General features: G+C 41.3%; 4 protein-coding genes across 4 annotated transcripts in view; 2 read left to right on the top strand and 2 right to left on the bottom strand.

The window, feature by feature from the left end:
- Window positions 1-12,181: 12,181 nt before the first annotated feature.
- On the bottom strand, window positions 12,182-30,469 carry SARAF (store-operated calcium entry associated regulatory factor). The gene is made up of 6 exons (XM_029226668.1): window positions 30,222-30,469; window positions 21,822-22,000; window positions 18,217-18,634; window positions 15,585-15,714; window positions 14,807-14,952; window positions 12,182-12,985 (listed from the first exon to the last, which is right to left on the bottom strand). Exons 1-6 carry the CDS (start codon window positions 30,322-30,324, stop codon window positions 12,960-12,962), a joined length of 1,002 nt encoding a protein of 333 aa, XP_029082501.1. The 5' UTR covers window positions 30,325-30,469; the 3' UTR covers window positions 12,182-12,959.
- Window positions 30,470-33,336: 2,867 nt separating this feature from the next.
- LEPROTL1 (leptin receptor overlapping transcript like 1) lies at window positions 33,337-45,423 on the top strand. Its single transcript, XM_029226623.1, has 4 exons — window positions 33,337-33,459; window positions 39,205-39,280; window positions 42,070-42,256; window positions 43,086-45,423. Exons 1-4 carry the CDS (start codon window positions 33,444-33,446, stop codon window positions 43,200-43,202), a joined length of 396 nt encoding a protein of 131 aa, XP_029082456.1. The 5' UTR covers window positions 33,337-33,443; the 3' UTR covers window positions 43,203-45,423.
- A 5,618-nt stretch (window positions 45,424-51,041) lies between these two features.
- MBOAT4 (membrane bound O-acyltransferase domain containing 4) lies at window positions 51,042-58,393 on the bottom strand. Its single transcript, XM_029226574.1, has 3 exons — window positions 58,275-58,393; window positions 55,259-55,483; window positions 51,042-52,839 (listed from the first exon to the last, which is right to left on the bottom strand). Exons 1-3 carry the CDS (start codon window positions 58,391-58,393, stop codon window positions 51,870-51,872), a joined length of 1,314 nt encoding a protein of 437 aa, XP_029082407.1. The 3' UTR covers window positions 51,042-51,869.
- A 5,895-nt stretch (window positions 58,394-64,288) lies between these two features.
- The window catches only part of DCTN6 (dynactin subunit 6), a 23,865-nt gene continuing 16,841 nt past the window's right edge, over window positions 64,289-71,312 (top strand). Inside the window, exon 1 of the mRNA XM_029226730.1 lies at window positions 64,289-64,391. Coding sequence (XP_029082563.1) covers window positions 64,369-64,391 — 23 coding nt within the window. The 5' untranslated portion in view covers window positions 64,289-64,368. The remainder of the gene's footprint in view (window positions 64,392-71,312) is intronic.

Genomic DNA, 71,312 nt, shown 5'->3' with positions numbered 1-71,312 from the left:
ATATACAATGAGGAAAAGACCGTCTCTTCCATAAGTAGTAATGGGAAAACTGGACAACTACATGTAAAAGAATGAAATTAGCACATTTTCTCACACCATATATTGATACAAAGGAAACTCAAAATAAATTAAAGACCTTAATGTAAGACCTGGGAAACCATAAAACTCCTAGAAGAAGACATAGGCAGTAAGTCTCTTTGACATCGGTCTTAGCAATATTTTTTTGGATCTGTCTCCTCAGGTAAGGGAAACAAAAACAAAAATAAATCATTGGACCTAATCAAACTTAAAAGCTTTCACACAGCAAAGAAAACCATCAACAACATAATATCTTATATAATAGTTTGTATATATAATAGATATTATATACATATAGATTGTATACATATATAATAGATTATAATATTTATTAGGTGGATAGATTGATAGATCTGAAATAGATATAATTTTAAGATCTGATAAACCTGGGTAGTAGATACAAGAGTATTTGATATACTTTTCTCCATACTTTTCTCATATTTGATAGTTTTGTAATATATTTTTAAATTAATAACTATTCACAAGAAAATGTAAAACTGATCACTGAGGATGAATTCACTGGTTTGGTCTCTGCCAACATCTGACACAGGAGAGAAAACTAGGCGTCCAGATGTTCCCCACCTGTTCTCCTCACAAAACTCCTATCATAAGTGATGTCACTAGTAAGAAAACAGCCCAGCACCTGGGATGGGGAGGAAATCAGACTTAAGATGTACCTAAGGAAGATGGATATAGTATATATTAGGGCAGAGATTCTCAATACTGTTTCCTCCACACCATATCTGAGGAAGAAAAGTCACATTTGAAAAGCACTTCCAAAAGAGTAACCCAGATATTTTTAAATAGCTAAGATTAGCTGTGGGTTGTGAGCAGCATCACGATCTGTTGATTTGTCAGCCATAAGTCTGCGTGTTTCTCTTCCTCATATCAGAGGGAACAAAACCTTGACCTAAGGTTTGAAAAAAATAAGGCATTGACTTTAGGCATCTAACCTCCTAACCAGACTAGACCGGAGAACCAGTCCTATACCTGACCTGGGGCGTGGTTTGGGAGGGCTGGTGACGCCTTCTGGACAGCCTCTGCAGCTTCCTGACTGTTTCCTCTCTCTTTCCCTCCCACAGCTGCTCTGAGAGCCAGTCATCACCCCAAAGGGAGGCCTGGGAGTGGGGCCTATTAGGGACGCTGAGAAAAGACTGAGGGATTGAAAGAGGATGCCACTCCCAGTGCTGGAGCCAGTGGTTGACAATGGTGGTTGGAAGTGGGGTAGGGAGAGGTGCAGCCAGGAGAGCTGATGTTTCCATCTTTCCTCTCCCTCTCACTACCTCTTGTGCTATTCTACCAACCCTAGTCATCTACACTCCCCCAGAGCCTACCCTCTAATAGTGTGAAAAGAAAAGAGGAGTGGCCGCAGGCAGAAAGAAGAGAAGTGAGGGGAACAGAATGGAAGGCAGTAGAGACAGGAGAGGAGGTCCCATGACTGGACCGTTGACCCAGTGAGCTGGGTCGGTGTAGGTAGGGGATTATCAGATGGGCCAAAACTAATAGAGGATAGGGAATATACAGGGCAATTTTTCCAAAACACTAATGAAAGCTACTTTTAAAAAAGGAGATTAGATAAGCAACAAGGATTTACTGTATAGCCCAGGGAACTATATAAAATATCTTGTAATAACCTACAGTGGAAAATAATCTGAAAAAGAACATATATCTATATATGTATATATATAACTGAATCAGTTTGCTGTACACCTGAAACTAACACAACATTATAAATCAACTATACTTCAATTTTTAAAAATGGAGATTGGGAGGAATTCCCTGGTGGTCCAGCAGTTAGGACACTCCCTGCTTCCACTGCAGGGGGCACGGGCTCAATCCCTGGTCGGGGAACTAGGATCCTGCATGCCCCGTGATGCAGCCAAAAAAAAAAAAAAGTGGAGATTGGAATTCATACTTTACATGATGCTTATATATTTTTTTCTTTTTTTCAACATCTTTATTGGAGTATAATTGCTTTACAATGGTGTGTTAGTTTCTGCTTTATAACAAAGTGAATCAGCTATAGTATACGTATATCCCCATATCCTCTCCCTCTTGAGCCTCCCTCCCACCCTCCCTATCCCACCCCTCTAGGTCATCACAAAGCATCAAGTTGATCTCCCTGTGCTATGCATTAGCTATCTATTTTACATTTGGTAGTGTATATATGTCCATGCCACTCTCTCACTTTGTCCCAGCTTACCCTTCCCCCAACCCCGTGTCCTCAGGTCTGTTCTCTACGTCTGCATATTTATTCCTGACCTGCCAATATGTTCCTCAGTACCATTTTTTTAGATTCCATCTGTATGCGTTATATGCTTACATATTTTTAAGTGAAGGCAAAAGAGTCTTATTTTTTTAAAAGTTTGTCTTATTGGAACTCAAAATTTTAGTTAGTAGGTATTTCTGCTGTTCTTGAACAGGCAGTCAGTAATTTGAGGAAATCTGGCCGTTTAAGATCCTAATACTATGGGACTTCCCGGGTGGTCCAGTGGCTAAGACTCCGTGCTTCCAATGCAGGGGGAGCAGGTTTGATCCCTGGTCATGGAACTAATATCCCACATGCTGCGTGGTGCGGACAAAAAAAATAAAAGATCCTAACACTTGTTCCAGTGGGCCCTGGTCTTAATTCGATCCCACACATACCCCATATTCTGTCTGCCTAAAAAATTTTTTAAAAAAATGTTTTCTGTGACTTCTTTGAAATCAAGGTAACCATCAAACCTCTCCATTCCTTCACCATTTTCCCCTCCTATGTCCAAGCTTACAGGGTGAAGCAGGAGAGGAAAGCAAGGAGACAAAACAATTTCAAGTTTCACATTACTATTTCTAGAAGGTAGTATTGGAATGGAGGCTGACAAGTCCCAAGATCTACAGGGTGGGTTGGCAAGCTGGACACCCATGAGAACCAATGGTATGGTTCCAATCCAAAGACTGGCGGGCTCGAGACCCAGGAAGAAGATGATGTTTTGGTTCAAAGGCAGTCAGGGAGAAGGAATTCTCTCTTATTTGGGGAAAGGTCAGCCCTCTTGTTCTAGTCAGACCTTCAACTGATTATGTGAGGCCCACCTGCACTAGGGAGAGCAATCTGCTTTACTAAGCCTACTGATTTAAATGTTAATCTCACCCCAAAACACCCTCACAGAATAATGTTTGTCCAAATATCTGGGTACCCATGGCCCAGTTGAGATATAAATCTAACCATCACAACACTTAAAGATGGAAGCCAGCCAAGAGTGTGTCTTTGTCTATTTCCCACCAGTGCTGCATTTGCCCTACAGAAAATGACAGTAGATCCTTTCATTTCCATGACATCCATTAACAAATTGTGAATCACTTTACAAATATGAAGTTAAGCAATACTGAACTAATACTAAGAATGTGTATGTAATGAAGATTCTGACTCCATTTTTTTTTTTTTTTGTTTGCGGTACGCGGGCCTCTCACTGCCGTGGCCTCTCCCGCTGTGCAGCACAGGCTCCGGACGCGCAGGCTCAGCGGCCGTGGCTCACAGGCCCAGCCGCTCCGCAGCATGTGGGATCTTCCCGGACCAGGGCACGAACCCATGTCCCCTGCATCGGCAGGCGGACTCTCAACCACTGCGCCACCAGGGAAGCCCTGACTCCATTTTTGATGTCTGACTGCTAACAGCTTTTAAGTCTCACCCCTCCCTCTCCCCCTTGTGTCCCTGGCCCTGCATAGGAGCTCTCACCCCAGCTTCACACCCTAATCATGATTAAAACTCATTTCAAACCTGCTTGAGAGGCCTGCCCTATTCTCCCATGACACCTCAATTATGTCAGTAATAAAATTTTTTATACCCTCTTGTGTATGTGAGACACCATCAGTCTCAAAATCCAATCCACACTTTGGGTGGACGTCCATGTGCCTCTGCAGGGACCATAACAGCAAGTATTTAAAATGATTGATTATGTGTTTGCCACTATATGTGAATCCAGCTGTCAACATACTACAGTAAATAATATTATCAATCTGTTTATTGTCATGATGCTTTTGGAGCTCCCAAGTTCAAAAGAATTCATTCTCCCAGTAAGATTTCCTACTTGCAAAGACTTTCCTGATTAATATGGTTTTGAGTAACTGTAGGAAGTAATTTCTCTAATTCATGCCACTGTCCCTCTCTTGCTAGCCAGAGCGTATATAGTGGGCTATTGTATGAGAACAAAACTTGTATATGATCAATTGCTTATTCATTCATCCAGTATGTGCTCTTTGAAGGCCTGCTATAAGATAGACACTGTGCTGAGCAATGCAAATATAGTATAGAACAATATAGACAGAACCCCTGCCCTCGTGGGACTTCTACTCTAGTGAGAAGAGGTAGAAAAAATAATAATAAAGCATATAGTAAGTTATAAGATAATAAGTGCTATGGGGAAAACATGCAAGAGAGTAAGGAAGATGCAAAGTCCTAGGGCAGAAATGGGGAGTTGGAAATTATTTAAAACTGTAAAACAGAGTAGTTTGGTTTCGTTACTGTTGATTAGTAAACATATTTGGTTTTCCATTTCCAGGCCCGTGTTAGGATTGTACTTCCCTACCATATTAAAGTTAGGCATGGCCACGTGACCTGGTTAGGCCAACGAAGAGCAGAAATGACATGTCATTTCTGGACAGAAGCTTTAAGAATAGCGCGTGATTCTCCACATGCCCTTCCCTCTGCTGCAGCCACAGCGGAACACGCTGAAAGGAAGCTCTTGTGCACCAGAATCCCCGAGTAACTCTGATGAGCAGAAGGCCCTACTCATTTGATTTAGCCCAGTGGGAACAGGGGATTATTTGTTACTGGTCTATCCTAATGGATGCAAGTAGTCGGAGTAGACCTCACTGAGTGACAGATGATGGTGACGTGAACCGGAGTGGCCACAGTGAAAAAGATGAGGTGTCATCAGAATCTGAGTTTGTTTTTATGTATAGAAAAGAATTAAGTCCTATGTGACAGAAAATGGGGAACCAGTGACACTGGTTCTACTAGTATGTCAGAAACATCTCATGTGAAAAACAACTAATATAAGCAACCCTCATCTTCCAGTAGCAGCCTGGGGGGAAGATTATCTATCTAGTAGGTCTACGACAGCATCAACAAACCACAAAATATTCAAAGTAGAGACTTCACTGCCCACTAACTTTGTATACTGGAGCCTTACTGCCCTCTAGTGATGAAAGAAAAAAAGGTTTAGAAAAAGCTAGACCGTGGCCACCGATGTTGCTAAGAAACATACATTTTGAACTTTTCGGTTCTCCTTGTGCCATGACAGGTTACTTCATAAGAATTTTTGATTAGGAGATACCATGAGCAATTCCTTTTTTTTTTCTTAACATCTTTATTGGAGTATAATTGCTTTACATTGTTGTGTTAGTTGCTGCTATGTAACAAAGTGAATCAGCTGCACGTATACATATATCCCCATATCCCCTCCCTCTTGCGTCTCCCTCCCTCCCACCCTCCCTATCCCACTCCTCTAGGTGGTCACAAAGCACCGAGCTGATCTCCCTATGTTCTGTGGCTGCTTCCCACTAGGTATCGATTTTATATTTGGTAGTGTATATATGTCCATGCCACTCTCTCACTTCATCTCAGGTTACCCTTCCCCCTCCCCGCATCCTCAAGTCCATTCTCCATATCTGCATATTTATTCCTGTGCTGCCCCTAGGTTCTTCAGAGCCTTTTTTTTTTTTTTTTTTTTTAGATTCCATATATATGTGTTAGCATACGGTATTTGTTTTTCTCTTTCTGACTTACTTCACTCTGTATGACAGTCTCTAAGTCCATCCACCTCATTACAAATAACTCAATCTCGTTTGTTTCTATGGCTGAGCAATATTCCATTGTATATATGTGCCACATCTTCTTTATCCATTCATCTGTCGATGGACACTTAGGTTGCTTCCGTCTCCTGGCTATTGTAAATAGAGTTGAAATAAACATTGTGGTACATGACTCTTTTTGAATTATGGTTTTCTCATGGTATATGCCCAGTAGTGGGATTGCTGCATTGCATGACACTTCTATTTTTAGTTTTTTAAGGAACCTCCATACTGTTCTCCATAGTGGCTGTATCAATTTACATTCCCACCAACAGTGCAAGAGGGTTCCCTTTTCTCCACACCCTCTCCAGCATTTATTGTTTGTAGATTTTTTGATGATGGCCATTCTGACTGGTGTGAGGTGATACCTCATTGTAGTTTTGATTTGCATTTCTCTAATGAATAGTGATGTTGAGCATCCTTTCATGTGTTTGTTGGCAATCTGTATATATTCTTGGGAGAAATGTCTGTTTAGGTCTTCTGCCCATTTTTGGATTCAGTTGTTTGTTTTTTTGGTATTGAGCTGCTTGTATATTTTGGAGACTAATCCTTTGTCAGTTGCTTTATTTGCAAATATTTTCTCCCATTCTGAGTGTTGTCTTTTTGTCTTGTTTATGGTTTCCTTTGCTGTGCAAAAGGTTTTAAGTTTAATTAGGTCCCATTTGTTTATTTTTGTTTTTATTTCCATTTCTCTAGGAGGTGGGTCAAAAAGGATCTTGCTGTGATTTATGCCATAGAGTGTTCTGCCTATGTCTTCCTCTAAGAATTTTATAGTGTCTGGCCTTACATTTAGGTCTTTAATCCATTTTGAGTTTATTTTTGTGTATGGTGTTAGGAGTGTTCTAATATCATTCTTTTACATGCAGCTGTCCAGTTTTCTCAGCACCACTTATTGAAGAGGCTGTCTTTTCTCCATCATATGTTCTTGCCTCCTTTATCAAAGATAAGGTGACCATATGTGCATGGGTTTATCTCTGGGCCTTCTATCCTGTTCCATTGATCTATATTTCTGTTTTTGTGCCAGTACCATACTGTCTTGATTACTGTAGCTTTGTAGTATGGTCTGAAGTCAGGGAGCCTGATTCCTCCAGCTCCGTTTTTCTTAAGATTGCTTTGGCTACTCGGGGTCTTTTGTGTTTCCATACAAATTGTGAAATTTTTTGTTCTAGTTCTGTGAAAACTGCCATTGGTAGTTTGATAGGGATTGCACTGAACCTGTAGATTGCTTTGGGTAGTACAGTCATTTTTCACAATGTTGATTCTTCCAATCCAAGAACATGGTATATCTCTCTATCTGTTTGTATCATCTTTAATTTCTTTCATCAGTGTCTTATAGTTTTCTGCCATACAGGTATTTCATCTCCTTAGTTAGGTTTATTTCTTGGTATTTTATTCTTTTTGTTGCAATGGTAAATGGGAGTGTTTCCTTAATTTCTCTTTCAGATTTTTCATCATTAGTGTATAGGAATGCAAGAGATTTCTGTGCATTAATTTTGTATCCTGCTACTTTACCAAATTCATTGATTAGCTCTAGCAGTTTTCTGGTAGCATCTTTAGGATTCTCTATGTATAGTGTCATGTCATCTGCAAAGTGTCAGTTTTACTTCTTCTTTTCCGATTTAGATTCCTTTTATTTCTTTTTCTTCTCTGACTGCTGTGGCTAAAACCTCCAAAACTATGTTGAATAATAGTGGTGAGAGTGGGCAACCTTGCCTTGTTCCTGATCTTAGTGGAAATGGTTTCAGTTTTTCACCATTGAGAATGATATTGGCTGTGGGTTTGTCATATATGGCCTTTATTATGTTGAGGTATGTTCCCTCTATGCCCACTTTCTGGAGAGTTTTTATCATAAATGGGTGTTGATTCCTGTCGAAAGCTTTTTCTGCATCTGTTGAGATGATCATATGGTTATTATCCTTCAATTTAATATGGTGTATCACATTGATTGATTTACATATATTGAAGATAACTTGCATTCCTGGGATAAACCCCACTTGATCATGGTGTATGATTCTTTTAATGTGCTGCTGGATTCTGTTTGCTAGTATTCTGTTGAGGATTTTTGCATCTATGTTCATCAGTGATATTGGCCTGTAGTTTTCCTTTTTTGTAACATCTTTGTCTGGTTTTGGTATCAGGGTGATGGTGGCCTCACAGAATGAGTTTAGGAGTGTTCCTCCCTCTGCTATATTTTGGAAGAGTTTGAGAAGGATAGGTGTTAGCTCTTCTCCAAATTTTTGATACAATTCGCCTGTGAATCCATCTGGTCCTGGGCTTTTGTTTGTTGGAAGATTTTTAATCACAGTTTCAATTTCAGTGCTTGTGATTGGTCTATTTATATTTTCTATTTCTTCCTGGTTCAGTCTTGGAAGGTTGTGCTTTTCTAAGAATTTGTCCATTTCTTCCAGATTGTCCACTTTATTGGCATATAGTGGCTTGTAGTAATCTCTCATGATCCTCTGTATTTATGCAGTGTCAGTTGTTACTTCTTTTTCATTTCTAATTCTATTGATTTGAGTCTTCTCCCTTTTTTTTCTTGATGAGTCTGGCTAATGGTTTATCAATTTTGTTTATCTTCTCAAAGAATCAGCTTTAATTTTATTGATCTTTGCTATCATTTCCTTCCTTTTTCATTTATTTCTGATATGATCTTTATGATTTCTTTCCTTCTGCTAACTTTGGGGGTTTTTTTGTTCTTCTTTCTCTAATTGCTTTAGGTGTAAGGTTAGGTTGTTTATTTGAGATGTTTCTTGTTTCTTCAGGTAAGATTGTATTGCTATAGATTGTATTGCTATAAGCTTCCCTCTTAGAACTGATTTTGAGGCATCCCATAGGTTTTGGGTCGTTGTGTTTTCATTGTCATTTGTTTCTAGGTATTTTTAGATTTCTTCAGTGATCTCTTGGTTACTAAGTAGTGTATTGTTTAGCCTCCATGTGTTTGTATTTTTTACAGATTTTTTTCCTGTAATGGTATCTAGTCTCATAGCATTGTGGTCGGAAAAGATACTTGATACAATTTCAATTTTCTTAAATTTACCAAGGCTTGATTTGTGACCCAAGGTATGATCTATCCTGGAGAATGTTCCATGAGCACTTGAGAAGAAAGTGTATTGTTTGGGGATGGAACGTCCTATAGATATCAATTAAGTCCATCTTGTTTAATGTATCCTTTAAAAGCGTGTGTTTCCTTACTTATTTTCATTTTGGATGATGTGTCCATTGGTGAAACTGGGGTGTTAACGTTCCCTACTATGATTGTGTTACTGTCGATTTCCCCTTTTATGGCTGTTAGCATTTGCCTTATGTATTGAGGTGCTCCTATGTTGGGTGCATAAATATTTACAATTGTTATATCTTCTTCTTGGATCGATCCCTTGATCATTATGTAGTGTCCTTCTTTGTCTCTTGTAATAGCCTTTATTTTAGTCTATTTAATCTGATACAAGAACTGTCACTCCAGCTTTCTTTTGATTTCCATTTGCATCGAATACCTTTTTCCATCCCCTCACTTTCAGTCTGTATGTGTCCCTAGGTCTGAAGTGGGTGTCTTGTAGGCAATATATATATGGGTCTTGTTTTGTATCCTTTCAGCCTGTTTATGTCTTTTGGTGGGAGCATTTAACCCATTTACATTTAAGGTAATTATCGATATGTTCCTATTACCATTTTCTTAATTGTTTTGGGTTTGTTATTGTAGGTCTTTCCTTCTCTTGTGTTTCCTGCATAGAGAAGTTCCTTTAGCATTTTTTGTAGAGCTGGTTTGGTGGCACTGAATTCTCTTAGCTTTTGCTTGTCTGTAAAGGTTTTAATTTCTCTGTTGAATCTGAATGAGATCCTTGCTGGTCATCTTGGTTGTTGGTTTTTCCCTTTCATCACTTTAAATATGTCCTGCCAAGCCCTTCTGGCTTGCAGAGTTCCTGCTGAAAGATCAGCTGTTAACCTTATGGGGATTCCCTTGTATGTTATTTGTTGGTTTTCCCTTGCTTTTAATATTTTTTCTTTGTATTTAATTGTTGATAGTTTGATTAATATGTGTTGGTGTTCTTCTCCTTGGATTTATCCTGTATGGGACTCTCTGCACTTCCTGGACTTGATTGACTATTTCCTTTCCCATATTAGGGAAGTTTTCAACTATAATCTCTTCAAATATTTTCTCAGTCCCTTTCTTTTTCTCTTCTTCTGGGACCCCTATAATTTGAATGTTGGTGCGTTTAATGTTGTTCCAGAGGTCTCTGAGAGTGTCCTCAATTCTTTTCATTCTTTTTTATTCTGCTCTGTAGTAGTTATTTCCACTGTTTTATCTTCCAGGTCACTTATCTGTTTTTCTGCCTCAGTTATTCTGCTATTGATTCCTTCTAGAGAATTTTTAATTTCATTTATTGTGTTGTTCATCATTGTTTGTTTGCCCTTTAGTTCTTCTAGGTCTTTGTTAAACATTTCTTGTATTTTCTCCATTCTCTTGTATTTTCTCCATTCTGTTTCCAAGACTTTGGATCATCTTTATTATCATTACTCTGAATTTTTTTTCAGGTAGACTGCCTATTTCCTCTTCATTTGTTTGGTCTGGTGGGTTTTTACCTTGTTCCTTCATCTGCTGCATATTTCTGTCTTCCCATTTTGCTTCACTTACTGTGTTTGGGGTCTCCTTTTCTCTGGCTGCAGGTTTGTAGTTCCCATCGTTTTTGGTGTCTGCCCCCAGTGGGTAAGGTTGGTTCATTGGGTTGTGTAGGCTTCCTGGTGGATGGGACTGGTGCCTGTGTTCTGGTGGGTAAGGCTGGATCTTGTCTTTCTGGTGGGCAGGACCGTGTCCGGTGGTGTGTTCTGGGGTGTCTGTGAACTCATTATCATTTTAGGCAGCCTCTCTGTTAATGGGCGGGGTTGTGTTCCTGTCTTGCCAGTTGTTTGGCATGGGGTGTCCAGCACTGGAGCTTGCTGGTCATTGAGTGGAGCTGGGTCTTAGCATTGAGACAGAGATCTCTGGGAGAGCTCTCGCCAATATTACATGGGGCCAGGAGGTCTCTGGTGGTCCCATATCCTGAACTCGGCTCTCACACCTCAGAGGCTCAGGCCTGACACCCGGCCAGAGCACCAAGACCCTGTCAGCCACACAGCATAGAAAACTGTGGTAAAAATCTGACTGGTATCTTGGGATTTTTCTTTGCTGGGCAATTTATCCCATTCTGCATAGGTGTAACTAAGCTACAGGCCTCTAGTTTCAAAAATGCAGGCACTTAACAGGATCTGAAGGTGGAGTTTTCAGCCCTCTGATGTCAAAAGGTCACCAAGCCAGATACTTGCACGTGCCACCATGAGCAATCCTATGTCAGGGAAAATACAAGCTGGCGTTGCTCTCCAAAATTACCCTTAATTTTCAAGAAAGCAAGAATCCTGGGGGAATTCCCTGGCGGTCCAGTGGGCAGTGCAGCCAAAACAAAAAGAAAAGCAAGCAAGAATCCTGAAACCCATTGGTTAAGATACAATGACTACTGTAGGTATAAGAATTAGTATCTACACAGATATAGAGAACAAAATAGTGGTTACTAGTGGAGAGAGGGGAGATAGAGGGGTAATATAGGGGTAGGGAATTGAGAGGTACAAACTATTAGGTACAAAATAAGCTACAAGGATATACTGTACAACACAGGGAATAAAACCAATATTTTATAATACCTATAAGTGGACTATAACCTTTAAAAATTGTGAATCATTGGGCTTCCCTGGTGGCGCAGTGGTTGAGAGTCCGCCTGCTGATGCAGGGGACGCGGGTTCATGCCCCGGTCCAGGAGGATCCCACATGCCGCGGAGTGGCTGGGCCCGTGGGCCGTGGCCGCTGGGCCTGCGCGTCCGGAGCCTGTGCTCCGCAATGGGAGAGGCCGCAGCTGTGAGAAGCCCGTGTACCACAAAAAAAAAAAAATTGTGAATCACTACATTGTACATCTGTAACATATATTTACAGCAACTATACTTCAGTAAAAGAAAATCAATCAATAAATAAAAAGAATTAGTAGTATATGTAGTGATAATAACAACACAAATCTGTTCTTGTCTTTCCTAGCAAAATAATGAAGTTTAATGACTATAACTGGGAATTCCTGAATTTAGGTTTTTTGTGTGACCAGTAGCTAAGGCAAGACTACCACAGGAAATTACTGTTTAGGGAGAGAGAACTTCTGCATGAACCCCCTTTCCTTTGGAAAAAAAAAGGTAAAAAAGTAACACCAATTTGTGTCAAGGCTGGTAGAAAGAAAGAATAAAACCCTTTGTTTGTTTTTATTTTTTCTGTCATTTTAATGTAAGATTGACACAGACTGCTACAACATCTGAGATTCCACAGAGAACTACATGCTTCTGTTATTAGAAAACCTTTGCTGAAGCACTTGAACTTTACTTCTTAAAAAAATGAATATGGAGGCTTCAAGCATTTTTGTCAGCACACTGCCATTCACAACAACCTTCTAGATACTTATTTTCTACCTTTTCCTAAGGTAGTTCTCACTTACCAGAACCCCACACACCACTGACAGGTTCAAAGCTCCTGAGCTCAGAAGTGATCAAAACACACAAGGAAGTATAATTAGTAGTCCAAAGTTTGGTTTAAATGTTTGAAGAACAGCAAACACCCAATAACACATACCAAATAGATTATTATCGCTTCTATGATGTAATGAATCAACAACTAAAACCACCTAAGACTGAAAATTTCTGTACTCAGTGTCTATTGGTATAAAGCCTTCATTCTTAATGCTTCTTATGGCATCACAGGTGTCAGAAATCACACAATACATTCTCAGCATTCTACAGTAGTCATCAATTTCAAAAACTATAATATACATCTGCATGTTACACAAACATGATTCTCTAGATAAGCATTTTGTCATATGTCAACTCCTAGCCTCGAATAACAGAACACAAAAAGCTATACAGGACAAAACACCACAGAACTTTTGCATATTCCCTTTCCCCAGTTGTTAGCAGGGGGCACGTTTTATAAGAGAAAGTGACGAAAAATCAGAAGTTTTGCATCCAATGTTTGATCCCAACTTTTTACTTTCTTATCGTCTTCTGGTACCACCATATCCTAGAATAAGAAGAGTAAATTTTATATTAGTTTTTTTAAATGCATTAGAATTGCTTATAAAATTACAACAGTAATACACGTTTACTGTTAGCAAATGATACAAGACACAAGGGAAGAAGGAGAGAATGAGCTTGCCAACCAAGGCTGCAGGACTCAGTGCATCAACTCCCCAGAAGAGCCCTTCCAGATATCCAATCAGCATCAAGTCTGCTAAACACACACATGCTTGCTGGCAATAACTTTTAGTCAGGAAACCAAAGACGTGTTCTGTGCTGGGGCCAGCGTGGTACAGGCAAGACCCAAAGTCTGAGCCAAACAGCAGAGAGGCCAGTGGAGCCTAAGCCAGGCCCTGCTACCTCTCACGGCTCCAGCGGTAAATAGAAGTAACATGGGGGAGGGTCACAGACTTTTGATGGTAAAGGTTACCTAGGCACCCCCAGCTCCCCCAAGATGCAAACATGCTAACAGACAGGTTACAAGACCACAGTGTTCCCATCTGGAAACTCAATTTTTCTCAGATCTTCCTGTAGGTTATTTGGTAATGTCTTATGATTTTCTTCACCTAAGTCCCATACATTTCTAGTTGATATATACAGTTTCTTACAATTCTTGTTTCCACTGAGAATGTGGTTTCTTTTGTCACATTATGTCCTACGTAGTTACATCTTTATATATCTTCTCAATTATTACCACCTCTTTTTCTCCCCCAAAGCAACCACTATCTTAACATCTAACACCACAGATTAGTTTTGCTTGTTTTTAAACATGTATATTTATAAAACATGAATGTTGCAATCATATTGTACGTATTCTTGTGTGTCTGGCTTCTTTCTTTACATCTGATAAATTTATCCACATTATCGCATACAACTATTTACTTATTCTTACTGCTGCACGGTATTCCACTGTATGAATATAACTCAATTTATTCATCCATTTTACTGCTGGAAGATACATGGATTTCTTCCAGTTGAAGGCTATTATGAATAAGGATGCTACAAACATCCCTGTACTTATCTTTAAGTGTAAAAGTGTACGCACTTCTGTTACTATGTATTTGTGAAACTGCTGGATCTTGAGTATGTTTATGTTCAATTTTAGTAGGTAATGCCTAACAGCTTTTCAAAGTGATCATATCAATTCATTCACACCAGCACTATGAGAATTCCACTCTGACATTTCTAAACATATTTAAATATGTTTTCTGTCAATTTCAAGAATTATTCATTGTTCTATAACTTCTTCCCTCTGCTGAAGAAGACAAATCCAACCCCAGCAATCTATCACCGCCTCATTATCCACTACCTCCAATTCTCTGCTAATTAACTAGATATTTAACTCCAAATAATTTGTTTTTTTATATTTTATCTCTGCTTCTTTACAAAATTTCCTCTTAGTCATTGCAATAAACATATTTTTGACAATGATTTAAATAATGGCTCAATACATTTTTATTGAGTTTTACCAAACTGAAAAGTTCAACCTTCTACCTAGAAAATTCCCATTTTAGAGCTTAAAGGACCCCTAGAGATTAACCAGAATTAAACATACATGGAAACCAACGTCCAGGAAGGTTTAAGTTAAAACCTTGGTTAGTGACAGACATGAGTCTAAACCAAATTTCTGTTTGAGTTTTAAAGAACAGAAGTGGGAGGAAAGAATAGATCTGAATTATATTTTAATCTCAGTTAATTGTGCAACTAATATTTCTGGTGGGTATACCACATAAAACCATGACTGCTAAATGTATAGTTAATCATCTAAGTTCCAAATTGTTTCTGTACTTTACTGAATAGGAACTTCTTGATTTTTTGCTCTCACCTGACGCTGTTCTGGTTTTTGGCTCTGAGCTTGAACACGCTGAATAGCTTCCTGGGTCTCCACGAAGTGGTGAATAAGCACGACTATTCCACGAGCTGGAGTATGAGGATGGGTAGTACCACGAGTCAGAAAAGGGTGTTGCTGCTCTATAAAGACAAAAGTGTGTCAGGCATTTTTCTTGTGACTATGATTTCTAAAAACCCTCCTATTCCTAAACCATCAGAAAACAATTTTTATCAAGTGTTTTTTCCTCAGTGTTCTGGTATATTAGGATTAACATAAAATAAACACTGTTTTATATTTCTGCCATTCTTATGGTCATTGCTATGAGGAAAGAAAATGACAGGGAATAAAGGTTCTTTCTTTCTGAATTCACATTCAAATACAATCTAAACTTAAACTACTATTTAAACTGAAGACATTCCAAGATCTGGTCACAAGCTCTTTCCACCCTTGCTTCTATCATTCTCCAACCAAACCAGAATGCCAACTGTGCCCCAAATGTTGTGTTATTTCCTGCCTTCTCAGATGTCGAGTCAACAGTCTTGCTTCTAACTCATATCTATAAGCATGACATGTGAAAGAAAACAACACATATAATATTGATCAAAGCACAGATGGCATTCTTTCCCATCCCCAGAGAATCTGATTTAATAGGGTAATGTCACCATAATTTATTTTCCTTAACAAAACAAATCCAGTCAAATTGTAAGTAAAACAAAGAAGCCTCTAAAGCAAGGCTGAATTAAAGAGCAGGTGAGATAAATGCAAAGCTTACCTATTGCTGCCAAACAAATATCCTAATATTCCTCCAGTTCCCAAGCCAGTCCAGAACCCTGGTCCTGAATTTTCATGTCCTTGTTGTCCAGTGAAAGCACTGCCAAAACCAGAAGTTGCACCATGCGGTCCTAAAAATAAAAATGATTATGTATCCTCTCTTAAACCATAGTCTACAGAACTAAAGATAATATGACATTTCAATTGTTGCATCTGTATGCTTTAATAATAATACTCAGGGGACTTCCCTGGTGGCACAGTGGTTAAGAATCTGCCTGCCAATGCAGGGGACCAGGGTTGGAGCCGTGGTCCAGGAAGATCCCACGTGCCAAGGAGCAACTAAGCCTGTGCACCACAACTGCTGAGCCTGTGCTCTAGAGCCCGCAAGCCACAGCTACTGAGCCTGCATGCTGCAACTACTGAAGCCCACACGCCTAGAGCCGGTGCTCCGCAACAAGAGAAGCCACCACAATGAGAAGCCTGCGCACTGCAACGAAGAGTAGCCCCCGCTGCCTGCGACTAGAGAAAGCCTGCGCACTGCAACGAAGACCCAACGCAGCCAAAAATAAATAAATAAAATAAATTTATTTTTAAAAAGAATAAAAATAAAAAATAATAATACTTCAACTTATAAACAAGTGTATTCAAAAAGTGTATTTATAAAATACTGGTTTAGGGCTTCCCTGGTGGCACAGTGGTTGAGAGTCCGCCTGCCGATGCAGCGGACATGGGTTCATGCCCCGGTCCGGGAAGATCCCAAATACCACGGAGCGGCTGGGCCCGTGAGCCATGGCTGCTGAGCCTGCACGTCTGGAGCCTGTGCTCCGCAACAGGAGAGGCCACAACAGTGAGAGGCCCGTGTACCACAATAAATAAATAAATAAATAAATAAAATAAAATAAAATAAAATACTGGTTTATAACTAAGGAGCACCTGCCTTTCCCAAACACAAGGAAAAGGAGGGATATGTTTTTAAGGCAGGGGAGGGTGGTTTCTTCCCGTAAGGTCACATCTGCCCTGCTCCAGATCAGCTACTAGAAGATGACCCCACGTGTCAGAGCTACTTCCTTTCTACTGTGTGGACACGTCTAGAAGCTCCAGGTTGAGAGCTGTACCTGAGTGTCTAATGGAGGAATCCAAGTGGAGGATATTTGTTGGTTGGGAAGTCAGGTCTTACAAGGGACCAAAAAAAAAATATCTTCTGCTCAGAGGAAGTTTTTCTTAAATTGCTGTATCATATACATAAAGGGAACTGTGCTAATCCCACATGTACAGCATAATAAATCTGTATGTATGTACCCAGGCATGTAATCACTACCCACATCAGTAAAACCTTTCTAGCACCCAGAGACTCCCTCACGACAACTCCCAATACATACCCACCCATGTCAGAGAGAAGCCAACTCTGACTTTTCTCACCACACTTTGGTTTTACCCATTCTTGAACTTTTTATAAATAGAATCATACGGAGGTACTCTTCTGGTGTATCATTATGTCCATGAGAGTCAACCTCCACCACTGCATATATCAGTTTTGTTTTTGTTTTTTCCTAAATTTATGTATAGTAAGTAGTCCAATGTGTGAAAAAAAACAATTTGTCTCATTCTAATGTTTACGGACATTCTATTTCCAGTTTTTGGCTGCTGTGAATACAGCTGCTGTGAACATTCTCGTGCAGATCTTTTTGCACACACATGCATGCATTTCTCTTAGGTATGCATCTAGGAAAGAAATTGCTGGGTCATTGGATGGCGTATGTCTAGTTTCAGTAGATACGGACAGTTTTCCAAAGTGTTTTATCCTTTTAACTCCTTCCAGCAAGTTCCAGTTAACTACATCCTTGCCATTACTTGGTACTCTGTCTTTTTAATGTTAGCCATTAAGATGATTAAATGGTGGTTAATTAAGAACTCAGGTTTTAATCTGCATTTTCCTGAAGACTAATGATGCTGAGCACCTTTTCAAATTTTTATTGGACATCTGGATATCTTCTTTTACTATAAAATGGCTGTTCATATCATCTGTCCATTTTTTTAATTAGGTTGTCTGTCTTTTCTCAGATTTGTGGGAGTTCTTTATGTACTGTAGACACACGTGCTTTGTTGAAAATATGTTTTACAAATACCTTCTCCCAGTCTGTGGCTTGCCTTTTCACTCTCTTAATGTTGTATTTGATGACTAGACATTCTTAATTTAAACAAAGTCTAATTTATCCCTCTTTTCTCTTTGGCTGGTATTTTTTGCATTCTAAGAAAGTTTTGCCTACCCTGACAAATATTTTCCTATGTTTTCTTCTGGAAACTTAATTGTTTTACTTTTATGTTGAGCTCTGTAATACTCAGTGAATAAAATTTTGTGTGTGTTGTGAGACAGAGTTCAAGGTAAATGCTTATTACCAAATCTGATCAAGTTTGATTGAGATGATTTGCAATTTAATCATGCATCCTTAAAATAGTAATCACAATTAACCTCATAGAGAAACAGAACACAAGAGGTAAAAGAAGTTGAAGGTAAAAAAATAAGACAAATCTGCTTTGGTTTCCCAGTGCAACCATTTTCTATATCAGAAACCAGCACAGGATTCACTACCTGACTTCTATCCTACTTACTGCCATTGCCTAGGAAAACATACCTGTGAACTCAGACTTAAAGCCTGCAGGAGAGGGTCCTTCAGAGTTGGTGAATCTCTGATAACGATGGGAATATGGAGGATACTCAGAATATGGTGGAGGAGAATCATGACCATTACTAAGGAAGAATTTATAAACTCCAAAGGCAATAGCAAGTAGCATCACGATGGTAAGCACTCCACTGATGCTACAAGATTCTCGGGAGTACAACTTATTATAATAATCAGAGAAAGAGTTAAAGCCATGGTTTTTTCCAGACTCTCTCGATTTTTTCAGGCCAAGTTCCGTGTAATCTAAGTGATACTCCAAGCCACAGGAACCTCTCAGTACATACTGGTCTTCAGAGGATTCATAGCCTTCACAGCTCACCACAGTTTTTCCAAATTTGTACGCGATATCTAAATCGGTCTTACATTCCCACTGTGAAGAAAAGTAGAAACAGGTTATTAGAACCAAAAGATTTTTTTTTCATTTAATATACATTATTTGGGCTAAACAGCTGTCATAAAACAGCAAAATGAAGCAAGGGAATGATAATCAAAATTCAGGACGAGTATTTCTGTGTTGGGGGAGGGCAAACCAGGGGCTTCCAAGATACTGGTGATATTAACGTTCTACTTAAGCTAGGTGGTGGGTACATGAGTGCTCATTTTATTACTATTCCTTATTCCTTACATATAGATGTAAAGAATTCTTTTGTACATATCAAGCATTCCCTAATTTATTAATTTTAAGCAAATTTTTTAAATGTCAACTTTTTAACCACTGTTGAAGATGCTTTCTTTAAAAATAGGGGTTTTTTCAACATTAAGGCTCAAATATCAGCATCATATATGAATATCTGGTAGCTGTCGCTATAACCTTCTGAGAAAAACTTCCTACACAAATTCTATAAAAACCATGGACTACCTTTCCCAAGGTCCAATCCATTAAGTAATTTTCTTAAGTTTTTTTAAAAAGACATTTAGAAAAACTGCAAAAAGAATCTATGCTAGCCTCAAAATTTTCCAGCTTAAAAAAAAGAGCCCAGGTCTACTTTGAATTCTATAACTATTTTGAGCTGAGTAGGTAATATGCTTCTCTATCAACATTAAAAAAGATATAAGCCAAAAGAGATCTGATTGGTTCTATTGCTTTTCTCTTTTTTGGACAAATTATCTTCCTCTTTCAAACTTCAGGTACACTATATCAGCTTTATTCAGATATAATTCACATACTAGACACTCACCCATTTCAATGGTTTTTAGTGTATTCACAGAGCTGTGCAACCATCATCACAATCAATTTTAGAATATTTTCATCGCCCCCAAAAGAAATCTCATCTCCTTTAGCAGTCACTTCCTGTTTCCCCCCAAGTCTCTTAGCTCTAAGCAACCACCAATGTCTGCAAGGATTCCCCTACTCTGGACATTTCATGTAAACGGAATCATACAATACGTGGTCCTACGTGACTGGCTTCTTTCACCTGGCAGAATGTTTTCAAGGTTCACACATGTTGTAGCATAAATCAGCACTTCATTCCTTTTTATGGCTAAATAACATTCCACCGTATGGATATACCACGTTTTGTTTCTTCATTCATCAAAGATGGACGCTTGGGTTGTTTCTACTTTTTGCCTTTTATGAATAACGCTGCTACAACGTTTAGTACGTTTCTGTGTGGACACACATTTTCAAGTCTCTTGGGTACACACCTAGGAGTCGAATGACTAGGCATTCAGTAACTCTATGTTTAAACCTTTGAGAAACTGCCCGTTTTCCAAGGTGGCTGCGCCGTTTCACATCCCTAATGGCAGTGTATGAGGGTCTCTCCACATCCGCACCAACACCTGCTACTACGCCTTTCTGATCACAGGCATCCTGTTGTAGGAACTGGTGTCTTACTGTGGTTTTGATTTGTATTTCCCTGATGCTGCACACTTTTTCAGCTAATGATGCTGAACATTTTTTCACATGTTTATTGGCCATATGCATATCTTCTTTGGAGAAATGTCTAGTCAGATGCCTTACCCACTGTTAAATTTGGTTATATGTCTTCTTACTGAGTTGTAATAGTTCTTCATATACTCTGGACACAAGTCCCCAATCAGATATATGACTGCAAAAGCTTTCTCCTATTGTGTGTGTCCTTTTCGCTTTCTTGATGGTGTCTGTTGAAGCCTAAAAGTTTTTAATTGGATAATACACAATTTTTCTATTTTGTTGTTGTTGTTCTACACTATTCCATTTTTTAAATAATTTTATTTGGAGGAAGATTTATAAGCTTGTTGATTTAGGTAAATAAACTCAGTCTCTATCGGTATTTCATGTTAATTGTCATTTCCTTAATAGCATATACTAAAAGAGGCTTCTAATTATTATATTTATACTCTTGGAATTAGAAGAGGCTCTCTCCTGCTACTAAACATAAGTCAATGTATGACATCCTCTATACTTTGCTCATGCCATTCACTCCCTTCTCTATCTCTTCAGCTCTAAAAATGTTATCCTTCCTTACTAACACAGTACATATAATACTTTCTTCTTCAAGTCTTTCCCAATCCCCCCAACTGGACGTGACTTTACAATACTTTGTTGGCACCTAGATGTAATGTGAGTGCTTGTCTTATCTATTCTCCTAGGAAGAGAGTTTCTTGAGGGTTGTGACTCCATCATTCATTTTTGTATAATACTGTTTAATATATGTTTAATGAATGACTTTGCCGTTAGTATCTTTTTTCCATCAAGACTGGAAAGTAATATAAAAGTAAAAGTAATTTCAGCTTTAACCTGAAGATTCTGCAATTTGGTTAGCAAGACTAGGAAAAAATGTTGTGAAATACATATCACCAAGCAAATATGAACTCTCTCCCTGAACTGCATACACTAGGCACAAAGGTTGTATCAAACAAGAATATCACTCTGATGGAAGGGAAAACTGTCAAAGCAAGTTTCTGGCCGAATGACCAACCATCTTAAATCCTTTCTGAAAGCAGGCAGAATACAAAGTAGAAATCTATTCGTATTGATTTAAACTGAATTCACTTAAAATCTATTCCATTTCTAAAGGATAACAAATTTTGGAACTTCAAGGAGGTCGTCTATCCTAAGTACAAAATGCCAAAGACCTGAAGACAATAAAGCCCACTGAAATGCTTTCACTCGTAAGTAACCACCCTCAGCTCTAAAACAACTTTTTAAAATCAAGCATTTGAAGCACAATAGGGACACAGGAACCCCACCCCCACTTACAATCTACAATTCCTTATCATCTTAACTTTATTTTTTAAGGATAGGTTGGTATTCTTTGAGGAATGACAGAGAAATGACAATCAAAAGAAATCCTCTACTCCCCACCCCCAACTATATGAAAAGTTTTGAAAATTTACTAATGTCTTATGAGAAAGTTTTGGTATAAAGATTACAATGAATATTTCCAGGCTTTAAAATCAGTTCATTTCTTTCAGAGGATGTTCCTTTCAGAGACCGAATCACTGATTTATATTTATATATTTTAGGTAACCGGAGATTTTCTATATGTACTTCCCCAAAATACTGAATAATGTCTCAATAAACACTTCACTGAAAAGGATTCCATTTAGACTTCCATCAACATAAAGAGTATTACCTGTACATCATAACCATCCCAGCCTTTGTTCTGACACTGTATGACTTTGGGGGTATAAGAATCACATCCAGCTGTGCCTCCAACACATTTCAACTGTGGGATCGGATCCAACCTACGGGAAGTAGTATAGCGGTCATAGTGGAGGGTAAGAGCTTTTATATCCCGCAACAATACTCTGTCTGAAACAGTAAGAACACAGATAAACAGATGGTAAATATCTTGTCATATAGAAAGATTCATTCTAGTAAAACTCTTGTCATCGAAAATACTTTCAAAAGTAAGGCTCTTTCTTGCCTTTTGAGGATGACTAAGGAAGAGAAGATGGAACTGTTTCCCAAATCCCAAAGCCATCGCAACAACCTTCACGCCTTTTGCACAAAAGTCAGAAAGTCACTCCTTTAAGGTCTCCCTTCATTTCAGGATTGATGTCCCCTAAACTGCTTCTATATCGTGAGTTCCACATAATTTTTGCAAAATCAGAACCAAAAGTTCATTAACCCGAAACGTTGTACTACTGTATGACAATTGACAATAATATCAATGGTTAATTAAAATAGCAAAACATATACATGAATGTTCCTGAAGCACACTTAATGACTTAAACGTCTGTCAACAGATGAACGGTTTAATAAAATTTTGGCCTATTCACAAAGTGGAATATTCTACAGCAGTTAAAATGAGTGAACTAGAATTCATGTATCAGAATAGAAATAGTAAAAACATTTTAAGCAAAATGCAAGTTGTAGAATGTTTAGTAGGATGGCTTTACATAAACCACGAAAACTGGCAAAACAGTACTACGTGTTTTTAAGGTCTATACGTGTATATACCAGTAGTATGAAAACATTCATAGGAATGACTAAACATCAAATTCAGAGCACCACTGAGGACAGAGGGAGAGCAGAGACTTTCGCTCTCTATCCCTAATGTTTTATTACTTTGCAGGGGGGAGGTTTGCTTGCAAATATAGTACAATGTAAAGATTCAATAAAACTGGGTGGTGAGTACGTGGGTTTTCATCGTGTACTTCTGTGGGTTTAACTATTTCACAATTTTAAAAATTAAAAAGTTAAACTATTTCACAAATTAAAAATCATATTGACAAAGCAGTTTAAAAACAAGAAGTCAAAACAAGGAAATTATGGCCGGCACTGATGTATCAATACATAAGTGAATTTTGAAGTGTTATTGGAAAATGAATAGTCTTCCTACTTATCATCCTCAGATTATGATGGAAGATACTGCGGATTGGTTCACTCAACACCCATTTTGCCCTCAAACTGGTATGACTTCTTGCAAAGCTAAAAGACTCCTAAAACCTCTTGCAGCTACAAATCCCAAAAGTGATTTCGGTTCTGTCAACCGGAGGGACTTAAGCGAGATCCGGAGATCAGAGTTTAAACTCAGACTGTGCCCAGGCTAGCAGGCAGTCATGGGGGCTCAGGGTTTTCCTGACACTGTCCAGTGTTCCGTAATGAGCGTCGTGGATGCGAAAAGGCTTGATGTGAGCCATGCAGTGTTCACTGCTGCAGATGTAGCAGACATCACTTTCCACCATTTTGTTAGCACCCAACTCCCTATATTCAACCTGTCAAATTAGCAAAATTTGCTGCCTCTCAAATCCCACTGAAAGTACAATAAATGAATTGTTTTGCCGATGTGAACAAACAAGGTCAGGCAAAACAGAAAAGGAGATGGTAACAGAATTTTGGAAGGTGAAAGCAGATGGACCAATAGTTAGGTGACTAGTCCTAAATATAAGTGAAGTGCCAGACCAGCAAGTGGGAAAACTGAGAACCAACCTGACACACGTAATGGAATCCCTAAAAGCAACAGGAAATGGCAGCTCTTAAATTGGAGCTGACTAAAGTAAGCACTACAAGGTGAAAGCTGCTTGAGAAGAAGCTACATCCCTAGATGGTCTCCCAAGCTCTTTTCATTCATATACATATATATACACACATACATACACACACATATATACATACACACATACATACATATACATATTTCACAATTTTTTAAACTCTAAAAGTAACACTTTTTCCTTTTAAAAAGAGAAATCCATTGCTCCTCCAATTTCACATTTCTGTGATAGCCAAAACTAGCAGCCTGGTCAGTACCTTCTTCTTGCTCACACAAACAGATACATATTCAGGGGTTGTTTTGATTTTTGTTAGTTTATTTTTATAAAATTGAATCATACAGTGCACATTACTCTTCACATGCTTTTGCACTTAATCAGACATCAACGATATTCCCTCACGTCAGCAAATACAGATCTTATTTATATTTATTTACCAAAAAAAGAGCTTAATAAATTTGACTAAGCTGAGACTTACTGGTCACGCTTCTCTCACCAAAATACAATAAAACTAGAAATATAATAATATAAAGTAATATAGTAACATATAAAATGGTAAAAAGACAACTGAAAACCAGTAACAACAAAGAAAGGAAAATTGGGTTACAGCAATCAAAACATATCTGTAATTAAATCTATAATAATGTAAACAGTAACACAGGATTAGGAAAACTGATCATGTGCACAATGTATAAAACTTCATCCCTGATGGTTAAACACTTACCACAAAATAAACAACAAATTAAAAGTACTAGAAGAAAACACAAAAAGAAAGAATATGTTTATGATCCTGGGATGGGAAAGACCTTCAGACACCAAAAGCAAGACTGACCAGCAAGATAGTGACTATACTTGGCAAATCATGTTCAATCTATGAAAACCCAAGAATCCATAATAATACTTAAAGGGAAAGCCAAAAACTCACTTGTCTATACTTAAAGTGGCTACCAATTACCTCACTTTGAAAACTAGCAATTAAAGATTTTAAATTAAATGTTTATCCTGACTTTCCAGCCAGAACCATAATCTGAAATAGCCTCAGTTGATAAGGAAAATCTCAACTTTACTGAAGAATATCAATCAATAAATGCAGAAGTGATAGAATTAGAAAAATCACCATCTTACAACCCCTAAATAAACAGATTCAGAAAAGGATTAATTAGTTTTAAAATCATTAAGTGAATGGGTATTGGTATGCTGCCAAGTAACATTACACGGAGTGCTCACTAGTCACAAAAGGGGAAAAATGTAACTTCACGGGGGAGAAACAAGCCACTGTAATCCACTAGTCAAACTTAGCACTGCTAACGGTATAAAGATCGATATTACACCATCTCCTATGATGTAATCCTCAGAAGTATTTAATATGAATCTAATCAATCCTTTGGACCTAGCATTCAGCTTACTAGAAATACAAGGAAGAAAAAAAAATGCTAAAACAATGTCATGAGAAAACAGAATCCAGAACATAGGATATTCTAAAGGATAACTGGCCCAATCCCTTCAGCAAAGCAGGAGCATGAAAAAAGAGACCATTCTACATTTTCAAAAGACTTAAGGGATAATTCAGTCAGATGCAATGACTGGTCCTGGACTGGGCCCTGGTTTGAACAAACTAGTTTAGACATTTTAGGGACAACTGTGATATCTGGCTATGGAATGAGTAATTAGTTGATATTAAGAAATTAGGGTCAATTTTGTTAGATGTAATGTTATTTTTACTAGGTGGGGAAAAGTTCATTAAAAAAAGGCTTATACTGAAGGATTTAGTTATGGCCTATCATGATGCCTGTAACTTTCATTAAAATATATCAACATTTAAGGGCTTCCCTGGTGGCGCAGTGGTTGAGAGTCTGCCTGCCGATGCAGGGGACATGGGGTCGTGCGCCGGTCCGGGAGGATCCCACATGCTACGGAGCGGCTGAGCCCATGAGCCGTGGCCACTGAGCCTGCGCGTCTGGAGCCTGCGCGTCTGGAGCCTGCGCGTCCGGAGCCTGTGCTCCGCAACGGGAGAGGCCACAACAGTGAGAGGCCCGCGTACCGAAAAAAAAAAAAAAAAAGAATACATTGCTTAAATAAGCAAAAAGGATATATTGTACAGCACAAGGAAATAGAGCCATTGTTTTGTAATAACTTTAAATGGAGTATAATCTATAAAAATATTAAACTAATATGTTGTAAACATGACACTAATATTATAAGTCAATAATCTGTCAATTTAAAAAAAATGGGGCTTCCCTGGTGGCGCGGTGGTTGGGAGTCCGCCTGCCGATGCAGGGGGCGCGGGTTCGTGCCCCGGTCTGGGAGGATCCCGCGTGCCACGGAGCAGCTGGGCCCGTGGGCCATGGCCACTGGGCCTGCGCGTCCGCGGCCTGTGCTCCGCAACGGGAGAGGCCGCGGCAGTGGGAGGCCCGTGTAACGCAAAAAAAAAAAAAAAAAAAAGCATTGTTTTACCAAATAATAAAGCTTACTATAAAATTAAAATAATCAAAATAGTATGGGATAGTAACAGAAACAGACAAGTGAACTGTGAAACAAAAGGAAGTCTAGAAATAAATCCAGATATATGTGGAAATTCAATACAAGATAAAGTGGGTTTTTTGTGTTCTAGGTGTATTTTTTTTATCAAGCATCACCATATTTTATTTAGAAAACAAAGCACAATGGCATCCTTTACCGTTGACAAAATTCAATATTCTGCACAACTCTTTCTGCCCTGCTTAGCCTGTGTGAGGAAAGACAAATGATGCATCTCAAACCCACAAGTAATTTAAGAAGTAGAGTAAATTGGGTCTGAGTTACAATGAGTTGCAGTAGCCTCAAGTGGGATCTCAGTAATACTGTACAGAATAGTGATTCTGAGACTACTCCTTAAATGAAAGGAAACTCTTCTCCAACCAGCAAAAGCAGGCTTTTCAATTTAGTGGAAAAAGGATGTCTTCTTTAATAAATGGTTTTGTCATAGCTGACTACACAGCTAGAATAAAATCCACCTAAAGCTATATAAAAATTTAATTCCACATGATCCAAATATCTAAATTTCCAAGAACTATACTAAAATAAAATATGCTATATTAAACTCAAACTACCTCCTAATAAATAAAAAATTGTAACAATGAAAATGTTCAATGGTTTAAAAAATCAGAATATTATTAAACTAAATAATGGGAATAATAACAACTTGAATTTGTTGTAGCAGGGCTGAGATAATGCAAAGAACACTGAACTAAATTCCCACCACCAACTTGCTATATGACTTTGGCCAAGTCAATTTATCTGTATAGAAATGACCTGTAAAGTTAAAACGATATCAACCTTAAAATTGACTGTGAAGTTTAGATATGATTTACTAAAATTATCTGGCAGAGTACTCGACACATAATAGGTGATCAAGTATGATAAATACTATTGAGAATGTTTAAGGAGCCATATACCTATGTGTTATCATTACCATGACTCTACAGCATCTTTCCTCCCTGGAGATCCTAAAGGTTACTATGTTTTGTAACCAGAATACATATATTGAAGCCGTAATCCCCACTGTGGTGGCATTTGGAGGCAGGGCCTTCAGGAGGTGATTAGTTTTAGATGAGCTCATGAGGATGGAGCCCCAGTGATGGGATTAGTGCCCGTGTAGGAAGAGGAAGAGACCAGGGCCCCCATCCACCCACTCACCCCCACCTACCCCCACCCCGCCCCACCCCCACTCTTGTTATGTGAGAACATAACAAGAAGACAGTCATCTGCAGAGCAGGAAGAGGGCCCTCTCCAGACACCAAACATGCTCGCACCTTGATCTCAGACTTCCCAGCCTCAGAATGCAAGGAATAAATGCTGCTTACCACCCAGTCTGTGGTATTTTGTGATAGCAGCTCGAACTAAGACAAGGTCTAAGAACAAAATGCTCACAACCTTACTCCACTAGTACATCAGTCAAGGGTGACACACAGTTCCCTGAAGTCCAGACTCACAAATCAAAATCCACTTGCAGGTCTCAAACTTAAGATGAACAAAACCAAACTCCCCCAAGCCTGATTCTCCCACAATCCCACATCTCAGGAAAGGGTAATTACATCCTTCTAGTCACTCAAGACCCAAACCCTTGGAGTTATCTTTGTCTTCTCTCTTCCTCTAACCCCTATATCTAATCCCTCAGAGTATCATGTCATCTCCACCTTCAGAACAGCTGAGAAGCCCACCACTCTCACCAACTGCACTGCTTTCCCCCGCCCCCCGCCGCCAACCATCACCACTCTCGGGACTTACTGTACAAGCAGTCCCTTCATTGGCCTCCCAGCTTCCCCCCACCCACTCTCGCTCCCACAGTCTGTTTTCCACAGAGCAGACAGAATGTGCCTTTAAAATACAGATCATATTAGGGCTTCCCTGGTGGCACAGTGGTTGAGAGTCCGCCTGCCGATGCAGGGGACACGGGTTCGTGCCCCGGTCCGGGAAGATCCCACATGATGCGGAGCGGCTAGGCCCGTGAGCCATGGCCACTTAGCCTGCGCGTCCGGAGCCTGTGCTCCGCAACGGGAGAGGCCACAACAGTGAGGGGCCCATGTACCGCAAAAAAAAGAAAAAGAAAAAAAAAAAAACAGATCATATTTAAAAAATATAGAACAGAATAGAATGGGATAGAATACAGGTCATAGCAGACCCATCCCTTCGGGGTTCTCATCAAATGTCACCTTAACAGTGACTTCTTCCCTGACTAACGTATATTTTGAAAATCCCTGCTTCTGCCTGCACACCCTGTCCTCCTTACCCTGTTTTTATCAATGTCCAAACCACTATTCACAATATGACACGCTATTTACCTGATTTGTTCATTTTCTATTTCTCCTCAATAGGTGTAAACTCCAGGGCAAAACACTGTTTTGTTCACTGCAATATTCCCAACACCCAGAAGAGTGACAAATACAAAGTAGCTCAATAAAGAATTGTGAAAATTTTTAGGTAATCTCTTTAGAACTGGTACAATTTTTTTTTTTCTGGACAAGTTTTTGCTTTATGTTAGCTGAAGACAAAGTGAGTACAACCAAAGTCAAACAAAAGACAAACGAGGGACTGACTACTGCTTGATAAAACTACTTGAAAAAACTAACTCAATAAAATGCCTTCATAAAATAGTTCCTCAAAAGTAATTTAAGTCCAAGTAGTTTGACTGTGTTTACTCTGCAAAATATTTTTGTGCCTTTTGTTCCAGAACAATAGTTTTATAGAGTAGGTAGACAAAGAGCTACCAGGAAAAGGTTCATTATTAGTTTAAATTTGGCTCCGTTTTTTTATTCCCCTGACTCTTCATCTGTAAACCATTTTTTTTAAAAGCTCCTCTTTTTATTCAAGAATTGATTGAGGGTTCAACTAATGTTTTAATCCAGTTTTTAAATTGTAATTCTGATCAAAGTCTTCTATCTATATAAAACTTTCTAGAAATACATACGGAAAATGTACAGACATTTAAATCCAACTTGGCTTTTTATTAATTAGTAATAAAACATCCACATCAAAGGAGTACTCAAAATCAAGTACTTACAAATAGCACCTTCTCTCTCATTTTAGCATTTAAGAATAAAAAATAAGAAGCTACAGAAATAAATCCGTTGCTTAAGTTCAAAAACACAGGCATTTCCTATCACCAAATCACGACTGCAATATGGGTACACTTTCCATGCTTTTAACATCTTTACTCCCCAAAACAAAAATGATGTTTTCATTGTTTGAAAGTCATTTTTTACATCACTCCAACTTAACAGCATGCATCATTTATTAAATGGAAAACTGTATGTATGTATGTATACATATATATACACACACATATGTATTAATTACATGGAATATTCTCGATCCCATAAAAATTCGTTAGACAATTCTAATAACATAGTGATATGAAAGAACTATTTTTCCTAGAAATCACTTATCGTGTACCATCACACAAAAAAAATTTTTTTTAATTCAACAGGAAAAGCTGGTGTAACGCAATGAACGTCACTGTAATGGTCAGAATAAGCAGCGTGAGTTGTGATCACATAGTACAGTCCATGATTCTGCTAACCTACCTCCAAGGTTTGCAGCCCTGTCCACGAAGTGTGACTCAAGGACTGCCGGTGCCATGGCAACTGCCAGGTACAGCAACAGGCAGCCATGACAAGAGTCAGCGACGATGACATCAGACAGTCTTGACAACAAAGCAAAATGCGCAGGTGAGGGTCGAGCTTTCCAGCCAGACCCAGGGGATGAGGGCTGTAGCCCGAGAAAGAAGAAGGTGGGCAAATTCTGGGAGTCCAAGCAAGGGAGAAGGGAACATTAACAACACTAGAGTAGTCCCGCCCCGCCCACTCCCCAACAGTCCACACTCGTCCAGGAGGACGTCTGGGAAGAGCAAAGAGGCCAGGCAGGGCACAGATGAACAGCGAGGAGGATGGAAATGAGGAATTAGGGTAGAAGGGCTCAAGGGGCGGCGAACAGAAATGGTGGAGCCTCTTAGCGCTGCTTGAAGGCAGCAGGAAGGGGGGAGTGAAGGCAGCACTCACCAGGGTCTTTCCAGCCCCGGGCAGAGCCCGCGATCAACAGAAGCAAAAGGAGGCTGAACAGAGCGCAGCGCCCAGCCGCTTCCGGCCCGCTGGCCGCCACCATGGCGCTCGGTGAAGATGGCGCGCGGCTGTCGGGAGCTCGCAGGTCGGAACCCTGGCTGCGGAAGGCCGCGCACCGTTAAGCACCGACGCCGGCAGCTTCCGCCGCGGAAAAAAGAAGGTCTACCGCAGGACTCCTGCTTCAGGGAAGGTCCGTGCGCCAGTCTGACGTCACTACAGCGGCGGCGCGTGGGGGAACTGGAGTGGTCGCTGCTGTCCCCGCCCAGCGGCTGCGGGCGGAGTCGAGGGCGGGGTGCCGCCGTTGAGGGCGGACACAAGGGCGGGACGCAGAGGCTGTGGGCGGGGCCTAGGGCCGCCCTCCTAAAGGTTCAGCGCGAAGACTGAAACCATCACATCGCAAAATCTAAGTGTAGTCACGTTATTTACAAAACCTTAATAACCTTCCCGAGGGACGCTACTGTGCCTTACTCAACTTCACGTCTTCAGCAACTAGCATAGCGTCTGGCGCATGATTTGTGTTCCATTAGTTTGCTAAATACAGAGTGGATTTGAGAGAGGCAGCACGGAAATATATTGTCTGGTTTCAGAAGCTCAGAACCTTTACATATTTCCTTCCACGTGGAGACAGTGGGAATTTACAAGATATCCGGAGGAGAAACTACCACCTAAATAAAGAACCAGCCAGGGAAAACAGTTAAGAGTGCATAGGCATTATCTTTGAGGTCTGACAGTCCTGGATTTCTCTCCTTCATTCATTCATTCAACAAATATAGGTTGAACGCCTAGTATGTGTCTGGCGCTGTTTTCAGCTTGGAGTATGCAGACAAGGTCCCTGTACTCATGGAGCTTACACTGATGAGAACTAAGATAAACAAAATTAAATAATAAATTAATAAACAAAGATAATAGTGATAAGTGCATTGATGAAAATAAAACAGGGTGATACAGTAGAGACTAGGAACCAACTTCAGGGAAGGCCTTGCTGAGGAAGTGATTTTGAAGCTTTGAGACCTGAATGATGAGAAAATACAAAGATCGGGGGAGAGCCTTCACCGCCTGGGGAACAGTGGATGCAAAAGCCCTAAGTTTCTGTTTTGAGGAACATCATTCACTAATTTGATTAACACCTTTATCTATTTATCACCTAACAGTACCTGCCAGGCACTGTTCTAGGCACTGGGGATACAGCAATGAATAAAACAAAACTTAGGGGTTGGGAGAGGCAAACAAAGCCAGGGCAACTGAAGCAAAGTAAGTTTGGGGAAGAGTGGAACAAGAGGAGGCATAACAGTGGTGGCTTGGAGTGGGACTGGAATAAAGATAATAGAGAATTCTGGTCTCCACATGTTAGGTTTGAGGTGACTTTTAGGAATCCAGGTAGACATGTCAAATAGACACTTGGATATACAAGTCTGAATTTCAAAGCCAAGGTAAACTTGGTAGTTATGCTATCAAAAAGAAGACAGTATTTAATGCCACAGGAAGAGATACAATTCATAGGGAGAGAACTTAGATATAGCAAAGACGGAGGCCCAGGACCAAATTAAGAGAACACTAACATTTGAACCTTGAGCAGAAGTTCCTAGAAAGAGTCTGAAAAGAAATCTCTGATGAGGTATAAGAAACAAACAGGAGAACAGTGGTATGGTAGTTGAGAGAAAGAATGGTCACCAGTGTCCATTGTTGTTGAAAGTTTGGATCAAAAAGTGACCTTTGGGGGGCTTCCCTGGTGGCGCAGTTGTTGAGAGTCCGCCTGCCGATGTACGGGACGCGGGTTCGTGCCCCGGTCCGGGAGGATCCCACATGCCGCAGAGTGGCTGGGCCCGTGGGCCATGGCCGCTGAGCCTGAAAGTGACCTTTGGATTTTGAAAGGTAGAGGTCACTAATTACCTTAAAAAGAGAATTTCTGTTATTTGAGATCCCATCAGTTGCCATGTACAGTTCTAGACAGTGGTGAACAAACATAAAACGTTGTACAAACTTACACTCTAGTGGGAGAGACAGCCAACAAATAATATAGTTCAGATAAATAATAAGTGCCTTCAACGAAGATGCAACACAGCCAAAAATAAATTAATTTTAAAAAAGAAAGGAAATTAGGGGACTAGCACTTCCCTCAGCCACCAGGGCTTGTGCCCCAAAAGGCTTCCTAAATGTGATCTTCACCTCCCCCACCCCTGTAAGCACTGTCCCTTCCCCATGATGGCTTTTCCCTTTTCTCTCCTAGTTACACACCTGTTCATCCTGCTGTTGTCCCTCCCTCGAGGAAATCTCACCTGACTGACCTAAATCAAAGACTGTCACAGGACTATCTATCCACTTTCTTTGCAATTATCATTGTTGCAATGTTACGCTTTTTCGTGTGTGTCTCTCTCACTAAACAGTAAGTTCCTTGAGGACAGAAACCGTACCTGATTTTGCTCACCTCAGTGTTCCCCACACATAATATCAGTAAATGTTCAATCAATTTGTAGGATTACTTAACTAAATGTATTTGTACCTCTTCTTTCTTTCCTAGCCCTGTTACTAAAAAAAAAAAAACAAAACTCACAGACTCCCAAGAGCTCGGATTTGTATTAAATCCACTTGTTACTGAGTCCCGCCGCTCCTCCCTCTGGAGGTGGGTCTCACCAGACCCTAGTTCTGTGTCGTAAAGCGAGAAGCCTAGTGCAGACCACCCAACTGGCCTTACTGCTCCTTTATTACAAGATAGGGAGGAGAAAGAAATGGGTGCGCTTTGAAGGACGCAAAAGGATCCCCCAAAGGCATCACACCAGGCCTCCCAAAGGACCGCGTCGACTCGCGCTCCCTTCCCGAAGGATGGGGAGGTTGCAGGATGCGCGTTGGGGTCTGCGGGATGGAGTTTCCCGGACACTGCAGGGAACACGGGAGCTGGAGTCTCCACGGCCCGGGAACCGGGGCGGGGCCGGGAAGCCTCGCAGGTCGGCGATCCCACGGGAGCAGAGCCGGGGAGGAAGGGGTCTGCCCGAAGGCCCCCAGCCCGGCGCGCCCCCAGCGCCCCAGCGCGAGCGCGAGCCGCCGGCGGAAGTGCTGCGTAGCGCACTTCCGGGTGTTGTCTAGCTGCCGCCGCGCGTCTCCGGTCTCCCGGCCGCCGCCGCCGCCGTCGCCTCGGGTCCCGGAGGCAGGAGCGACGTCACAGCCATGGCCGGCATCAAAGGTGGGCCTGGGGCGCTGGGCGGCCAGAGGGCTGCGCGGCCGCCCCGAGAGAGGGGGAGGGGTTCCACGCAGGCCCCGCACGCCGCCTCCCGGGGCCGGGCGCGCGCCGCGGGGCCGCTGCGCTGGCGGCAGAGCCCTGACCCCCGACCCCAACTCCCGGCCTGCGCCCTCGGAGCCGAGGTGGGCGCGGCGGCCTCGGGGAAAGGACGGCGGGGTCGGCGGCTTGTCCGCCAGCCCCCACTTTCTGCTGAGCTCGGCAGCCTCGCTCCCACTCGTCGCGCCCCGTACGGAGAACGAAGTGGCCCGCGGGGTGTTCGGAGTCCCGCAGCCGCTCGGGCCATCACACATGTTTTGCAGGAGTTTGCGTCCGAGAGCGAGGCGGGCAGAGGGTGGTTTTGAGAGGGTCGCTAGAGATGCCAGTTACGGTAAATCAGTGTTATTTCCCATTTAAAGGCAAGAGTGCGGTCTTCGGGCGCTGAGCCCAATCGAGTCCCCCAGGAACGCCCTGGAAGGCCTTAGGGATGGTTCTTTCCCAAACCTCGGCGATCACATCCACGCTCAGGACCCGTACTCAGAGCTTTACGCTCCTAAAACGGATGCATTTTGATTTGCGGTGTTGGTCTGACAGGATAGACCCTGTGAGCGACCCCAAAGGGCTCCTTCCCCCTGCCCTCTCTACAGTTGCACGTTGAGGCGTTTTCACATTTCAAAGTTTTTATTTAGTTGGTTTGTTTTTTTTTAAGGCAAAAGAGTTTTTCATTAAAACTCAATGGAAAAGTACTCGTTTATTAGTCAGTTTCCTTTAGAAATAAGGGATGTCGCATGCTTTCCAACTGTTTGGTAGTTTTGTTAGCGTGGTTAGAAGCAGATACCATTACGAACGTTTTCAACTTAATTCTTGACAACGAATTACATTGATTTCCTGACCTGAGGCTTTGTAGAAGGGGCAGGCAAGCAGGAAGTGAAGAACTTCAATAACAGTGTTTTTTATTTGCTTTAAGGACAGCTTTTGCTGAGCTGCTTCCCCAGAGTCACATTTTTACTGTTTCTTATTTGTTTGTAACGTCTGAAGACATTTCATTTCCTATAGAAAACTTTGTCAATTGACCAGCTGAGTTACTTTCCAGTCTCCTTTTGAACTCTAACAGACCTTTTAAAATCCCTGTGTGAAAGGCAGTTACGGTAGAATGCTGGGTTTTTTTAGGATGTTGCCAGTTTCTCAGTTCTTCTCCATTTCTTTACTGTCAATAAATGCAGGAGTCTCTCTCTCCAGAAAATAACTTTGTGATTGTGGACTTAGGTGAATATTAATCAGCAGAGTGTCTCAGATGGGATTGTACTTACACTTTTGGTTTCAGTAAGATTTTCTGATTGCTATGATTGTTTCAGGATATTTTCTTCCTGTTGGCCTATCTTTATGTTGCTATGATTAAATCCACGACTTATTTCTTAAGCCATTTGCCTATTACTTTGTTATATACTGGATTTTTCTGGTAACTCCCAGGTTAGGGAACTGGTCCCTTCTCCTACTGCAGTCTCTTCGTAATCACGAACTAGCACCCAGTCTTTTGAGAGTTTAGATAAATCGGGCTGTTCCATCCCCAGCCTGGAGGCTTTGGGAGTAGAAACAAGACTCATCTAAGTTTTGCCTTCTGGATGTCAAATCACTCAATTACAGCATAAAATTTTGCCTCATTGATGTGTCATCTAGGACGACCATTTATACACAAATGAGGAGTTTTGTATGTAAATCAGCCTAATTGCTGATTTCATAAGACTGGAGAAACTTTACAACTTTTGAGAACACTTCTGAGCAGTTTATTTAACCCCGTTGGCATTTATCTTATCCATTGTGACTGGGAGGTGAGATGTCACATAAAATTATTTTTTGATACCTGAATCTTATTTCAGTTCCTTGGGTTGTTTTTTTTTTAAGAAATCGTCTTCATTAACTTTTTAAGAGTGTACCCAAAGACTTTAGACACTTTTTTGAGGATAAGAACGTAAGTAGGGACTTCCCTGGTGGCACAGTGGTTAAGAATCTGCCTGCCAATGCACAGAACACAGGTTTGATCCCTGGTCCGGGAAGATCCCACATGCCGCGGAGCAACTAAGCCCGTGCGCCACAACTACTGAGCCTGCGCTCTAGAGCCCGCGAGCCACAACTACTGAGCCCACGTGCCACAACTGCTGAAGCCCACACGCCTAGAGCCTGTGCTCTGCAACAAGAGAAGCCACCACAATGAGAAGCCCACACACTGCAATGAAGCAATGAAGAGTAGCCCCCACTCGCCGCAACTAGAGAAAGCCTGCGCAGCAACGAAGACCCAACGCAGCAAAAAATAAATAAAATTTAAAAAAAAAAAAAAGGAACATAAGTAATTTTTCTCTGTCATAGAACAGAGTTAACTTCAGCAACCAAGTCCTAAGGTTACTTATCTCTTGGCCAAGATTATCTATCGCAAATCTGGTATGCTCTTTGAGATTTTTATGCCTGATTTAACCTTTTTTTTTTTTTTAGTCTCTTCCCCCCAATCAGAGGGCAGTTCTTGCTTGTATGCAGCTCTTCCTCCTATTTCTCATCTCTTTAAATATAGGAAGCAAAATAAGCTTACAAAATTTTGTCTTCACAAGATACAGATAACAGTAATCCAGGAAAGAAAGGTTACTTTTCACTTAACTTTTTTCTGGGTACCTGAGTTGCCTATTGAAATATATATGTATAAGTGAGCATAGGTGATCCTTTAAAATAAAAAGGTTTTATTCCGCTGGAATTCACACACAGTTGTCACAAAAAATGAACAAATAACTTCTGAATAAGTGCCTAAGTGTCTGCTTATAAAGAATGTTAGCTTTGGGCTTCCCTGATGGCGCAGTGGTTGAGAGTCCGCCTGCCAATGCAGGGAACACGGGTTCGTGCCCTGGTCTGGGAAGATCCCACATGCCGCGGAGCGGCTGGGCCCGTGAGCCATGGCCGCTGAGCCTGCGCGTCCGGAGCCTGTGCTCCGCAACGGGAGAGGCCACAGCAGTGAGAGGCCCGCATACCGCAAAAAAAAAAAAGGATGTTAGCTTTAGTGTATGGGCTTTGTGGTATCTATGTTATGTCTCTGTTTCCTTTAGGAGTCTAAGGTCTATGCTGCATAAATGGCTTTTGAATAAATAAGGTGTTATTATAGTGATGAACTTAGCTGTTTGGCAGTTATATTTCACAAAGCAGAGATGGTGTTTTACTTCTTCAGCATGTCTTATAACAAGTATCTTTAGTGTTCAGAGAAGTATTTGCATTTTAGATCTAGTCCAACCCTTATTTTATAGAAGAAAGAACTGATATTTAGAAGACTTAGTCAGCTAGTAAGTGGCTGGTAGGAGCTGGGACCCAGTGCCTCCTGACTCTCAGTTACGGCTGTTTCTGCTCTGCTGCACTGGGCTCTCTTCTCTTTTTTCATCTCCCTCTCTCTCTTCTCTTTGCTCCCTTTCGTTCATTCTACACATGTTTATTATTGAGTGTTAAGAGCTGAGGCCTGAGCATCAGCAACAGAAGAACTCTTTCCCTGCTCTTGTGGTGTGAACAGCTTACAAGGGAAGACACATACAAATCAGTATAACATTGCAGCTGTGATAAATGAGCACAGGGGAGGCATCCAGAGCAAAGAGGACCTCTGCACGTGCACGTCCCTCAGCCTGGAATGTTCCCCCCAGATAGCCACGAGATTGATTCACTTCTTCATTTCATATAGATCTCTGCTTACATGTCTCCTCATCAGAGATGCCTTCCCAGCTGATGTATCTAGAATAGCACCCCCACCCCCTTACTTGATTTTTTTCCCCATAGCATTTGACATTTATTTGCTTACTTTTTTAAAAAATTGCTTTATTCTCCCACCAGAATGTAAGCATGAAAGCAAGAGCTTCGATTTCTTTACGTTGCGCTGTCTCCAGTGTCAAGAACAGTGTGTGACACACAGTAGGCACTCAGTAGATATTTGTGGAATAAGTGAATAAATAAACGTAATGGGAATCGGTCTAGTCAGGGGCTTTGCAAAAACTTCCCTGAGGAAGACATAACTGGGCTGTGACCTGAAGGAAAAGTAGGAGTTCGCTTGGCAGAAAGAGGCAAGGACTGGGACAAGAATTCAAGCTCCGTGAGACATGGCCTTGCCTGTTCATTAACATGTCCCCAGCACCTGTTAGGTATTTGGTTCTATGTAGACATTTCTTGAATGAAATAAGTGAATGAAACAGCGTCTGAGGTAGAAGGGATAGCATGTGCAAAGGCCCTGTGGGTGAGGGAGCCAGCTGATTTCCAGGAGAGGAAAGGGGGCCGGTACAGCTGCAGTGCCAAGACCAAGGGGTGCTAGCCTGGGGTGATGTGTGTCCGAGCAAGGAAGTGGGGTCAGCTTATGAGGCCCTGTCTTGAACTGAACAAAGCAAACGGTGAACTTGGTATTTTCCTCACTGCTTACATGGCATCCCTTATAAACGTGAAGCTCCTCTTTTGCTGCAGATTAAAGTGCAAATGTGTCTTTTTCTTTGTGCAACTGAAAATCTAATGGCATTAAGGACTAAGTAAATGTGTTCACGGTTGACATGACCTACATCACTGATCTGAATGAAAACTAAATCTGCCCGGCTCCCATGTCATTGGGTGTCCTTGATTATGACCATCTTAATTCAGAGAAGTATATCAGTAGTTCTTAGCAGCATTTAACCCCTTGTGTTAATTTTGGTTTGTATATGTTGGATTTTTGTCTTGGTAATTTGTAGACTTTCGACAGCTCTTTTGAATTTTAATGTTTCTGTTAAGGTTAGTGGACTGCATCATTAAAAAAAAAAGTAAGTTATTCTCTTAGCCACTGTAGTTGCAGAAATATAGGTTGTATAGAATTCAAAATAAATTGATTATTTGTTTCTTTGCTTAATTCTAGGCCATTGGTTAACTATGTATATTCAAGGAAGTTGTTTCTACTCACTTATCTACGTGAAAACACTTTATAAAACATAATGCTTTGTATAAGTGTGTGTGTGTGACTTCAGAAACTATATTTCAGCTATAGAATGCATCTGTTGCTTGTGGTAATGTCTTAAAACAGTGATACCACCAAAGGATTGTACCTGTTATCCTGCAGATTTTCTAATGTGTAGGAACTTAGGGAAAGAAACCCAGCTATTGTTTTGCAAACGATTTAAATTTCTGTAGCAGAATTAATTGACTGAGATTACTGACTACAGATATCCACGGACACTTTTCACCTGTGCCTGTTGGGGGGGTGTGTGCAGGAAGTAGGAACTGCTCAGGAGAGGGTTTCCCATAGATGAGGCTTCTGAAGTCCAGTAAAGTTGACTGCGGAGTTTCTCCACATACCACTTTTCAAAACTGTAATGATCTGAGGAGTGAGTATCATACTAATGCCTGGAGGAGCATTGATCTCGCAGACTGGGATGCTCATTTGACATGGAACCAGTAATTTGGGAATGTGGTGACGTGCTGGCGATAGGTCAGGGCTTTGAATATCAGTATCACTGTATTTTGCTTTGAAGATGCCACAAAAGACTTATTCTGAAACCAGATAACTTCAGCTTTTGAAGATGATTCACTAATACATTTGCTTTTTTTGGTGTGTTTTCTTTGCTTTTTGCCTCTGGGATCACAGGTAATGTTCAGACTGCTAATAGTAATATTAATACAAATAGTGTTAATTTAATTTAATTACTATTTCTATTTGTCTTTTTATTATTTACTTTGCAGCTTTGATTAGTTTGTCCTTTGGAGGAGCAATTGGGCTGATGTTTTTGATGCTTGGATGTGCCCTTCCAATATACAAGTATGTAAAATTTTTGTCTTTTTGAGTGTTTAAGTGTAAAATTTTTCTACTTTTAAAATTAAAAAAAATTTTTTTACTACAATAAAAGTAATCCTGAGAAATGGTCGTTTACCAAGGACAAACTTTAAGTCTTCACTTAAAAGGTGTTTGAAAAGATTTTAGGACAGCAGTGTGCAAAAAAGACATTGGCTCTCCTTGACTACTGCTAAGTCTTTAATGGCAGAATAGCAACACAGTAGCCCAGCACTACTGCTTAATTTTGAGAACCAATTGATTAAATTAAATGCAAGAAAATGTAAAATGTCTTTTGAGCAAAAACAAACAAAAGCCTGTAAGCAGAGTCAAGAGCAACTGACAAAAGAAGTCATGTAAATGACTTTTGACAATTACTTTCCTTAGGACAGAGAGAATTTTTTTTAATTAATAGGATAAATTAGTAAGAAAAATACAGGGCTTCCCTGGTGGTGCAGTGGTTAAAAATCCGCCTGCCAATGCCGGGGCCACAGATTCGAGCCCTGGTCTGGGAAGATCCCACATGCCGCGGGCCAACTAAGCCCATGCACCACAACTACTGAGCCTGCACTCTAGAGCCTGCGAGCCACAAATGCTGAACCTGCGTACCACAACTACTGAAGCCTGCACATCTAGAGCCCGTGCTCCGCAGCAAGAGAAGGCACCGCAGTGAGAAGCCTGCGCACCTCAATGAAGAGTAGCCCCCGCTCACCATAACTACAGAAAGCCCGCACGCAGCAACGAAGACCCAACACAGCCAAAAATAAATAAACAAGGGCTTCCCTGGTGGCGCAGTGGTTGAGAGTCTGCCTGCCGATGCAGGGGACATGGGTTTGTGCCCCAGTCCGGGAAGATCCCACATGCCGCGGAGCGGCTGGGCCCATGAGCCATGGCCGCTGAGCCTGTGCTCCACAACGGGAGAGGCCACAGCAGTGAGAGGCTCGTGTACCGCAAAAAAAAAAAAAGGGAAATAAATAAATAAATAAACAAAATAAATAAAATTTTTTTAATCAAAAAAAAAAAATACAGACAATGCAATAGAAAAATGAACTACAAATATGAAAAAAGAACTGCAGATTGCTACTAAGAACATGAAAATATACTCACCCTCACTCAAAATTAAATGAAATCCATTGGCAAAGATAAAAGATATGGCAAACAAGCACTGTTATGTACTCTGGGTGGAAGTTTAAATAGGTGCAAGTCCTCTGGGAGGCCAGCTTGCCAGTAGCTCTCAAAATGTATATATTCTCTGAACTAGCCTTTCCACTTCTTAGAATTACTCATAGAAATCCACTTACAGATGTTTGCAAAGATATGTGTAGTCGGGGGAGAGTATGGATGTTCATGGCAGCCTTGTTTATAATAACAACAGCAACAAAAAAAAAACTGGAAGCATCCTAAAGGTCTGTCAAAAGAAAAATGATAAATTATAGTACATCCATCAATGAAAATACTAGGCAGTCTTAAAAAGAATAAGAGCTGGATTGCTAATATGTAAAATAAGATATATCGTTAAGGGCTTCCCTGGTGGCGCAGTGGTTGAGAGTCCGCCTGCCGATGCAGGGGACACGGGTTCGTGCCCCGGTCCAGGAAGATCCCACATGCTGCGGAGCGGCTGGGCCCGTGAGCCATGGCCGCTGAGCCTGCGCGTCCGGAGCCTGTGCTCCGCAACGGGAGAGGCCACAGCAGTGAAAGGCCCCGAAAACCAAAAAAAAAAAAAAAAAAGCAAACAAAAAAGATATATTGTTAAATTTAAAAGTGCAGTGATTCATTCATATCTTTAAAGTTTATCTATATGGGGATATGGAAGGACCCAGATCAGTAGGAGTGGGGAAGACACAGACAGCCTTGGTTTTTCACTTTCTGTGCTTTTATAATTTTTGCACATTTTTTCCCTTAAACTTATGTCCATTTGTAATTTTTTTTCTCAGAATATTTAGGAAAAGATCTTTTAGGAAAAACATATAGATAAATCTTTGCTTATCATAAGTGTCTGAGTACAAGCAAATCTCCATTATGATGTGTGTTTTATTTTATGGCAGTTTTAAAAGCCATCTGTTTCTTTTTAACTTTTTATTTTGAAATGACGATGGGCTATCAAGAAGTTGCAAAAGTAGTACAGAGAAGTCCCTTATACCCTTCACACATCTTATCCCAGTGTTAATATCTTACACAACTGTTTTTATGATCACAGACAGGAAATGACATTGGCACAATACAATAGCTAGACTGTAGACTAAAAGCCATCTATTTTTATTGTGATAAAGTTCATATTCTGACTGAAAGTTTTCAATATTACTGTCAGTTCATTTTCTGTATTTTGATTTCAGTATTTTGGGAGTTCCTAGTGACCTATGGAAAGTTTGGGAGTGTTTCAGCTTCATGCTAAGGCAGGATGTTAGAAGTCAAGGGCATGAATCTTGAATTTTAAAAATTACTGTTAATAATTCCATTTTTCAATAATCCCTTTTTATTTATAACCTAAAATGAAAAAAATATATATTTTTAATTTTGGGCTTTGATTCCAACTGTTAAAATTCATAAAGTGTTTTCTTTTAATTTGAGAAATATTTAATCATTGTATCATAACTTTAGGAATACTGTGACTCTAAATGTCCCTCTTTTCAGTGTTCAGGTTATAGCTTATTTTTAAACTGTGTTGTATTTTGTACCTTGCAATATGCTTCGGTCCTTATTTTTAAAAAGAGTGGATCTTGTGTGAGGAAAATGACAAAGATAGCAAAAACTACATTAACTTATTTTTCTTTTTCTAGCCAATACTGGCCTCTCTTTGTTCTGTTTTTTTACATCCTTTCACCTATTCCATACTGCATAGCAAGAAGATTAGTGGATGATACGGATGCTATGAGTAATGCCTGTAAGGAACTGGCCATATTTCTTACAACAGGCATCGTGGTCTCAGCTTTTGGACTCCCTATTGTATTTGCCAGAGCACACCTGGTAAGTGAAAGCATTCTTCTACTAATGGTTTTACATTAGATTATGTTCAGTTTTTCTCAGGAAAAAAGTTTTTGTTAAATGACATGAAAAAGACGAGAGACATAGGAGCCTAGAGGATAAGAGATAAAAATCTTACTTTTGTTGTTGTTAACTGGTGGAAATACTGGAGAGCATTGGCAGCGACAGTTGGCTTGCCAGTACTTCACTGTCAGAATTGGGCACATGGACTCGGCCAGTGCTGAACAACCACAGGCCTGCCCTGTATAGCTTAAACATGGAAGACCCGAGGAGATCCGTGTTCTCTGCAGGTGGGAAAGTACCAAAGAGTAGAAGAGGCTTCCCAGACTCACCAGTCAGATTCACTCCTGCATCTCTGGGCGGGTGGAGATGGCAGAGAAGACGGCCTGGCTGCCCTTCCACATGGAGAGGGTGATGACTCCCCACCTCTTGAAAACAATGTGCACGAGTGTGTTTGCATCTCTGATATTTTAAATTTAATCTGCTCTCTAGATAAAATTTTTAGGTTCACTAATGAAGAGTTGGAGCAAACTTCTTTGTAAACAGAAAATTGTAGAATTGTGTGCTGCCTCCTCATGGCCTGGAAGTTAGGCTTGCTTTTGAATAATTACCATCTTCCATGACTTTCTGTCTCTTTAAAGGAACCAGCGATACATAAGAACAGCATTACATGTTCAGCAGCGTCAAAGTTATTATTACAAGTTGTATTTGTTTTGGATCGTGATTAGCTGCAACTAGAGCCTTGATTCACTTTTCGTTTCATTATTGTTTTTCATGTCTGTTAACTGAGCGTTTCTGTCTTCTTCTGTAGATCGAGTGGGGAGCTTGTGCACTTGTCCTCACCGGAAACACTGTCATCTTTGCAACTATCCTGGGCTTTTTCTTGGTCTTTGGCAGCAATGATGACTTCAGCTGGCAGCAGTGGTGAAAGGGATTACTGAACTCTTGTCAGATGGACTTCTTGTCATTTCTCAGCCGTCCGTGCACACAGGAGGTGGGGCAGTGATGCCGAGCAGTGGAGCGAGCCTCTTGGGGGTGTTCTAGGCGCTCCTTCTCTCTTGTATTGTAAGCATACTATTTTCACAGAGACTTGCTGAAGGATTAAAAGGATTTTCTCCTTTGGAAAAGCTTGACTGATTTCACACTTATCTCTAGTATGCTTTTTGTGGTGTCCTGCTGAATTTAAATATTTATGTGTTTTCCCTGTTCAGTTTTTTTTTTAACCAGTATGCAACGTTAAATATTTTTTAAATCTAATAACCATTTGCATTGGTTAGGAACTAGAGTTCTGCTGGCTATTACTGGGCTAAAGTACTTTTTTTTCCTTAAAATTATTTAACCTCCATTACTACACAAAGTTATAAAGATAAGTTTTTCAATCAGTCAGGATGACATCACTCCCAATTTTATGCAAACATGCAGACTATTAGCATACCTAATAGACGATATACTCAGTGCAAATATAGCTGCATTTATACCTCAGAGGGGCCAAGTATTAATGCCACGCCCTCCATAAGGATTGCTGGTTTTGCTGGAAAGCAGGTGTTTTGTGAACTGAAAATTATTTTATGGAATTGCTACAAAGGAGTACTTTTATTCTCAATTGTTAGAAGAACTTATTGTTAAAGGTAAGAGTGTAAAAGCAGATTTTTGAGATATGGTTTTTATTTATGTTACAATTAGAGTGAGTTGCATTGTGGGAAGAAACGATGTTGAAATTCCATTTTTTTGAATCCTGTTTCTATTTATAAGTGAAATTTTTAATCTTCTTTCAGACTTTCATGTTTTACATGGGTAAAGGGACACACACAGAACTACTACTGATACGGGAAAGTGTATGTTTGCATCCTACATACTAGAAAACCTTTTCCTGCCTCCTCCTTATAACTTATTTTATACATTGTATATATTAAGTAAAATAACTTTTCCAATATGGTTTAATAACACGTTAAACTAGAGGTTTTAACACATCTGGAGAGTGATTGCTCCACCATACATTCAGAGTGCCCCAGCCCCGCAAGGCCTTGATATGATTAACAAGTGACTTGTTCGTTATGCTCATAATTCATGTATTAACAACTCGAGATTTAGACCACGGTAATTGTAGTTCTTATCCCCAAGGTTATATCATATGTAATTTTTAAATATTTAAGGCAGGTTTCCTGTATACCTCTCAACTGCTTTGATTTTTATTTCACCGTCATAGATTTGCTGTTACCTTTTAAAAATGGCCTTGATTGTGTGAATTAATGCGAAGTAGCCAAATCCAGCTGTATAGCAGCTTCAGACACAAAGCTGACCAAAACATCCCCAGTAACCAGGTGTGATCAAATTGTAGTGGTCATTCCATCTCACGATTATCAGTACTTGTTTTCAGGAGCTAGTTTTGAAAATGTTCAAGTTGGTCTGACAGTATTTTGTTAAGGACATTTGTTTATATGTTTATTCAGTATACTTACATAAAATCTGTTCTGCCTTCAGACGAAAATGGAGTAATCATGACAACTGTCTTGTTTTATAAAGTTGATTTCTCCAAAAAATGGGAACAAATTGTGATTTTGTTCAGCTTTTTACTAAAGATGCCTCAAGGCCACGGGCTTTATCGCCCAACTCAAGTTGTTACTTTGAGCCATGAGATGGGAAGCAGAATAAAAATGCGTGCGTGTGGCTGTCGCATTTACACACAGGCTGAAAGCAGCTTGCAGTGTTAGGGTGTGGTAGGCGTAAAGACGGAGGAGGGGCAGCCACACGTGGATTAGGCAGCTGGTGATACAGTTGGGAACTCAGTGCCTGTGATCTACTCAATTTTTTTTCTTTTTTCTTTTTTTTTTTTTTTTGCCAAAAGTACATTCTCTGGTCTTCCCCCATCCATTTTCTGTTCTAGAATGTCAGTGCAGTGCACTGCTACTGTTTCATTTACTTGGCCATAGACTCTTTTTCTGAGAGCTGCGTATTTCTTCTGTATACTAATCGCACTGGCAGCATTGTGTCTTTGGCCTTGCAAACTAGCTTGACATAGTGCTGTCTCTGATTTCCAGGCTAGTTACTTGAGGTCTGAATTTTCCATAGAATGTGCACTGATCCTGCATTGCTATTCTTCTATGGAAAGAGAACTTTTGATGATGAAACAATAAAGATTTTAAATATCTATTCTAGTTTGTGGGTGTTTTTGAAATGAAAATATACAACACACTTCAGTTGCTGAAGTGCATTATCCATTTTAACAATGTGATATAAAGCAAGGATGACGTTAGTTATAAGGTTAGTCTTGCAGAAGTTTCACTTCCAAAATAAAAGTGAAAACATAATAATAAATACTACACTGAAGCTGTATGATTTTGAGCTGGAGTAAAAGGATTGGTAATCTGGGGGAGTAGAATTTTTACTGACCTTTTAGAAAAATAGCCATAGAAGGTTTTGTTGTCATAAAAAGACTACTGACCGTCAAAAGTCAAGGTTGTACTTGTTCTTAAATTTTCAGAATTTTTTTTATGACTGCACGTTTTACTATATATTTATTAGTATTCATCATTAGAGCATTTTGCTTTTTGCAGACATTTCAAACAGTTAAAGGTAAAAAAATTTATCTGTGTGGTACAATGTGAACAGAGAAAAGTACTGTTCTCTTATCAAACATGAATCTTGTCCCAAGTTGTCCTAATTATAATCTCATTGTATACTTTAAAAAAAATTCAAATCATAGGTTCTTAGTGTCTGCTTTAATATGATTTTGGGGGCATTGTGAAAATAATCCAGACTTTTAAAAGTAAACTCTAGAATGTTTATATTGAATGTGACTAGTTTTATAAGTGTCAGGTAACTTTAAATCACATCAAATTTAGCAAGCAGCCATGCAATATTACTATTAAGTGGTGTGTACATTTTAGATCTCAGGAGGCTTTTTGATGCATAAATTGGGGGGAATTTCAAATTCATATTTCTTCTGTATAAGCCTGTATTATCTTTTCTGTCAGAAAAGATTAGGGAGCTCTTGTTTTATTGCAGGACTCCTAATTTTCATGCAGTCCCAGGGAAGAGAACATATCCTGTAAAATAAATATTCCAGACAACTAAAGCTTAACTCAAAAAGAACTATGTTTGTTTTAACTATTTTGACCTAAGTGTTAAATGGATCATATACTTTTATACTTTCTTAGGATATATTAAAACATTTTGATTTTTCCTTGGTAATTTAGAGTTATCATAAATTATTTTTCCCCTGTTTTTTATTTTTATAATTGTTTATTGATAGTTGATGTACAATATCATATAAGTTTCAGGCGTACAATATAGTGATTCACAATTTTTAAAGGTTATACATTTATAGTTATTATAAAATATCGGCTATACTCCCTGTTTGTACAGTATATCCTTGTAGCTTTTTTTTTTAACTTTTTATTTATTTTATTTAATTTATTTATTTATTTGTTTTGGCAGTATGTGGGCCTCACTGCTGTGGCCTCTCCCGTTGCGGAGCACAGGCTCCGGACGCGCAGGCTCAGCGGCCATGGCTCACGGGTCCAGCTGCTCCGCGGCATGTGGGATCTTCCCGGACTGGGGCACGAACCCGTGTCCCCTGCATCGGCAGGCTCTCAACCACTGCGCCACCAGGGAAGCCCTAAACTTTTTATTTTATATTGGATTATACTTGATTAACAATGTTGTGATAGTTTTAGGTGTACAGCAAAGTGATTTTAGTTATACGTATACATGTATCTATTCTTTTTCAAGTTCTTTTCCCATTTAGGTTGTTATATAATATTGAGCAGAATTCCCTGTGCTATTTTCGCCTATTTTAAATGGCCCCTGATCTGTATTTTTCTGGAATTGTGTCTTTGCCAGCTTTTCTTACAACTGATCTAACACTCCTTAACTTCTTTTATTTCTAATTTTCTAGTCAGTAATATGTTAGTAAGAATGGAATGTGGTCAGGGGGAAAAAATGAGGTAACCAAGCTGACTGAATCAAGTATATAACATTTCTGTACACAATACAGCATCACTGGAGTTAACTAGGGTGTCTCCCACCTCTTACACAAATGAAATGCTTTGTGACGGAAATGGCTCTTTAAAAAACTGTCACTGTTAACTGTATACAGATAAGGGGGAGTGGGAGGAGCGCCAGATAGGGAGATGGCACAGTGCTGAGCAGAAGCGTTAGAGTTCAGTTTTCCACGCTTTCATGTAGGAGTTATTCCGAGCTTAAGTTCCTCACAGACCTTTGTCTGACTTCTGAGATCTTACATCTCTCTTCACCATCTGTTTTCAGTTGCAGAAAGTCTAGATAGAGACAGTTTTGCTGTTTATTTTTATAGGAAACTTCGTACTGTATATTTTGCTTCCAATCTCTTGAAGATAATTTGAATTCATCCCTGGGTTTAGGACTGTAGGACTATATGCTGTAGTCACAGCAATTCAGATATTAACTCTTAATCTTGTAAATTCCAGCTGGAAGGAATAAAACAGAGAGAGTCAAAAAGTGTTTCCACAGCTGAGAAATTAAGACCATAAAACATTCCTTTTTCAATTATAGTTGTTTTCTTTTGTGTATTTAGAGGCAGCACTAAAAGGGGGAGTCAGGAATCTTATTTCAGGAGCCAGTAGAACGGCTAATACTATGAAAGAGAAACTTTGTTGCAGTTTACAACCATAGGAACCATCAAATAGAATAAAATATTATAGAACAAACATGAGTATTTACATATGTGTTATAATAAGAGCATTACTACTTTATAATTTAGTTATCCTGATTTATAGTTTGGCGTTTCATATCAGAAGTGTCTTTTTCTCTTATCAGATCAGTTATTGTTTAATATTATGTAAATATAGTGTGAAATAAGTGTCAGTGAACTTGTGTAGATTTGTGAACCTCTCCAAAATAGGACAGGTGTTCTCCTGAAAGCTAGGTATACTTAACATAGAACATTTGAAAATTGTTTCTAAAAGTGTTCACAATTGAACAATTTCTTAGGATAGGACTAAGATGGATGGATTTTTATTTATTTTCGTCATGCTCCAAAACACAGGTGAGAATCAGCTCTAAAACCTAGTTATGAGTATAGTAGTGAGGAAGAGGGTGTTAGTCTCCCAAGGATTAAGGAAAGCTGGGTTTGGGAATTCCCCGGTGGTCCAGTGGTTTCACTGCCGAGGGCCCAGGTTCAAGTTCAGTCCCTGGTCGGGGAGCTAAGACCCCACAGCCACATGGCACAGCCAAAAGAAAAGAAAAGCTGGGTTTGAGCCATACTCCGTACCTAGAAAAGTTCTTTGTTCCCAGCGGCAGTTATACACTACAGGACCGATTCTAGGTACTGTTGGGGAACAGAAAAAGATGGGGACACGTGGTCCCTCTCTGAGCTGTCAGTCTAGTGAGCTAAGACGAGACACAAGAACGGACCAAAGGAAGCTGATTCCTATACATGCCAAAGGAGAAGTTTGTGGGTTCACAGGAGGAAACGGTTTGGGAAGCAAAAGTGAGGTGGAGGGAGTTTCCCGTTCTGCTCTGGCCGGTCTTCTGCTGGCAGGCAGGGTCATGGACACGAGGGTGTGTCCAGAGCAACGTCCTGGTGGCGGTTCTTCAGCTCCCTGGGGCTCGGGAGGTGGTGAGCGCACCAGCAGTGGTCGTGGGAACTTCTTGATTCTGACACCCTCATCTCTGGGTCCCAGATACAATGGAGATGGGAGAGGTGGTGAGACTTAGGGTATATTTCAAAGGAACTGATCAGGGCTTCCCTGGTGGCGCAGTGGTTGGGAGTCCGCCTGCCAATGCAGGGGACATGGGTTCGACCCCTGGTCCGGGAAGATCCCACATGCTGCGGAGCAATTAGGCCCATGCGCCACAACTACTGAGCCTGCACTCTAGAACCCACGAGCCATAACTGCTGAAGCCTGCATGCCTGGAGCCCATGCTCCACAACGGGAGAAGCCACTGCACTGGGAGGCCCATGCACTGCAGCAAAGAGTAACCCCTGCTGCAACTGGAGAAAGCCCGCGCGCAGCAATGAAGACCCAACTCAGCCAACAAATTAATTAATTAATCAAAAATTTTTTTGAAAGGAACTGATCAAGCAGATTCACTGATGAATTGTGTGGGAGAAAGGGAGAAGTCAAGCGTGACGAGCAAGTTTTCAGTTGTCCCTGTCAGGGCCCTGTGGGGAGAAGAAGATGTAATGAGGGAGAGTTGGAAAAAGACAACTGAGGTGGACACCACTTCCAAACTACTGGTTCGTCATATGTATTTGTTACCTAGAAATATCATCATTCGCCATGTTTAAAGTCTTTACCAGACAAGAGAATACTGCTGACGTGTTGCCCTGTATGTGCTTTATAAATTGCTTGAGGGGCGACGTGGTAGCACACCATCTCGTCCTTGCAGTTACACTGTGGGCTCTGGAGTCACACTGCCTGGTCTCCAGGCTCTCCCTTACACTAGATGTGTCACCTCAGGTGAGTCCTTTCTCCTCTCTGGGTCCCATTTCCACATCTGTAAAGTGAGGATGATAGCAGTACCTACCTCAGGGTGGTGGTAGGGTTCAAGTGTGATGTACAGAGAGCTCACAGTGATGGCGCTTGTTCAGTGTTAGCCATCATTACTGTTTCTCTTGCCAGTTCTCGGTACTGCTAAGCAGTTCCCTCTTCTCACACAAGTAGACAAACTTTTTTTTTTTTTTTTTTTTGCGGTCTGCGGGCCTCTCACTGCTGTGGCCTCTCCCGTTGTGGAGCACAGGCTCCAGACGCGCAGGCTCAGCGGCCATGGCTCATGGGCCCAGCCGCTGCGTGGCATGTGGGATCTTCCTGGACCAGGCCACGAACCCGTGTCCCCTGCATTGGCAGGCAGACTCTCAACCACTGCACCACCAGGGAAGCCCGACAAACTCTTTTTAAAAATACATTTTAACAATCCAGTCTCTCTAGAGAATATACTACAGACACGAGTCACTGTCAGCCTCATAGTATCTCTTGGAAATGCTGTAACCACCTTGTTCCTTGTCTGTTTTGAGTACTTCAAGGTAATCAAGAGGGTCTGTTGACTATCTAATAGACACTGCATGGTGCTGTGACACGTGCTTCCAATGCACTAAGGACACATGATCCTCCCACCCCCTACTTCTGCCTCAGAACTGAGATGTGGTACACATTTTTTTCTAGAACAGAGAAATATCAATATATTGCCAGACTTAAAACAAGAAGGGGAAGTCACGGTGAATCTGAAACTAAGAAGTCCTTGAGAAAATCAGGGATCAAATTGAAGAGAGAAGCTGCAGCCTGAAACACCGGTGGCAGGTGCATGAGCGAACACTACCCTAAAAGTGGGAGCCGTGCCAGGGAGGCGCCATGCTGGGGAGGCCCCATACCACTGCAAGTGGTGGAACTTGGGGCCAGGACGGGCTTGGGCAACTCACAGGGGGATTACATGGGGCGCTGTAGTGGGAACAGCCAAGCCAGCAGGTCCACCTGCATCACATACACACACATCCCCGTCTCACACCCTCTAGGGTGGGGAAAACCCGTATCCTCCAGCAGCAAGAATGAGAATACCCAGTCCAGAAGACCAGCCATCAAGGTACCCTGCTCAGTGGCACATCTTTTTTGGCAGTGAAAGCACTGCCTCTCCCTTTAGGCGGGCTGCACAGGCAGGGGCAGCAGGTGGTCTACCCAGGGGATCTCAGTAGCAAAGGGGAGGAGCTCCCAGGCAGGAATAACCGAACAGTTCAGGAGAGCCCAATGGAAGAAAACAAGTTCACAGAATTTACCACGAAGGAAACAGTTGACAGAAGAAAAGATGCTCCATGCTTACAGTTTTGAGTACTGGAGCTATCCACTGGCCCAGAAGGTCACACCGAGTGCTGTACAAAACCTGGCTGATGGAGTCAAGTCACAGAACATTTTACTTTTTTTGCACCCAAACCCAATTACGATTCCCCAGGACCGAACCTTGGAGAAAACACTACTTTATTTTTCCTCAAGGCTCTTCTTCCTATAACAATAGACTTAATTCAAAGACGCGTAGAATAATCTTATTACTGATAAACCTTTCTCCACAATGTGTTCTCTCCCTGTGGCATACTGTCCTGAGACAGTGAACCTAGAACCTGCTATCTGCATGGATGGGAAGAAAGGGAAAAGTACACCGAATACTGTACATCTCATGTGATGTTTTGCATTCCCAACTGAAACGTTACATGGCCCACCATCAGCATTTATTCATTCCACAGACTTTTGGAACCAGACACCAAAACTACAAAGTAATTGAAAAGGAAGGTGAATAGGAATTTGGGAGTAATATATACACACTATTACATGTAAAATAAACAACAAGGACCTACTGCCTAGCATTGGGAAATCTACTCAATATTTTGTAATAACCTATATGGGAAAAGAATCTGAAAAAGAATATATATATGTATAACTGAATCACTTTTCTGTATACCTGAAACTAATACAACATTGTAAGTCAATACTTCAGGTACATACATCCAATACTTAAAAGAAAAAAAAATTATCATGGAAAAGTGCAAACACCTGCATCTTCAAGGCGCCATCTGGTACTTTCTAAAGTCTGTTTCACGGGTGTATTAGATGAAAGTTGGGGAAAGATGTCAGTTAAATTTATGCTTTCTCTTCGCTAAAACAAAAAGCAAAATACAATACACCGTGGGAAAGACGCTGTTGTAAGAATTCCACAGCAGCCAGAGAGAGGAGAGGCTCCGGACCTCCACGGCCAGCATTATGTAGGCAAGGATGAGCTGGGTGTGGGCCCAGGTGAGAGTTCTGTAGAGGACCCGCATCGGCCCGGATCTGATGAACACTTTGGCAAAGGTGTGAATCAGGTAGTCGGCTTCCACCATCACAGCCCAGCAGAGGAAACCAAACACCTGTCCCGGGTGGAGTCCGTGCCACCAGGCCGAGAAGACGAACGTCTGCAACAAGGGCCAGGTCCTGCCCTGCTGGAAAACGAGGCGTCGGAGCCACCGAGCTGTGCTTTGGTTCCACTTTCTGGTGAACAGAGCTATCCTGTGGGTTGTTTCCAGCGTCCAAATGTCCGCATCAGGGATGTATCCCTCCTCACCGGGGCTCTGACCAAACTCAGATCCAAAGCCCGCTGCGTAGAGGAGGGAGTCATCCAGGAGCCAGTGGGAGTAGTAGGTGAGTTTGAAGAGCCCGGCAGTGGACCACGTGACATAGACGCACTGCAGCTGCCGGCAGTCCGTCAGTCCTGCCCCTGCACTCACCGCCCGCCTCACCACGACCTTCAGACACTCTAGTCCCAGAATCTGCAGACCCCTCCGGGTCAGAGCCCAGAAAGAGTGCCTGGGATACAAACTGCTGGGCCCTTGAACACGAGCCTGAAATCTCTGGAAGGAACACAGGGGGCCTCCTAGGAGAGCAGGGAAAAAGAGCAAGTAGCTGAAATAGGGCAGAGCCCCCCACAGACGCTCAGACAAAGAGCTCCTGTTCCTGATGCCTCCTCCTGCTGCTGCTGCTGCCACTTTCCCCTCACGAATGTCCAGAGACAGGGATGTGACCCTCTGGGTCAAGAGCATGAGGGAAGAAAGAGTGACGCAGAACCTGAAAGAGATTTTTTTTTAATGTAAAAACACTCCACGTTTACTTTATCCCCTTGCAGTGCCTCACCCAAGACCCAATGGCAGGGACTTCCCTAGCGGTCCAGTGGCTAAGGCTCCATGCTCCCAATGCAGGGGGCCCGGGTTTGATCCCTGGTCAGGAAACTAGATCCTGCATGCATGCTGCCACTAAGAGTCTGCATGCAGCAACTAAAGATCCCACATTCCACAACTAAGACCTAGCCCAGCCAAATAAATATTAAAAAAAAAAAAAAAAAAAGACCCAGTGGCAGATGGGTGGCTCTGAACAATTAAGACCAATCTCATGGCCTGCAGTTCCCCCACAAAGACTCTTGGATTAGTCCAGAACCACAGGCTCCTCCGAGCAGGATGGAAAGGTAAATGGAGAAATGAATCATTAGAGAGGCAAATAAATGAATGATGAGGAATATTATGGTGAAACGTTGATTATCGTATTTCTAAGAATACCTTATAAAGATTAGGATCGAGAATCAGGGAGAAATTTGTCACAGAAGAAACAAGACCTTAGTTCTGTTTAGTCTTAGTTCTTCCTATAGACACTATAGGAAGTTGGAGATTTGGACTGTGAACCAGTCCCTGACTGAATGATTCTGAAGGCTTTGGGATTTGGGCTGAGGAAGGGTGAGTCAAGCTAGAGGTTCAGGGTATATGCTGAGTCATTAGCAATTTGAGCTGTGTTCTTAACCAATCACCTGACCTGTTCCTGCACCACCATCGCACAGTGAGAAGATCCTGCTGACCATGGAGAAAATTAATGAAAATTAGTGACACACTCTACAATCAGGAACACTGTCCTGTGGGGAGAAAATGGCTCTGTTTCCCAACCGTTGCTGCTTCTGTGTCTGAGAACTTAAGGACAACTGACCTCCTTGCTTGACCTATCAAACAGTAAGCGAAGTAGCCACCAAATGCCACTAACCCCTGTTCAGTCAGTCCTCTTCTGTTAAGGGCTGAATGTGTCCTTCCCCACCCCAAATTCATATGTCGGGGTCCTAACCTCCAGCACCTCAGAATATGTATATTTGGGGATGGGTCTTTAAGAGGTAATTAAGGTAAAACAAGGTCATGAGGGTGGGCCCTAACCCAAGATGACTGGTTTCCATACTAGAAGAGATAAAGACACAGACACACATAGAGGGAAGACCATGTGAAAGCAGAGGGAGAAGATGGTATCTACAAGCCAAGGAGAGAGGCCTCAGGAGAAGCTGAACCTGCCAACACTTTGACCTTGGACTTCCAGCCTCCAGAGGAAGTAAATGTTTGCTGTTGAAGCCACCCTGTCCGCAGTACTTTGTATGAGAGCCAGAAAAACTAACACATCTTCCCGCTTCAGCTCAGGTTCAGCCTCCCTCCCGTGCAGCCAGATTCTCCTCCAGCCCCTATCAGGTCCGGGCTTCTTCCTGAAATCCTAAGTCACCACATCGCGGTCAGTACTCCCCACTCCCTATCCACCCACCATCTTGCCTCTTCTTCAGAGAAGCAGGCCCTGGAGCCTTTGGTGAAAACAGTCAGAATAAAGAATAGGATTCTGGGTGTGGGAGGGATGGCAGAGTAAGGCAACCCATGGCAGCTAGAATCAGAGAGGTGACCCCCTCGACAGGTCACCACTCCAGTTCACCGTGCGACCATGAAGCCAGTCCAATGGTGATCACGTCGAGAGCAAGGAACAGCAGGCTTCAGGATGGCAGAGACGCCCGTTTCCCTCTAATCCTGGTGATCTCACTGGCTCAGGAAAACAACGTCCCTAGACTGTAATTAGCACCCTATTTTTTTTCTTCCTGGATTGAGTGACTTCCCTTTTTCTGGGGGATGGAAGAGCTGAGTGTCAGTGAAAGTAAAACTCTTGCAGAGCAGGTGTGTGGGAAGGCAGCAAAGGCTTATGGTAGATTTATACCTTTCCTGTCCTACTGAAACAGCGGGGAGGCTGCCGGCTATGTGTCTAAACTACCTACACTGAGGTGTGTGCACTCTGCTTAGTCACCTGCAGGCCGGCCTCATCTGTGGGCCCTGGGACTCCTGGTTCACCCCCTTTCTCGGGCACAATGTGAATTACAGCTAGTGTCAGGCACTGTGCCATGCAGGCAGTACATGGTAGTTATTAGGAGATTAGTCATACAATGACGCTTACATTCATTCATTAACTCTAACCTAAGAGGCTTGCAAGATAGGTATTGCTATCCCCCCAACACACACTTACACACACCCTTTATTTCAGGAAAAGACATTGAGGCTGAGAGAGGTTGACTGACTCATTCAAGATCACGCTGATGGGATGCGGAAGAATTTGGATTCAAAGTCCACGCCCAGGTCCTCCCCACCAGCACCCCGGTGCAAGCAAACCCTGGTGGGCTCCGTAGGAACACAGGAACGGGCTGCTTTACCTCGTGGAAGGAGCTTCTTGCAGATAATACTCCGTATAGTGCAGACCCAGGTGGCACAGCGTCTGCCAGCTCATCTGAAAGAGGAAAGTCAGCCTGTGGACGTCCTGGGGGCCCAGCGAGTGGATCAGGACCACGGTGCACAGAGCGGGGATGAAGACCAGCACAGCGAAGGAACCCATGGCAGCTACTGCCAGGGCTCCTCCTACCACCAGGAGGAACAGGTACCTGGAACACAGAACGCCTTGGAGCAGTGCGACAGATGAGTCACTTCCCGTGGCAGCCCATCTGTGGAACCCAGTGGAGGTGGGCGCCCCCTCACCCCTACAGAAGTCACACTGTTGTCACTCTGCAGTATTCCTCCTGTTCTGAAGGAGAGAAACATGGAGGGTAGAGGCAGAGTCCATTTGTAAACCACTTCTGCAGGAGACAAATCTTGACTTCTGCCTCTGGGACCCTGGGCACCCCTCTTTGATGTCTGCCAGACCAGTGGGGAGACACCTGCCCCCAACAATCGCGCGGGGACTGGTCTGGAATGTTTCCCAGTAGGGTCACACCCAGCCCTGCGCTTGCTGCCCGACCAAAGTGATGGGAATCTAGGATCCAAGATCTAGGAGGACTCTAGATATCATCTCATACAGATGAGTCTCTTCCCTTTCCACAGAGCTGCACACCCTGGCCCTCAATGCCTCCCTTTGATAAGTGTTTGAGAACTCAATTACAAAGTCTTTAAGTGTATCGTTTAATAATTTTTGTCGTCTGCATACATAGTTTAGCCTATTCTCCAAATTCAAACAAATAAAACCATACAGTATTTGCTTATTTGAGTAAAGCTTCTATCATTAGTATAATATTTTGTTTTTTTTAATTTATTGAAGTATAGTTGATTTACAATGTTTCAGGTGTACAGCAAAGTGATTCAGTTATACATATGTATACTCCTTTTCAGATTTTTTTCTATCATAGGTTATAAGATATTGAGTGTAGTTCCCTGTGCTATACAGTAGGTTCTTGTTGTCTGTTTTATATATAGTAGCGTGTATATGTTAATCCCAAACTCCAAATTTATCTCTACCCCCTCCCCAGCTATCCCTTTGGTAACCATAGTTTGTTTTCTATGTCTGTGAGTCTATTGTCCATCTCTGTTTTGTACATATGTTCATTTGTATCATTTTTTAGATTCTACATGTAAGTGATACCATGATATTTGTCTTTATATCTACCCTTAATCCTCTCTACTGTACTTTAAGTTCTCATGACTTGGTGCTTTTTGCAATGTTGTAAATACATTGTAAATACATGTTGTAAATGATGTTGTAAATACATCAGTGAAGCGGTTTGTGGAGCATGCCTCCTTTGGAAGCCAGCGGATGCCCTCTGGATCTGCAGAGGCACCAGAGTTTCCATATTATGAGGACTCAGCTCTTCTCTCCACAGTATATGGAGATTTGTTTGTTTTTTCCTTTTAACTGGTGCCTAGTTAATAAATCTGAACAAAGAGGCCAGAAAAAAAATCTGAAACAGGGACTGAATGGTCAGGGACAGGAAAAGTGAATGAATCTCTATGTCACAGGGTATAGATCATGGCTCCTTGGCCTGTGACGCATACGCCTTTGCAAGAATTTCTTTCTTTCTTGAGGGAGACAGCAGGTGCTTCAGTGTGCGAGGCCCTATTCCACAGGCCCTGGCCATTCCTGAGCTTCAGACTATGCTTGGGATGACTCCTCCTCTACCCGCCCAAGCCTTCGCCTCCCTGCCATCGGAAAATAGGGGAGAACACTTATTCCTTACACAGCAGAGGTGAAACATGAAACGGTGCCCTTTCCCAAAGCAACTGCCCTGGGGATTTGTAAACATTATTATGTCTACACATGTACAATGCAGGATGCATGATTTTTTGGAGTGCTGATTTTATTCTGGGCATTGGGCCAATAATTCCTTTATATGAAATATCTTCATTTAACCCTTAAAACAATCCCATGAGGTAGGCATTATTATTTCCATTTTACAGATGAACTCAGAGAGTTTATTCACATACACAAGGACACTCAGGAAGTGAGGGACCGGGACTCACCAGGCTAACTCCCAAAGCCAGCAATCTTAACCTATGGGAATTAGCCCTTATTTTTGCACTTGTTTTGCTTTATTGTTTGTGATTCTTTCTCAATAGGAAACTTTTTTTTTTAACAACTGCTTCCCTCGTCTCCTAAACAAAGGTAAAATGCCATCAACCAGTTGTGAAGATGTAATAACCTACCATAGTTTAATCGAACTCAGCCATCCTGGTTGCTAGAAACAGCTAGATTTTACTTATGAATCCCCAATATATAAAAATCCTAGTTTCCAAAATAAGTGAATTATTAAGACGTTGAACTTTGGCAATGGATTTTCACTTTACAAAAGGATATTCCATAGAACCTTTTTTTAAAAATAGGGACTGTCTCTAATGTATTGAATTTACCAGGTATAAAAAAATCATTTCAATCAAGTTATCAAATCTCTAGTGACAAAAATTTTGGATCCCACGTAGAGATAAAACTAATCGAACAAAATTTATTTTGACTTTTTTCATTTCTCTGAGAAATCATACAAAGGCATTAAAAAAATCACATAGTTGTATATTTAATAAAATTTAATTTTATTGAAAATGATAGAATTCCATGAAATTAAGACTGTTCAAGAACATCTGGGGCATATGGTTGATTTATAGATGCATCTATTGGGGGAATTCCTATATCACCCCAACATCCCTCTGTCCCCAATTTATTTTCATCCTTTTCCTACTTAATGTGACCCTATCAAACTTTGGCTGAGTCAATGCAGACATGATGTCAATTTCCAGTTCCGATTCACTCTATTAGACATAATCATGATCAAGCAATCAATAATTGGTGGCAGTGATAACTTAAAAACAACCAGTGTAATTAGTATTTAATATTCACATCTGCACTCCAACCTGGGCTTTTTGATCTACTATAGTATTCATAGACGTAAGAGCAAAATTAGCCATCAAACCTACCTGGCATGAGTGGAAAATGAATCCATAATGCAGAGATAATTAAAGAGAAGCGCAAAAGGAAAAGCAGCCCCTTGATAAAGTGATACAGGATGGAGGAAGAACAGCTGAAGCCAATCCATCATGAACTGGAACAAAAGATACTGTCCTTTCCAGAATCCTTAACGGATGCTTTCCTGGAAATCTCAACCAGGTTCTCTTTGATCTTTTTATACGGTTTAGGAAGGCCTGGCTGAGCAAAAGGCAAACAAAAGCACTGGAGATAAGCAGTATAAAAGTTGGCTTTCTGATAAAGGGAACTCACTATAGAAACCAAAACGCATCTGGTGTTAGATTACCTAGTAAGGATATGTATGAAAAGCATTGCTTTCAGAAGTTCTGGTTTTGTTTATGTACTGCAGTATTTGCCTTTCCAGTCATCTGACTTTCATATTCTTCTCACTAAGTAAATGGAAAATCTCATTTTCCAATTGTGGACAGTCAACTCACCCGACTGGGGAGGGGGAACGAACTGTGAGGAAGGGAGGCCAGTTCCCCCACCCAACCATTTCCTCCTTAGGCTCTTTATACTATTCCCTTATGCTATTTCTTCTTTTTTTTTTTATAGTACCTAGTCACCACCCTTTATATACCTATTTCTCGATTAGTTTATTGCCCGTCTCCCTGCTGCAATGTGAGCTCTGCAAGGGAGGAGCTTTGTTATGTTTATTGCTGTACCCCCCTACACATAGAACAGTGCTGGATGCGTACGATGTACTCGGTACTGTTAAAATTTGAAAGGTTTTAAGGAAGCTAAAGTGTGGAGAGGAACATTTAAAGAGACATTTAAAGAGAAGCTCTTCTTTAGGGTGTGGACAAGAAATCCAAGAGACACTGCCTACAAGCAAGACAAAAACAAGAGGCCAGGGCTTCCCTGGTGGCGCAGTGGTTGAGAGTCCGCCTGCCAATGCAGGGGACACGGGTTCGTGCCCCAGTCTGGGAAGATCCCACATGCCGCGGAGCGGCTGGGCCTGCGCGTCCGGAGCGTGTGCTCCGCGACGGGAGGGACCACAGCAGTGAGGGGCCCGCATACCGCAAAAAAAAAAAAAAAAAAAGAACAAGAGGCCATTTCTTGGCGGGTAGAGGTCCATCTACTGAGCCCAGAGCATTACAACGCCATCCCAGACCAGCCACTTTTCATCTCTGAAGGCACATGCAAGAGCAAGCAGCCTTAAATAAGGGACGGGAGAGTATAGCCTGATTCAAAAGCATCTTAAGGGCAAGGACCCCCTGTTAGTTGGAGACAGCTCTGCACAGAAGAGAAAACATGAAAGAAAGCCTCCAATTAGCTAGGGCACTCTGAGCAAATCAGTCACCTCTCTGAGACTGAACACCTTCATCTCAAAATTCTATATAATAATGACAGTTATTCAGCAGAATTGTGTTGTCTTCAACAGAACTGTTATGAAGATTAGATAACATATGTAAAAGCATGGAGGATAAAGCTGGTTGGTTGAATGTAGTTGAAGTTAACACAATTGAATAGTAAAAATGATGAGCATTATTGGGCTACCATTTTATTTATTATTTTTTAAAATTTATTTATTTATTTATTTATTTTTGGCTGAGTTGGGTTTTTTGTTGTTGCTGCTCACGGGCTTTCTCTAGTTGCAGCGAGCGGGGGCTACTCTTCGTTGTGGTGCGCAGGCTCCTCATTGCAGTGGTTTCTCTTGTTGTGGAGCATGTGGTCTAGGTGTGCGGGCTTCAGTAGCTGTGGCTCGCGGGCTGCAGAGCACAGGCTCGGTAGTTGTGGTGCATGGGCTTAGTTGCTCCGCAGCACGTGGGATCGTCCCGAACCAGGGCTCAAAACCGTGTCCCCTGCATTGGCAGGCAGATTCTTAACCACTGCACCACCAGGGAAGTCCCTGGGCTACCATTTTATGACAGACCTGTGCTAAGCACTTGGAATAGAAGGATGAATAAGATACGGTTCCTGCGCTCAAGTAGCTCTGAATCTACTAGGGAGAAGGAAATGGCAACAAACACTTGCATTAAAGAACTATAGGTGCAGTATACCACTGGCACACTGCACTGGACAAACAAAGAAGCGGTCATCTGCAGAGATAAGGAATTTTTAAAATGCAGGGGAAGTGGGGAAGGGGCAATGCTTAAACTGGCTCTGGAAGGATGTTTCCAAACAGATGGATAGTTTATTCCAGGCCACAGATGGCACAAAGACCTAGACAAACAGTAGAGCAATTAATGGGAGAAGAGGGCTCCCTAAGCAATGAATAAGCTCACATCGTAGTAAGCATATTAAAATGCAACCACAACCCCCATTAAATATACTTGCTAGGTTCAGAAGAATTGAGTTGCACTTAATTTGTTAGGGAAAAGGTTATGCTTTTTGTCATTAAATTAAATATTTATTAATTCTTACTTGTCCTTTCTGCATTTTGGAATCAGCATATTTTATTTGCAGGTCTCAAACATTTTATAGGTTCCCCGAAAGGCTTATAGGCCCTAGACACTGTAGCTAATATTGATAAAATGGTCCTTTTCACAAGCATGCCATGATGGTTAATTCTGTGTCAACTCAGGCTGTGCTGCTCAGCTGTTTGGTCGTCACCAGTCTAACTACTGCAGCGAAGGTATTTTTGAGATGAGATTAAAATCAGATTTAAATCAATAGACTTTTGGTAAAACGTATTACCATCCAAAATGTGGGGGGTGACTTCCCTGGTGGCGCAGTGGTTAAGAATCCGCCTGTCAATGCAGGGGACACGGGTTCGAGCCCTGGTTTGGGAAGATCCCACGTGCCGAGGAGCAACTAAGCCGGTGTGCCACAACTACTGAGCCTGCGCTCTACAGCCCGCGAGCCACAACTACGGGAGCCCGTGAGCCACAACTACTGAGCCCAGGTGCTGCCACTACTGAAGCCCCCACGCTTAGAGCCCGTGCTCTGCAACAAGAGAAGCCACTGCAATGAGAAACCCGCGCACCACAACGAAGAGTAGCCCCCGCTCCCCGCAACTAGAGAAAGCCCGCGCGCAGCAACGAAGACCCAACACCCAACACAGCCAAAAATAAATAAATAAAATAAACAAAATGTGGGTGGGCCTCATCCAATCAGCTGAAGGCCTTAAGAGCAAAGACTGAGGTTTCCCCCCCCCCGCAGAAAGCAATTCTGCCTCATAGAAACCCTGTCTGAATTTCCCACTTGCAGATTTTGGATTTGAGACTGCAAGATCAACTTCTTCCAACCTGGGGTTCTACGTAACTACGTGAGCCAGTTCCTTAAAATAAATGTGTGTCTCCCACGGCTTCTGCTTCTCTGGAGAGCACTAGCACCCATGCCATGGAGGTCTTTTTTTTTTTTTTAACATCTTTATTGGAGTATAATTGCTTTACAATGGTGTGTTAGTTTCTGCTGTATAACAAAGTGAATCAGCTATACATATACATATAACTCCATATCCCCTCCCTCTTGAGTCTCCCTCCCACCCTCCCTATCCCACCCCCCTAGGGGGTCACAAAGCACGGAGCTGATCTCCCTGTGCCATGCAGCTGCTTCCTACTAGTTATCTACTTTCTGTTTCTTAGTGTATATAAGTCCGTGTCACTCTCTCACTTCGTCCCAGCTTACCCTTCCCACTCCCCATGTCCTCAAGTCCATTCTCTACGTCTGTGTCCTTATTCCTGTCCTGCCCCTAGGTTCTTCAGAAACTTTTTTTTTTTTTTAGATTGCATATATATGTGTTAGCATATGGTATTTATTTTTCTCTTTCTGACTTAATTCACTCTGTATGACAGTCTCTAGGTCCATCCACCTCACTACAAATAACTCAATTTCATTTCTTTTTATGGCTGAGTAATATTCCATGGTATATATGTGCCACATCTTCTTTATCCATTCATCTGTCGATGGACACTTAGGTTGCTTCCGTGTCCTGGCTATTGTAAGTAGAGCTGCAATGAACATTGTGGTACATGACTCTGTTTGAATTATGGTTTTTTCAGGGTATATGCCCAGTAGTGGGATTGCTGGGTAATATGGTAGTTCTATTTTTAGTGTTTTAAGGAACCACCATACTGTTCTGTATAGTGGCTGTATCAATTTACATTCCCACCAACAGTGCAAGAGGGTTCCCTTTTCTCCACACCCTCTCCAGCATTTACTGTTTGTAGATTTTTTGATGATGGCCATTCTGACTGGGCCATGGAAGTCTTTCAAATTAATTTAGACAGACATTGCTTAAAAATGAATAGGTGTTTACAAGCTTGGAGACAACAGGATGTTTTAAATTCATCCATATATTTATTCAACATGTTTTCTTTGAGTATCAACTATGTGTCAGGTACTGTGGTCAGTGAGTAAAGAGTAGGGACAAACTCATATGGCCTTACTTTCATGGAACTTAGTCTTTGGGGGACGTGGTAAAAGAAATACAGCTGGTGATGGATGCTACCCTTATCCCTTGGAGATAACCAACAGTATAGCAAGAGTGACCTATTTTAAAGAAATTTTTATTTTATATTGGACTATAGTTGATTTACAATGTTTTACTAGTTTCAGGTGTATAGCAAGTTATATATACATATAAGAGTGACCTATTTCTGACTCAGTGGTCAGAGAGGCTTCTCTGAGAATGAAGGTCAGTTTCTTGTATCAACTGAGCTGGGCTACAGTTCTCAGTTATTCAATCAAACGCCAGTCTAGGTGATGTAGTGAAAGTATTTTGTTGATGTGATTAAATGCCATAACCAGCTGATTTTAAGGAATAGAGATTATCCTAGATAATCTGGGTGGGCTTGATTCAATCAGTTAAAAGGCCTTGGGGCAGAGCTGGAGCTTCCTGAAGAAAGTCCACCTGTAGACAGGGCTTCACTCCATGTGTTGGAGTTCCAGGCTGCCCTGAAGATTTCTCACCTGCCTAGCCAGCCCCACAATCACGCTGACCAATTCCCTGCAATAAATCTCTTAATATATTATCTCCTAGTGGTTCTGCTTCTGTGGTGGAACCCTGGCTGATATGCCCAGTATATGACATCTATCTGAGACTAGAGTCAGAAGCGTAGGGGCGGGGGGGGGGGGGGGCCCGAGGGCAGGTGGAAGCTGTTTGGGTCTGAGATTCAGCCTGGCTTCCTGGAGAATGAAAGTGTGATTAGAGAAAGAGGAAGAGAACATGAAATTAAAGAAGAGAGAACTGGGCAGGGGCTGGATTTTAAAAGGAATGGGAAGTAAAATAACTGAATTTGGTTTTTAAAGGATGATTTTAGCTACAGGAGAGTGGCTTGGATGGGGGTGTGATTTCAGAGGTCACGGGTGGAAGGGGCAGGCTACAGGGGGAGGTTAGATTAGAGAGGTGGCAGAGTAAATGATGCAAAGTGTAAGAATGAGATGTAGGAGCTGCAGAGCTTGCCGGTGAATTATGTATGGAGAGGTGAGGACTGCCAAGGATGACTGTTGAGTTTCTTACTTGAGCAGCTGGGTGAATGGCGGACTCCTTTACTAGACAGAGATCAAATGACCAACTTGGATCCTCTGGAGAGAGGGCAAGGGCGTAAATCAAAAGCTCTGTTTTGGACATTTTAGGTTTCATAAGACCTTGAGGCACCCAAGTGGACAGGTGAAGTAGGCAATCGAATTATCAGCCCAGCGAGGAGGACAGAATTAGAGATATTAACCTGAGACCGACAGCAGGTAGAGGGTACTTAATTTACGGGAATAACGAGCTCACACTGAAAGGGAAAAGGGCCCAGCGTTTAGCAGTAAGATGCTTAAGGAAAGGAGACTGAGAATGAACAGTGGGTATAATGAGGTCACAATGACGTGCGTTGGATCAAACTAAACGGCTGTTTTAAATCCGAGTCCATCGATCCCCGGATTGCGCTAAAACCAGATGGTGGCCATGCACCGCCCCCTGGCACAAACCCGCTTACCCCAGCGAAGTGGAACCTTAAACCAGAGCCGGCCCCGCCCCCGCCCCCGCCCCGCCCCCGCGAGCAGCCCCAGGCTCCGCCCCTTCCCGATCCTGCCAGCCTCTGCAATCGTTCGTAGAGATCGTCGCTTTGCCCAGGCGGTTGTGTAGATCCAACTGGAGGTCAGGCCCAAACCATGGCGGAAAAGACTCAAAAAAGGTGGGTCGCTGCCTGAGAAAACCCTGTTCTGTCCTCTCCGCAGGGGTGGAACCTGTTCCTGGTCGCCTGTGGTGGGGCCTTAGATGGTGTCTTAGATCCCGGGCGCCCGGCTTAGACGGTTCCTAAGGCCCAGACCTGGGCGTCCGCGGAGGGAGGGGACGACGGAGTAGCGGTAGAGCGGCCCGGGAAGGTATACGAAATGGGGCCGGGTTCTCGGTCCCTCCGCGACCTCTCCGGCTCTCCTCCGCCACGCGCCTGCGCGGAAGCGGTCTCGGGCGGGGCTGCGAGGGGAGGAGGGTGTTGTCCCCCGCCCCGGACACAGAGGACCTGTCCCCTTTCTTAACGCTGCCTTCGGGGCGCCTGTAGCTGCCCTGTGTCCTCGACACACGTGGGAGTGCCGGCCGCTCCCCAATCCCTTCGTGCCTGTCGTGGGCGCTGTGTTTGTGTAGACGGGCTCCAGGGGGGCCGTACCTGGACCAGAACTAGCTGCTTTGTAGACGGCGTGGGGACAGGCCCTGGGGTTGCTTCTCCAGTGGTCTTACTGGCTGGACACTCTGGGTGGAAAGGAGCGGCTGGGATGGGGACACGCTTAAGTTAAACTGTTTTCCACAGCAGCAGTGTTGAGCACTCTCTGGTGACTCTCTCTGAAAAAGAAAACCGACAAACCTTGTTTTGGGTGCCATAAATTAACATTTAGGTTTTTCTTCTCTTTAGGCAGGTAATTGTAATCTTTTTCATAAGATAAAGAGGAAAGGAATATTATGCACAGTGTATAGTGGTGTGCAGTGGAGATGAAGGTGGTGTTGATTGTTGTTTTAATAGGTAGGTCTTTGGCTAAGCCTTCTGCCAGCTGCCTGTTTCCCCGTCCACCCCATCACTCCCAGGTACAGTGAGGTCTACGTGGAGATATTCGGACCACGTTTTAATTGATCTAGCGGTGAGTTTAATTATTCCTGCCTCACAAAGTGTGCTGATTGTAACACACACTGCCTGGAGCCTCTTCCTTCTGCATAAAACTGAAGACAGGGCATTTTTGAGTCTCACCTGTTGTCGCTTGCCCAGGATAAGTTAAACGTTAGATAATACTTTTTTCATTAAAAAAATCATAGCGAGAGGGAGGCTGAGGGAATGGAAAACTGGGATGGGAAATCATGTCTAAAATGAGATGTTTTATAGAGGTTAATTTATTTGTCCAGAGCTTAATAAAATTGCTTTTTTAAACACACAAACCAACTTGAAAAAACATTTACAAATGTTGATACATTCAAGGGCAGCATCATTCAGCTGTCACAGAAAGAATATCCAAAATGACAGGATGTTTCCAGGAAACTTTCAGCTAACAGAAAAGAGATGACTGGTGTTAGGATAATGATGTCCCGGAAATGAACTTTGCTTCAAGACATTTAAAGTCTCTGGGTTTCAGTTTCCTCATCTAGAAAATGAGAGGTTTGGACCATTTTCTGTTTTCTACTTCATGTTACTGAAGTTTTTTCTTTCTTCTATTCAGTAGAAAGGTTTTATATTTTCTGTGGTTTCAGCAGACAAGTGACACATAGTAACCCAGATGGATCATTTTAAAATTTTATTAACTTGTTCCTTGTAGAAAGTCAGTGCCTGTTAAAATGATGGGAGCAGACATAGCTGTGTCTAATCTCAACAACATTTCTTGAAGATAGACCCAGGGATTATTAGTTTTTGGTTTGATATTCTTTTTATTTAGAGCTTTAAAAATACTTTGTGGTAGGAAGGTTTGTTCACAGAAATTTATGGAAGAAAAATTCTTGCACGTCTTTTTTTAGTTTTTCACATCAGTAAGGAAGTGGTGATATTTAAAAATATTTAAAAATATTATGCATATACCTGGAGCTCCTAGCTGTGCTGTTCCTGTATAATAAAAATATTTAAAAATATTTAAAATTTTAAAAAATATTTAAAATTTTTTTAATTTTAAAAAATTTAAAATTTTTTACAAATGCTCATCACATAATCTTTCTGGTTTTTTTCTTTTTTCCTAGAAATCTTCCCTTTGAAGTCCTCTGTCAACTTTGCTCTCTAAGACTGATGCACGGCTGTTATCCTGATGTTTCCCTCTGTCCTTGCACGCTGGAGCCTCTGTTTCTAGAATCTGTCTTGTCTGTTGGTTTACTTTTATTTAGCTAAGTACATCCTTCATTAGCTTCATAATAAAGAGTGCATAGGAGATATTTTTTTTTAGAGTTTGCGAGTCTAAAAATGTCTTTATTTTCCTTCCGTAGTTGTTTGCTAGTTTGGCTGGATAAACAGCTCTAGGTTAAAAGTAGTTTTCACTCAGATTTCTGTAGGCATTGTTTGCTGGTGTTGTAGTATCCAGTATTGCTCTTAAGAAATCTGATGCCATTCCGATTATTTCTTCCCCTCCGTGTGTGACTGTCCCACCCCCCACCCCTGGAAACTTTTGAGGATCTTCTCTATAGTGTTCAAAATGTTTATGATAATGGTACTTGCCCATGGGTGTTTTGCATTCACTGAGTCCTTCCGGAGTGGAGATTGATAGCCTTTGTCCTGGGGAATTTTCTTGTGTTATTCTTTCATAGTTTATTCTCCAATATCTCTGTTTTCTCCTTTCAATATTACTTTTATTGGGATTACTTTTATACTTCATGTATTGGTCCTCTAACCGTCTTGCCTTTTCTCTTTTTTTTTTTTACATTTTGTTCTACTTTCTGGGAGAGCTCTTTTTTTAACCTCCATCCTTCTAGTGAATTTTAAATATTAGTCATGTTTTTTATTTCTAGGACCTCTTTCTTAGACTCTGTTCCTTTTTCATAGGCTTCTGTCTTGATTTATGCAGTAGTGTCTCATTTCTCTCAATTATAAGTGTTGTGTGTTCTTAATGTTTTCTTCTACTATCTGAATTAACTGTGTTTCCTCAAACTATTTTTTCTTCCTGTTTGTTTTGGGTTTTTTCCTTCCTAGTTGGAGGCTTCCTGGATGTATCTGATAATGGCCTTCTGTCCATTCTGTCCATTGTTAAGCGTGAGAACAGCACAGCTGGGAGCTCCAGGTGTATGCATTAGGCTTGTCCTCTGATGTGTTTCAGGGTAGAGCAAGTCAGGCAGGAAGCTGAGCTTTTCATTGAAGAACTCAGGATGTCTGGTAGTTTCTGTAGAAAAGTATCATCATCTTATCTCCTTGCTGCCTGAAATTCTGTTTGAGGCCAGGAAGGCACATGGGGAAGGGGTGCTGGTGGTCTCACTGTTGCTCTGCCCGTCATTGTCACCTGGCTTTGGCTTGATATCTTAAGTGCAGCGCCTCATGGAGGGGCCGGTCATCACCCGGCTGTGCCCCTGAGGATGGGGACGGGGGCAGACATCTGACTGCTTGGTTGCCTCACTTTTCTCCCCTTCCCTAGTGCCTGGTGCCTCCAAGCTAAGCCTCTCAGTGACTCTCTTCCTGCTGCCTACAGGCTTCTGAAAGTCTTGACATCTTTCATCTGCTGTTACCTCCTCTCCCTTGCTCTTTGGGAATAGTACTTCTTTTATTCCTTTACTGTTGTTTTAGTGGTATTTTGAAAGGAGAGATAAGTTGTCCATGTAGACCAGGGGTGGGCTAACTTTTTCTGTGAAAAGCTAGTATTACCTTGTTTTTATTGTTAAGGAGTACACAGTGTTCCAGTAAGCTGGTGGCAATATTTTATTTCATTACCTCTCCCTTTTTATGGCTATCAAGGTTATTAACAATGAATGTTTCACTGTTCTGAATAATATTATAATGACCAATTTGTACATATATTTTCCTCCTATTGAATTCTTGATGATAGAACTCCAGAAATAGATTTCCTAGATCACACATTATGAATATTTTTATGATTCCTGATGCATATTGGTACAGTAATTTCAAAGAGGTGTCCTGATACTGCCACCAGAAATGTCCTAGTGTCTCAGTTAAATTACAGCTGCATCATCATTGGATAGCTGTCATTAAAGGAAAAACAAAACACCTCATCACCCTGAACAAACTAATATGAGATAAGAAATGGGCCAGAATATAACCATATTGAATATTCCAAGTATTCACATTTATCTCATAACACAGCCTTTCATTTCTTCCCTCCATTGACTTGTGTCATGTTTCTGCTAGTACGATATCAAGCATCCTGGGTGTAATATGACACAGAACAGTTATGAACAGTGGTCTAGAAATATTCTAACCCATGCCATTGTGCATGTGGTGTAATCAGGTTATATTTGTGATAGCAGTTTATTTATTTGGAGACTGAAAGTAATGAGAAGTAATGCTAATGAAAAATAATCATTTTTTCCTTGGTTAAAGAGGATTGTTGCTGAAGCGGTGGGAGAAATGATTTGAAGAACAGAAAAACTGGTCTTAAAGGGAAACTAAGGAGCCTAAAATTCATTAAATGATACTTACAAGTTACATGAAAGTATTTTTAGATAAAGGGGGAGACCCTTTTAGGGATTATGATTTGAGGGGGACTTTTTCAGGAAAGTGGATAAAGTTTCACCCTGATTATGGAAACATATCCAGGACTTCTTTAGTACCTGGCCTTAAGAAAATTTGATCAGCTGTTGATTGATTGATTGGATAGGTAATGCATTTGTGTGATTCAAAATGCAAACAATTTAAAAAATGATATATAATGAAAAAAAATCTTCCATCTACCTTTGTTTCCCTGCTATCTAGCTCCTCTCTCTGAAGGCAGTGAGTATTGATTGTTTCTTACCTGTTCTTCCAGAGATAGTTTGGAAATATCCAAGAAAATACAAATATTAAGCAGTTACACACTAGTACTACTGTACACATTGCACCAGTTGTAAATGATGCTCAAAAGTCATTTCAGAAAAGCTGAATGTGCTAAACACTTAAGTATTTTATTAGAATGGTAAGGTTGTCTTAAGTTCATGTTACATATAATGAAAGTTTTCAGTCATCAAGGAGGACAAATTTTAAAAACATGAATCTGTTTCAGAGTAAAACATTTGAAAAAATAAAACTTTGCAATAATATTTTTTAAAATCAAAGAAGTATCCAAAAAAGACATGAAACACAAATAGAAAGTACCATTAAATTTGTTTATAGTATCTACTGTATGTTAAAAATAAGCAAGTAGGGACTTCCCTGGTGGTACAGTGGTTAAGAACCCGCCTGCCAATGCAGGGGACACGGGTTCGAGCCCTGGTCCGGGAAGATCCCACATGCCACAGAGCAACTAAGCCCATGTGCCACAACTACTGAGCCTGCGCTCTAGAGCCCGCAAGCCACAACTACTGAGCCCGAGTGCCACAACTACTGAAGCCCGCACGCCTAGAGAGAGCCCATGCTCCGCAACAAGAGAATCCACTGCTATGAGAAGCCTGCACACCGCAGTGAAGAGTAGCCCCCGCTCACAGCAACTAGAGAAAGCCCGCGCTCAGCAGCAAAGACCCAATGCAGCCAAAGATAGATAAATAATTAATTAAAAATAAATCAATAAATAAGTATTTTCATACATGAATATTTATAGAACTTAATGATATTGATATGAGTGAATCATTGCACTCTAGATTTCTAGTCCTTGCTGGTGGTGATACAAATATTTAAATATAAATATGATATTTACTGAAATGAGAAAACAATTTTTTGAAAAATTTATAAATCAAGGCTGTAACATGCAAGTCAAGAAAACTTCAACTGTTGTATACCAGGTTTTAGTAATTTACTTGAAATGCAAAGTTCATGTCTTAGAAGAAACTTTGATAGGTTTTGTTTATCTTGTAGAGCTAGAACATGGCAAGGATGTCTGGTTTCAACACTCTTCTACTTAATATCATACTGGAAGTCTTAGCCAGGACAATAAGGGAAGAAAAAGAAATAATATGAATACAAATTGGAAAAGAAGAAATAAAACTGTCCCTATCCACAGATAACAAAATTGTTTACATGAAACTGGTTTACATGGAAAATCCCAGAGAATCTATAAAACTACTTGAACTAAGTGGGTTTAGCAAGGTTGCAAGATACAAGGTCAATATACAAAATTATTGTATTCCTATAAACTTGCAATGAACAGCTAGAAATCAAAATTTTGAAAAATCCACACAGATATAAAATAGAAATATCTAAAATGGTATTGTTATTTCATAGAAACTGAGAGCAGATTTAACACCATGAATAATACCATTACTACTAAGAAAAATTATTAATGACTACGAGTTACTTAACGATTATCAGTTTAATGGGGAAGTCATTTGGTACAGTTCTTCATGTCAGCTCATGGCTCAGCTAGGGCAGCATTTAGCTAGATTCAGCTGTGTCCAACAAAAGACCACAGCAGAATATCAAAAACATTAATAAATTATTTGGAAATTATTAATTTTTTGAATAATTTGCACTACAATTTATCACTTGATCAGCAGTTTTATCATATACATAGAGAATAAATAGGAATATTTATAAATTTTAAATTTCTACATTGATTTCTATATTAATATTACATTGCTGCATTGTTAAATATTTTGAATGAACATTCTTTTTCCTCTTCTTTTTTTTTTTTTTTGGCGGTACGCGGGCCTCTCACTGTTGTGGCCTCTCCCGTTGCGGAGCACAGGCTCCAGACGCGCAGGCTCAGCGGCCATGGCTCACGGGCCCAGCCGCTCCGCGGCATGTGGGATCTTCCCGGACCGGGGCACGAACCCGCATCCCCTGCATCGGCAGGCAGACTCTCAACCACTGCACCACCAGGGAAGCCCTCTTTTTCCTCTTCTTAACCAAAATACTGGCATGTTACTGTCCATCTCTGGCTTTGATTTTGTTGACTTAACGATGTAGCTTGGAGATCATTCCAACTATTTACATACAGGATTATTCATTCTTTATTATGCTGTATATTAGTTCATAGTATACCATAATTTATTAACAGTTCCCTACTAATGAATATCTAGA

The sequence above is a fragment of the Monodon monoceros genome, unplaced genomic scaffold (assembly GCF_005190385.1).
Source record: "Monodon monoceros isolate NGI ecotype Baffin Bay Population unplaced genomic scaffold, NGI_Narwhal_1 Super_Scaffold_17, whole genome shotgun sequence".
Lineage (NCBI taxonomy): Eukaryota > Metazoa > Chordata > Mammalia > Artiodactyla > Monodontidae > Monodon > Monodon monoceros.
This window is presented reverse-complemented; position numbering and strand designations above follow the sequence as displayed.

What these genes read in the sequence shown, in the direction of transcription:
- SARAF (XM_029226668.1), bottom strand. Translation starts at nt 30,324, where the DNA reads ATGGTGGCGGCCAGCGGGCCGGAAGCGGCTGGGCGCTGCGCTCTGTTC. An exon ending in GGGATGGTTATGATGTACAG is followed by an intron (nt 18,635 to 21,821) that starts GTAATACTCTTT and finishes TTTTCTTCACAG; the next exon opens with TGGGAATGTAAGACCGATTT. An exon ending in AAAAACCAGAACAGCGTCAG is followed by an intron (nt 12,986 to 14,806) that starts GTGAGAGCAAAA and finishes TTCTTATTCTAG; the next exon opens with GATATGGTGGTACCAGAAGA.
- LEPROTL1 (XM_029226623.1), top strand. An exon ending in TGTGCCCTTCCAATATACAA is followed by an intron (nt 39,281 to 42,069) that starts GTATGTAAAATT and finishes TTCTTTTTCTAG; the next exon opens with CCAATACTGGCCTCTCTTTG. An exon ending in TATTTGCCAGAGCACACCTG is followed by an intron (nt 42,257 to 43,085) that starts GTAAGTGAAAGC and finishes CTTCTTCTGTAG; the next exon opens with ATCGAGTGGGGAGCTTGTGC.
- MBOAT4 (XM_029226574.1), bottom strand. Translation starts at nt 58,393, where the DNA reads ATGGATTGGCTTCAGCTGTTCTTCCTCCATCCTGTATCACTTTATCAA. An exon ending in TCATTTTCCACTCATGCCAG is followed by an intron (nt 55,484 to 58,274) that starts GTAGGTTTGATG and finishes TCTGTGTTCCAG; the next exon opens with GTACCTGTTCCTCCTGGTGG. An exon ending in CAAGAAGCTCCTTCCACGAG is followed by an intron (nt 52,840 to 55,258) that starts GTAAAGCAGCCC and finishes AATCTCTTTCAG; the next exon opens with GTTCTGCGTCACTCTTTCTT.